Raw genomic sequence first — 72089 nt, 5'->3', positions numbered from 1 at the left:
AATTATGTTTTGGCCTTCTGTACCAGCCCAAGGCATCCACAGCCCTTTAGCAGGGAAGATCTGTGCCTCGGAAGATGCCCCAGTAGCTCCCCATCCTTTTCTCTGCTGATTTTCTGCACATGCTCTGTGCTGCTGTCACTTACTGAGGTTAGGGACCCACTCACAATATACAGTACACGTAGAATAGAAATGTCACAATATAAGGCTGATTGATAATTAAAACCAATAATTACTACATGGCAGCACAGAAACCAGTGCAATGAGCATCAGAATTTAATAATCAGCCTTGTAGCATCGCCTTATATTACAGGCCAACCTCATTTTCTGCATGGTAATTTGTGACGACCCCTAAGCTTAGCTTCTCACCAGCTGCTCAGAGCCCACTGAGCATGTGAATGTTACAGACACTTTCCAAGATGGTGACAAGTTTGAAGTCCTGGATCATTGCTGCTATTGACAAGCTGAAACCTTAGACTGGTGCAATAAGTGCAGTATATAAAATATTTAGTTCTCCTTTAAATTATTTTACACGGCATAATAAATACAGTATAACAGTAACGTGCCTGAACATTTTTGGACTGTGCAAGAACCAGAGTACCAAAAGGAAGAACATAAAACTCCATGTAAATAAATCTCTGGGCAGAATCAAACCCAAGGCTGTAGGGCAACTGTACTTGACAAAATTACAGTTTACTGGGCTGAACTGGTACAGCCCCTGCATTTTTTAAGGGTTTCAGAGTTTCCAAATGATTTGGCAGCCTTATTGAGACACTTGTTGACAGATCAGCCAGATATATACTGACACAAACCAGACACAAAAAAATGCGAGGCATCTGAATTTTTAGAAAAGGGGTAGTTCTATAATTTGGACCACTGGGTCTTAAACTACTAATAATGATCTAATCATAATTAATCAAAAATTACATAGCAATGATAAGCAAATTTTTTTCTGCAAGGCGTGGATTTGTGCCGAATTTTGAGCTTCACCAACTGAAATTTTTTTGTGGCAAAATTTCACTGTTAACTTTTTGCTGGGAAAAATGCAGAGGTAAAAAAACTCCTATTGACTTCAATGTATTTTTTTCAAAAAATTGGATTGATTTCAATGCACTGAAAAAAGGCAGCAGAAAAAAAGTCCATTGAATTTGATTTGTTTTGAGAATGCTGAAGGAAGGCTACAATCTGCAATTGTTTGCATTTTGCATATTGCATTCTGCATGTGTATTTCGTCATAGAATACAGCACTGATTGTGTTAGTCAGCATTTTATTGGTGAGGGTCGGGAGGTGGCACATAGGCCCAATCCAGCACGAGGAGCATAGGGCTACTTACCCAAGGCTGCAATTCCTTGCTAAGAAGGGGCATCCTCTTAACAATCGAGTATTGTGCCCCATGGTAAAGTAAATGGCACCTATTGTCTTGCATGGAAACAAATAATCAGTACAGAATAAAGAAGTGGAAAATGGCATTGCTCATAATTGGAGCATTCTGGGCAATTAATTCCCCTTTGCTATATCCCAAACAAAATAAAAGGAGATTATTTCAAATATGAAAATTAATATGTTTCACTTCATGGAAAGAGAAAACATTCTAAATCTAATCAATTAAAAGGGTTGTATAATTTTATGAAATATTCAAGTGAATCGTAACTATCCCCATCTCAGTAGACTGTGTCTCTTCATGCTGGAGCTGGAGTTAGATTTTGATTGACAGGTCAAATACATTGTTGTTTACTCTCTTTGCCCAGATAATACATTAGAGATACAGTAACTGTTTTAATACTCCGACACAAAGCTGCATGAAGAGGGACAGATTGCTGAGAGTGGGAGTGAACATGTACCTAAAGAATTGGGCACTAACATAATTTTGCCGACCAAGCACCAGAAATGATTTAATCTGAACACCAAAGATTTGTCAGCACAATAGTATCTATGCAACTGCATGTATTTACAAAAAAACAGGTAAATATTCAGGGGCCATCATATGGGGTTTACCTTGACATGGTATGGTGGCTTACCAATTTTATGATCATAACTTTGTTACTGAAAAAACCCTGTTTTTGTAAATACATACCCTTCCATAGATACTAGATTACTTATGAGACAGGGGACCAGGGAATGTACATTGATCCATCCCCTCTCTTTTTTGTATCATAAATGAGCCCTATAAGGTACATACATAAATATGCTGTAATAATAATTTTGTATGTGATAAAGTTCAAAAATTTTCATAAATAGCATTTTTGTTCAGTACCTTATGCAAAATGACATTTTTTTCCACAATCTTCCAGCTAGAAATGTTCTTATTTTATTTCTAATATCTTCTTTTCATTGAAAGAATACCCCAAGTGCAACTTAGTAAGTGATACTGGGTTTCTGCACCTGAATAGGAAATACCAGGACAAATTGAGATGGACTTTTTCTTTGTGCCTATCCCTCAAGTCTTTTCAAACAAGAAATATGATGCCTCCAATTTCACTGATTAGTAGTCTCAGTATCCTTCTTATCAGTACAATCATAGTCCCTCTACAAATGTTCTTCTAATGTTATTTTTCTAACAATGATAGGCGCTGACCCCGAGTTGATGGAGATGTTGTAAAAGAATATATCGTATTTGTCTGTTATCTGTATTTGGCGTGATAGCCAGTTGGTTAATTTAAGGTAACTGAGAGCCTTTATCCAAAGTGAATAGCAAAAGTGTCCAAGTACTGAGTATGACCGTGTTCTTATCATGACTGTTTGTCATTTACATGTGACTTATTCAGTTTGGCCAACTGATATCTTCATCAGGAAAAAAACCAAGATGAGAAAATGGATATTCTACTTAGCATTGAAAAAAATATATAAATGGATTTTGCTTTTAAGAGAAGTTTTCCTTTGCTTGCTTTGAAAAGAAAATGCCACATTTCAGCATCCATCACCACTGACATACTATTTGTGGGAATCCTAGCCAACAATCCTATTGTAAAATGTTTAATGACCTTCCAACAGTCTCTCTACTAAAACCGCTGCAGTTGAAAACTTAGTCAGAATCATGGTGATCTGCAGAGACAAATGTCCGTACTTTTTTACCAGCTTGGTTATCCTCAAACTGTTCCATACAATATAATGTGGATCAAGGTGAATATCTATACTTATTAAAACAATATTAATTCTTGTATCCCTACAGAACAAAGAAATTCCAAAGTGGGATGAAATGTTGATTTTTTTTACCGCAGAACCTAATATAAGTGGTTTCAATATCACCCACAAGTACTGGCAATTGTTATTTAGTAGTGCACCACATTACAAATATACATATATATATGTGTATATATTATATATACATTATTATATATATACATTATATGACTTTTATAAATGTTTTTGTAAATACAGTGGTTAGTCATAATTGCAGAACTGCTGCAAAAAAAAAGCCAGTTGCAATCAAAATTAGTATTTTTCTATCCCTGAGGCTCTGACTTAGATACAAATGGCATGCCAAAGTTAAACTTCTATTAACCACCATGGCATCTCAGCAGTGGCATATGTTTAATTACATTTTTCAAATGTTTTTCTTATAAATAAATCATAGTTAAAAAGCACAACTTAAAAAATAGGTAAGTTTTTTTGCTGTGTTTTTTTATGAATCATCAAGCTGTGCATTGTTTTAAGCAATTGCAGACTTCTGTGTACAAATTCTGTGTAAAAAGAAGCAGCCGTTTGAAAACACTTTGGGAAACTGCAATGTTCATCCATTTTTTAAACAAATTCTACTAGTCACTTGAATTATTCTCAATTAACTTTAATGGATGATGCAAGGTGGTGTAAAATAACAGTGTCAAATCTAGTGTTCAGGTGGCAAAAAGTTACATACACCTTTTTTTACTGAAATGTTTTATTGAGTTTAGATGTAAAACAAATTACATAGGAAATAAAGGAATACGGTTTTCTATAAAGCATATGTTCCAAATTAAAAAAAAGGGAAGAAAAAAGAAAAGAAAAATGAGGTAAAAAGTTTATATATTGAACATAGAAAAGCGATGGCTGGGTTTTTCCGCATTCTGTTTAGCTAAATACTTGAATATTAGGGTGGACTTTGGCTTTGGCTCCACACTATCCTGGTAAAGGACTTATGCGTGCATGGAAGAGAAGAGCAGTGGGTCATTTTCATGGGCTAGTCAGGGAAGCCAAATTTTGTCATATGCTTTCATGCGGCTTTCAACGTTGTCAAGGAGAGAGTGAGTTTTTTCCAGTTGCTTGCTAAAATAAATCTTGCCGCCATTAAAATATGCTAGCATAATCTGTGAGCTGAATTTGTACATTTATAGGGTTTCTTTCCTAATAGGATGACCAAATGTGAAGCATGGTACCGTCCTCCTTGCATCGTCTGAAGCAGTGCGGGTCACATGATTGGTATATTTTATGGAGCCGAGCTGGGACTAAATATATTCTATGCAGTACTTTTATCAATGTTTCCCTGTTTGTGAAACAGGTGTTTCCTCAGTTGGCTGTTAAGCTACATTGGGACCACTGTTTGGATGTTAACATTATCCCAAAGTCTCTTTCCCGTTCGAGCATATAGTTAAAGGGATACTGTTATGGGAAAAAAAAATTTTTCAAAATTAATCAGTTAATAGTGCTGCTTCAGCAGAATTCTGCACTGAAATCCATTTCAGAGCAAACAGATTTTTTTATATTCAATTTTGAAATCTGACATGGGGCTAGACATATTGTCAATTTCCCAGCTGCCCCAAGTCATGTGACTTGTGCTCTGATAAACTTCAATCACTCTTTACTGCTGTACTGCAAGTTGGAGTGATATCACCCCCTCCCTTCCCCCCCCCCAGCAGCCAAACAAAAGAACAATGGGAAGGTAACCAGATAGCTCCCTAACACAAGATAACAGCTGCCTGGTAGATCTAAGAACAACACTCAATAGTAAAAACCCATGTCTCACTGAGACACATTCAGTTACATTGAGAAGGAAAAACAGCAGCCTGCCAGAAAGCATTTCTCTCCTAAAGTGCAGGCACAAGTCACATGACCAGGGGCAGCTGGGAAATTGACAAAATGTCTAGCCCCATGTCAGATTTCAAAATTGAATATAAAAAAATCTGTTTGCTCTTTTGAGAAATGGATTTCAGTGCAGAATTCTGCTGGAGTAGCACTATTAACTGGTGCGTTTTGAAAAAAACATGTTTTCCGATGACAGGATCCCTTTAAGTTTGGTGTTGTTGTGTAGTGTTTGATTGAGTATTTTGTATGTTAGGCTCAGTGCTCCTGGGGCCAGTGGAATAAGCCGGCTTACAGTTTCAAAACTACATATCTTGTTCACAACATTTTGCTTGCTTTCTTGCATAGTTTAAAAGTTGTGTAGCTCTATATACTTCTTGTGGGGTGGGTTATATTTCTGTGTCAGTTTTGCTGGAGTTAGTGGTTTGCCTCCCTCTGTTAGTGAATACAAAGTGAATACAAAGTGGTGACTCCGTTATATTGCCACCAGGCAAATGCTCGTTTGGAGACCCCCATTCTGGGTTGTTTATGAGTGGTTTCAGGGGGGATGGTGACGATGCTAGGGGATGCTTCTTCCTATTGATTTGCCAAAGGTGTAGCATATTAGTTGTTATCTGGGATGGGTCGACAAAGTCCTTGAAGGGTATCTTAGAAAGCCAAAGGGCTAGTTGTACACGGGTAGAGGAGGTCATCCTCTATTTGTACCCACAGGGGGGGCTTGCGGTCCTGCGTGTGCTGGTGCCCATTGAGTTAACCTGGCTGCTTTGTAGTATTTCATCAGGTTGGGTACTGCCAGACCTCCATCTGCTTGGATGTTTAGTCCACCAAATAAAGCTGACAGTAGCTGACTGTAGTCTGTTGAGATCAAATTTCGGTACTTTTACAGGAAAAGTTCTGAAGAGGTTTAGTAACTTCAGTAGCAGTACCATTTTGATGCAGTGGATCTTGCCAATCCAGGATATTGGATGTTTGTCCCATAGTTTAAGCTTTTGCATTAAAGTTTAGTAAATAGGGGGGACATTGTATTTATACAGTGTAGATAGGGAGGTGGTGAGCTTAACTCCTAAATACTGTAGATATTCTTTCTGGGTGTGGAATCCGAAGTTTAAGTCTATTAACTTTATCATAGCTTTGGGTATGTTGCAAAGCAGCATTTAATACATACACCTTATTTTACATTATTTTTCTGGCATTAATTGTTTTATGTGGCCAGTAGCAAGGAAACGGGGGAAGGAACTGTGAAAAGAGAAGTACAGATGAAACATTGCAATTTAGCCTCAAATTCCAGACTTTTATCCCCACCACGTCTTGTGAAAGGAGCAGCCTTCCAGGGACAAAAAGAGGCCCCTAAAACACATTTTGACTTCATTATATTCCTCCGTTTAAGTACATACACTGGACAAAGCAAAAGTCTCAAATTACTGTATATGTATATATTGCTTCAATTTAACAGGAAGAGACTATATTCCTTCTTCCCTGTAAGCTTATTTACGGCCTGGGATATATTTTTGAATCAATAGCCACAACTAAGTTCTTAAGAGATGACACATTAGGTGAACATATTACAGAAATCACTATCTAGTATGTCATTAACAAAAAAAAAACCCCACAGGAAAACTACTGGTGCTGGCTACAGCTCATATATGCAGGCAAGGATTTTACAGAACCAGGACCAGTAGTTCAAAAGTAAGTGCAGAGTCACTTCTTTACATCCTCATTTACTCCTTAAGTCATTCTAACATCTGTCAAAGTAAAAGGAAACTGTAGTTTTGGAAGCTGATTCCATTTACTGCAATACAGGTGCTATTTATTCAGATCAGCCTAAAATAAGGCCTTCTAGAAAGAAAACTAGCTTTGTGGCTTCACCATCTCGATCATATAAATATTTTATATATCCCATATCTCTAGGGGCTGGTATTGGATGATATTGAGCCTTGGCCAATAAATAATTTATGCTAAGTAGCAATTTAGTTGTTTGGCTTGGGGTAAAGAATTGCAAGAAATTCATAAATAAAGTTCCCATTTTTTGTAGTGTTCCAAAGTTAATTTATGTTTTTCTACAATTAACTAACATAAAACTGAAAAATATGGCAGTCCAATGCTCATAAATATTTTCTAAGTTAAAAAAATCAAATGGTAATAACAGATCTTGGCTCTTTAAGTGCACTTTAGAAATTATTGTGCTAATACTACTTATTCATCTAGATTATTCTTATTAGTTATACTACATCAAATATAAATACTGTGTGTGTGTGTTTTTTGTGTGTGTGTGTGTGTTTGCGTGTAAAGGTGGCCATACACGGATAGATCCGCTCGTTTGGCGATGTCGCCAAACGAGCGGATCTCCCTCCGATATGCCCACCTTGAGGTGGGCAATATCGGGCTGATCCGATCGTGGGCCCTAGGGCCCAACGATCGGATCCTAGCGTTCGCCAAACGGGCGGTCGGATCGCGGGACCGCATCAACGAACAGATGCGGCCGCGATCCGACGGGATTTTTAACCCCATCCGATCGAGATCTGGCCGACTTTCGGCCAGATCTCGATCGGGGAAGCCCGTCGGGGGCCCCCATACACGGGCCAATAAGCTGCCGACTTGGTCTGTCGGCAGCTTTTATCGGCCCGTGTATGGCCACCTTAAGTATTTATGTGTGCATGTGTAAAAGAGATACAAATCAAGAAAGAAAAAGAAACACCAAAAAAAACTGTTTAATAAAGTTTAAACTGTATGAATGTAAATATGAACCAAGCACATGCTCAAATATTTGATATGTAAAACTCATTGCATTGTGTACATGCTTAATGGGTGTATTTAGACTTACAAAATATACTGAATACTATATAACATGTGTGACAAAGTAATATCCTAGGTTATTAGGTTTTCTTCTTTTCTGTTATATGTCTTATATGCTATGCTAATGAAGGGGTTAGCCTTATAATTTGGCTACACACATGGTCAAATGTTAAAGAAACAGTAACACCGAATTGTTGTAATGCTTAGGGGCCGATTCATCAAGGGTCGAATATCGAGGGTTAATTAACCCTCGATATTCGACTAGGAATTGAAATCCTTCGACTTCGAATATCGAAGTCGAAGGATTTAGCGCAAATTCTGCGATCGAACGATCGAAGGATTATTCCTTCGATCGAACGATAAAATCCTTCGATCGAACGATAAAATTCTTCGAATCGAACGATTCGAAGGATTTAAATCCAACGATCGAAGGAATATCCTTCGATCAAAAAAACTTAGGCAAGCCTATGGGGACCTTCCCCATAGGCTAACATTGACTTCGGTAGCTTTTATCTGCCGAACTAGGGGGTCGAAGTTTTTTTTAAAGAGACAGTACTTCGACTATCGAATGGTCGAATAGTCGAATGATTTATACTTCGAATCCTTCGATTCGAAGTCGTAGTCGTAGTCGAAGGTCGAACTAGCCCATTCGATGGTCGAAGTAGCCCAAAAAACACTTCGAAATTCGAAGTTTTTTTACTTCGAATCCTTCACTCGAGCTTGATGAATTGGCCCCTTAATTTCCCCTAAAAACTGCTATAATAATAGGTAATGCTTACTTCTGCTTGATTTTTTTTTTCAAATCATCAGCTTGAATTCGTCTTTCAAAGTGCCCCATAGGAGAAAGGTGCGCCTCTGTGCACGGAACCGGAAGTCAGCATCTGCAGCTTAAATATATGCTCACATCATTACCCCCAAAAGTGTCAGAAGAAACAAAAACATACATTTAAGCTGCAAACACTGAATAAAAGCTTAAGTGCTTAAGGTTCTCAGTAGGAAGCTGACTTCCAGTTCAGTGCAAAGAGGAATTCAAGCTACCATCCCCTTTTCGCCTTTCTCCTATGGGGCAGTTTGCATGTCAAATTCAAGCTGAAGATTTGAAAAAAGCCAAGAGGAAGTAAGCCTTACCTATCATTATAGCTATTTTGGGTTACTGGTCCTTTAAAATGGCGAGTAGAAGCCTAGGTCTGCCCATTTAAAGTTACAGTACCAGCAAATCAGATACAACGAATATTCATTATCATTAAGACCACATCATTAAGACCACATTTCTTCAATCGGAATTACCTTCCCGCTACAGTTGTACTTTCCTAGAAGCTCAGGTCACTTTTCTGCCCGAGTATGGATCAGCTTCTCTTGGGACTCGTGGGGAAATTCTTCATTACCAGTACCTAAAGACCAGAAACTCCTATCAATTCCCTGGTATATACTGTATAGTGCACGTGCTGCTTTTGTACAGGATTCACCATATTGTCACATTTAATTTCTAACAGACCCTTTCAAGCACTTCTTAAGAGTGCGCAATTAAAATTTGCAATGCAATAACAGTTTAAGGAACAATATCACATTGCGAGATGTGGATTTTTATTCTTATTAGTACAAATTGTTTTTCTCTTTGCGACTTTTATTACATTCCCCCATATATATTCTATCTGTGCCATTATATGCCAAACCACTGTACATCTTGGGTAACAGTTCCCCAAAAGAGAATCGTAACTTAGTAACTAAGGCATATGTGAATCGCTCATAGAAAAATACAACAAAACAGCAAATGTTTCCTCATTTGGGTATTTATGAAACTGCAGATGAAAAAGTGTTTTTGCAATGAACAGATTATTAGCCTCTGGCACATATATCGGGCAGTTTAGCAGATTTTGTCTATACAGTTGTTTGGATATTATTTGAAACTATTCAGACTGTAACCATGTAGAAACCAGATCCACCTCCCTTTATTCTTAGTAGTTTCTTGGTTATTGTAAATACTTTGTAAATGTAACAATGTTTGGATCATTTCAGTGATGAGTAGTTGTTTTTTATCGATTTTATGTGCCAGAATAGTTATGGCTCATGATAGGTAATATGTAAGAATTAAGAATATTTGGCTCTGCACATGGCTGATTACATGTTCTTCATGTTATTATATTATATTAGCATGAATGAGAACAGTGCATCTGCAGGGTGTTTTAGCAGTAGCTTTTGTGATTCAAGCAAATTTCAAAAATTTTCTTCTGTTCTCAGAATATGATAGTTTGAACAGGTGAACAGTAATTTCTACCTGCTGATTGGTTGCTATAGATGATGAAAACTATAACAAATGTTGCACCTTATATTAAATAATCCCACAGTCTAATCTGTTTTGAGTCAATACTTGTTGTTGGTTGAATTCTTCTTTTTCTGTTTTTCTGAATTTCGATTTTTCTTTTATTTGGATATAAATAGCCATATATATATGTATATATATATATTGCCTTTTGACATCTTTCCCTTGAGTAACTTTTTGCTATGGTTTTGTGATGGCCTCAGATCACCTGAAATACTGCAGCTCTGTAACAGAAAAAAGTGTGGGAGTAAAAATCAGTTATCTGTCCATCCATTGGCTGGTGTAACATAGCATGTATGTGTGCCTTTGGTTTGTATGTGCACAAAATTAATCATACAAGCATCCTTAAGATCCCTAAGATCTCCCAATGGCACATACAACTGGAAGAGTATATTTTTATGGAAATTATTTATTTAGATGAAGCAGAATTTTACATATGAGCTGTAATATAGATGCAATATGTTTTACTAGAGGCCTACAATGTGCAGGTGTATAGTTTTCCCTTAATCTATTACTCTGTGTGAATATCCACAGTCTGAAGCAGCTATGGCATTTTGATTTTGGCACTGTTCATGCACTATTACTAGTTAATAGGGATGTAGCGAACGTCGGAAAAAAAGTTCGCGAACATATTCGCGAACTTGCGCAAAAATGCGAGCGGTTCGCGAACGGTTCGCGAACCCCATAGACTTCAATGGGAAGGCGAACTTTAACATCTAGAAAAGACATTTCTGGCCAGAAAAATGATTTTAAAGTTGTTTAAAGGGTGCAACGACCTGGACAGTGGCATGCCAGAGGGGATCAAGGGCAAAAATGTATCTGAAAAATCTGCCTGTGTGTGCTTGGAAGAGATAGTGTAGGGGGAGAGCTGTTAGTGATTTCAGGGACAGATGATAGTAAGCTTGCTGGCTAGTAATCTGCTTGATACTGCTCTGTATTGGAGGGACAGAAGTCTGCAGGGATTTGAGGGACATTTTAGCTTAGGTAGCTTTGCTGGCTAGTAATCTACTGTTCTCTTTAAACAACTGCCATACGTTGACCTTGTAGGCATTGTTTGCCCAGTTTTTTTGGACGCAGCCACTGAAGCACAGTTGCCAGAAAAAATATGCCATATAAATGCTGAAAATAGTAATTTTTCGCCATACGTTGACCTTGTAGACATTGTTTGCCCAGTTTTTTTTGGACGCAGCCACTGAAGCACAGTTGCCAGAAAAATTATGCCATATAAATGCTGAAAATATAAATTTTTTTGGTTGCAGCCACTGAAGCACAGAGGCCAGAAAAATTATGCCATATAAATGCAGAAAATATGCATTTTTTTGGTCGCAGCCACTGAAGCACAGTTGCCAGAATAATTATGCCATATAAATGCTGAAAATATAAATTTTTTTGGTTGCAGCCACTGAAGCACAGAGGCCAGAAAAATTATGCCATATAAATGCAGAAAATATGCATTTTTTTGGTCGCAGCCACTGAAGCACAGTTGCCAGAAAAATATGCCATATAAATGCTGAAAATAGTCATTTTTTGCCATATACGTTGAGTCAACGTATGGCAAAAAATTACTATTTTCAGCATTTATATGGCATATTTTTTCTGGCCTCTGTGCTTCAGTGGCTGCGGCCAAAAAAACTGGGCAAACAATGCCTACAAGGTCAACGTCGTTGACCTTGTAGGCATTGTTTGCCCAGTTTTTTTGGCCGCAGCCACTGAAGCACAGAGGCCAGAAAAAATATGCCATATAAATGCTGAAAATAGTAATTTTTTTGGTCGCAGCCACTGAAGCACAGTTGCCAGAAAAATTATGCCATATAAATGCTGAAAATATAAATTTTTTTGGTTGCAGCCACTGAAGCACAGAGGCCAGAAAAATTATGCCATATAAATGCTGAAAATATAAATTTTTTTGGTTGCAGCCACTGAAGCACAGAGGCCAGAAAAATTATGCCATATAAATGCAGAAAATATGCATTTTTTTGGTCGCAGCCACTGAAGCACAGTTGCCAGAAAAATTATGCCATATAAATGCAGAAAATATGCATTTTTTTGGACGCAGCCACTGAAGCACAGTTGCCAGAAAAAATATGCCATATAAATGCTGAAAATAGTCATTTTTTGCCATACGTTGACCTTGTAGACATTGTTTGCCCAGTTTTTTTGGTTGCAGCCACTGAAGCACAGAGGCCAGAAAAAATTAAACCAGTAGGGTTTGCACCCTAGTTTGTAACGGTGGCGGAGGGAGGAGGAGGACGCTAAAGGACAGCTGTGTGTGGAGTCATGAGGCTTGAAGAGAAGGACAGCTGCATAGAAGTCAGAACAAGTCTTCCGGCGTGCAGTAACCCTCCGAGATCCACCCCTCATTCATTTTAATAAAGGTCAGGTAATCGACACTTTTGTGACCTAGGCGAGTTCTCTTCTCAGTTACAATCCCTCCTGCTGCACTGAAGGTCCTTTCTGAGAGCACACTTGAGGCTGGGCAAGACAAGAGGTTCATGGCAAATTGTGACAGCTCTGGCCACAGATCAAGCCTGCGCACCCAGTAGTCCAGGGGTTCATCGCTCCTCAGAGTGTCGATATCTGCAGTTAATGCCAGGTAGTCCGCTACCTGCCGGTCGAGGCGTTCTTTGAGGGTGGATCCAGAAGGGTTGTGGCGCTGCCTTGGACAGAAAAACATTTGCATGTCTGACGTTACAGACTGGCCAAAGGGCTTTGTCCTTGCAGGTGTGCTCGTGGCAGGATTACTGGCACCTCTGCCCCTGGAATGTTGATGAGTTCCTGAAGTGACATCACCCTTAAAAGCATTGTACAACATGTTTTGCAGGCTGGTTTGTAAATGCCGCATCTTTTCGGACTTGTGGTATGTTGGTAACATTTCTGACACTTTATGCTTGTACCGAGGGTCTAGTAGCGTTGCGACCCAGTACAGGTCCTTCTCCTTAAGCCTCTTGATACGGGGGTCCTTCAACAGGCATGACAGCATGAAAGACCCCATTCTCACAAGGTTGGATGCAGAGCTATCCATCTCCGCTTCCTCATTATCAAGGACTGCATCATCCACGGTCTCCTCCCCCCAGCCACGTACAAGACCAGGGGTCCCCAAAAGGTCACCACTAGCCCCCTGGGAAGCCTGCTCCTGTTGGTCCTCCTCCTCCTCCTCCACAAAGCCACCTTCCTCCTCTGACTCCACTTCTGGCACCTCTCCCTGCGTTGCAGCAGGTGCCTGGGTTCGTTCTGGTGATTCCGACCAGAAATCGTGCGCTTCCAGCTCCTCGTCACGCTGGTCTACAGCCTCATCTGTCACTCGTCGCACGGCACGCTCCAGGAAGAAAGCGAAGGGTATTAGGTCGCTGATGGTGCCTTCGGTGCGACTGACCATATTTGTCACCTCTTCAAAAGGTCGCATGAGCCTGCAGGCATCGCGCATAAGCACCCAGTAACGGGGGAAAAAAATCCCAGCTGTGCAGATCCAGTCCTACCACCCAGTTCAAAAAGGTACTCGTTGACGGCCCTTTGTTGTTGCAGCAGACGTTCCAACATAAGGAGCGTTGAATTCCAGCGAGTCTGGCTGTCAGAAATCAAACGCCTGACTGGCATGTTGTAGCGCTGCTGAATGTCAGCAAGGCGTGCCATGGCTGTGTAGGAACGTCTGAAATGGGCCGACACCTTTCTGGACTGGGTGAGAACGTCCTGGAATCCTGGGTACTTGGAGACAAAACGTTGGACTATTAAATTTAACACATGTGCCATGCAGGGCACATGTGTTAAATTGCCTAGTCTCAACGCTGCCAACAGATTGCTTCCATTGTCACACACCACTTTTCCGATCTGCAGTTGGTGTGGGGTCAGCCACCGATCGGCCTGTGACTGCAGAGATGACAGGAGTACAGATCCGGTATGGTTTTTGCTTTCCAGGCACGTCATCCCCAAGACAGCGTGACAACGGCGTACCTGGCACGTCGAATAGCCTAGGGGGAGCTGGGGGTGCACAGGTGTGGAGGAGGAGAAGGAGGACCCAGCAGCAGAGTAAGAAGAAGAAGAAGACGAGGTAGAGAGCGATGGAGGAGTAGAGGTGGTGGCAGAACCGCGTGCAATCCGTGGCGGTGACACCAACTCCACTGTTGTTGTTGAGCTACCCATTCCCTGCTTCCCAGCCATTACCAAGTTCACCCAGTGGGCAGTGTAGGTGACATACCTGCCCTGACCATGCTTGGAGGACCATGCGTCAGTAGTCATATGGACCTTTGGCCCAACACTAAGTGACAGAGATGCGGTAACTTGGCTCTGCACATGTTGGTACAGGTGTGGTATTCCCTTTTTAGAAAAAAAATTGCGGCTGGGTACCTTCCACTGCGGTGTCCCAATTGCTACAAATTTGCGGAAGGCCTCAGAGTCCACCAGCTGGTATGGTAAAAGCTGGCGGGCTAAGAGTGCAGACAAGCCAGCTGTCAGACGCCGGGCAAGGGGGTGACAGTCAGACATTGGCTTCTTACGCTCAAACATGGCCTTCACAGAAACTTGGCTGGTGGCAGATGACTGGGAATGGGAACAGGTGGTCAAGGTGGAAGGCGGAGTGGAGGGTGGTTCAGACGGGTCAAGGAGAGCAGAGGTAGAGCAGTAAGATGCTGGACCAGAAGGAGTGTGGCTTTTAGTTTGCCTGTTGCCTTTGAGGTGTTGCTCCCAAAGTGCTTTGTGCTTGCCGCTCATGTGCCTTCGCATAGAAGTTGTACCTATGTGGCTGTTGGGCTTACCAAGGCTCAGTTTCTGACTGCACTCATTGCAAATTACAATGCTTTTGTCAGAGGCACACACATTAAAAAAATCCACACTGCTGACTTTTTGGAAGTGTGCGATCTGGCGGTAACAGTAGAAGTTGGCGGAGTTGGCGGTATTGGCGGCAATGGCGGGTGCGTTGGCCGGCTGAACACAGGTGCCGATACATGTTGTTGCCCTGCTGATCCTGCGGGCTGTCCTCCCTGCTTCTTCTAAGTCTTATTCTCCTACTGCCTCTCTGACTCTCCGTCTCTCCATCTGAACTACCCTCCTCTTGCTCTCTTCTACTAGGCACCCACAAAACATCAATCTCCTCATCATCATTCTCCTCAGATGCATCAATTTCTTCTGACACATCACAGAAGGAAGCAGCAGCGGGGACCTCCTCCTCATCACTCATTATGTCCATCTCTATCGTGTTCTCTGCCAGAATTAAATCTGGTGTAAGGTCCTCATCTCCTTCATCTTCTTCTGGCAATAATGGTTGCGCATTACTCAGTTCAAGAAACTCATTGGAAAATAACTCCTCTGACCCCAGTGAAGAAGGGGCACCGGTGGTGGAGGAAGTGTTACGTGGGGTGGCCATAGCAGTGGAGGATGAGGAGGATGTTGTGGTAAAGTTAGAAACGGTAGAGGATGGGGTGTGCTGTGTAAGCCAGTCAACTACCTCTTCAGCATTTTGGGAGTTCAGGGTCATTGGCTTTTTAAAACTGGGAAATTTGCTAGGGCCACAGGATTGCATAGCAGCACGCCCCTAGCACGGCCTCTGCGTGGCGGCCTGCCTTTGCCTGGCATTATTTTTAAAAAAACAACAACAACAACAAAAACTCAGTTGGTTTTTCTGGAAACGATAATACACACAGCTAGATGGCGGGTTGAAGAAAACACTGTGCAAATAATGCCTACAAAGTCAACGTATACACTACTACAGCGGTGGATACGGATTACGTAAAATATATGAATGCTGCTTGAAAAAAAGTAACTCAAGTGGTTTTTCTAGAGACGATAATATTATCAATATTTAGACAAAATGTGAACAAGCTCACACAGCTCGATGGCGGGTTGAAGAAAACAGTGTGCAAATAATGCCTACAAGGTCAACGTATACACTACTACAGCGGTGGATACGGATTACGTAAAATATATGAATGCTGCTTGAAAAAAAGTAACTCAAGTGGTTTTTCTAGAGACGATAATATTATCAATATTTAGACAAAATGTGAACAAGCTCACACAGCTCGATGGCGGGTTGAAGAAAACAGTGTGCAAATAATGCCTACAAGGTCAACGTATACACTACTACAGCGGTGGATACGGATTACGTAAAATATATGAATGCTGCTTGAAAAAAAGTAACTCAAGTGGTTTTTCTAGAGACGATAATATTATCAATATTTAGACAAAATGTGAACAAGCTCACACAGCTCGATGGCGGGTTGAAGAAAACAGTGTGCAAATAATGCCTACAAGGTCAACGTATACACTACTACAGCGGTGGATACGGATTACGTAAAATATATGAATGCTGCTTGAAAAAAAGTAACTCAAGTGGTTTTTCTAGAGACGATAATATTATCAATATTTAGACAAAATGTGAACAAGCTCACACAGCTCGATGGCGGGTTGAAGAAAACACTGTGCAAATAATGCCTACAAGGCCAACGTATACACTACTACAGCGGTGGATACGGATTACGTAAAATATATGAATGCTGCTTGAAAAAAGTGACTCCGGTGTTTTTTTCTGGAGACGGTAATATTATGGATATTTAGACAGAATGGGAACAAGGTCACACAGCTCGATGGCGGGTTGAAGAAAACAGTGTGCAAATAATGCCTACAAGGCCAACGTATACACTACTACAGCGGTGGATACGGATTACGTAAAATATATGAATGCTGCTTGAAAAAAGTGACTCCGGTGTTTTTTCTGGAGACGGTAATATTATGGATATTTAGACAGAATGGGAACAAGGTCACACAGCTCGATGGCGGGTTGAAGAAAACAGTGTGCAAATAATGCCTACAAGGCCAACGTATACACTACTACAGCGGTGGATACGGATTACGTAAAATATATGAATGCTGCTTGAAAAAAGTGACTCCGGTGTTTTTTCTGGAGACGGTAATATTATGGATATTTAGACAGAATGGGAACAAGGTCACACAGCTCGATGGCGGGTTGAAGAAAACAGTGTGCAAATAATGCCTACAAGGCCAACGTATACACTACTACAGCGGTGGATACGGATTACGTAAAATATATTATGGCTGCTTGAAAAAAGTGACTCCGGTGTTTTTTCTGGAGACGGTAATATTATGGATATTTAGACAGAATGTGAACAAGGTCACACAGCTCGATGGCGGGTTGAAGAAAACAGTGTGCAAATAATGCCTACAGGGCAAATAATGCCTAAAAGGTCAACTTATACACTACTACAGCGGTAGTAAAATAAAAAAAAGTAAAATAAAAAAAAAAAGAATATTAAAAAAAAAAATTAAAGTTGGTGCTGCTGAACTACTAGGAGCAGCAGATTAGCACACCAGTCCCACTCCCCAACACTGCTAGACTAATAGCACTGGGCTCTTATAGTAGTAGTAGTAGTAGTAGTAGTAAAACAACAAAAAAATAAATAAAAGCAGTCCTTACAAGGACTACTGTTATTGCAGCAGTCAGCAGATGAGATCAGAAGCAGGACAGCTGCCCACTGCAGCTACATACAGAGCACTGCAGTAGAAGGTAGATTACTAGCCAGCAAAGCTACCTAAGCTTAAATGTCCCTCAAACCCCTGCAGACTTCTGTCCCTCCAATAACAGAGCAGTATCAAAACGATTACTAGCCAGCAAACTTTCAACTGTCCCTGAAATCACTAACAGGCAGCAGCTCTCTCCCTACACTATCTCTTCAGCACACACAGGCAGAGTGAAAAAACGCTGCAGGGCTTCGGTTTTTATAGGGAAGGGGAGTGGTCCAGGGGAGAGCTTCCTGATTGGCTGCCATGTACCTGCTGGTCTGGGGTGAGAGGGCAAAAAAAAGCGCCAACAATGGCGAACCCAAAATGGCGAACGTCGCGCGACGTTCGCGAACTTCCGGCGAGCGCGAACACCCGATGTTCGCGCGAACAAGTTCGCCGGCGAACAGTTCGCGACATCTCTACTAGTTAAAGGGAATATCAACCCAAAAATGATTTGCCTAGTAAAAAAAATACTTTTAAGCATCCTATACAAATATACATTGATTACGATTATTTATGGTTTTTAAGTCATTTGCATATGTAATGCTACCTAAAGCAGTGTTTGTCCCTTTCTGTTCAATCCATAAACCCCCAAAATACAAGAAGACCACTTTTCATTAATAAGTTATTCTTTTCTTTCTTTTTTTTTTTTTTACTGATTTCCTTTTTCTCTATAAATATAAAACAGTACCTTGTACTTGATGGTAAGTAAGCTGCATAAACTTGTGATGGTAGTTGAACAATATTATTGTTGTTTTATGTTTAAATGACCAGTATCCTCAAAGCTTGGTGATCCAAATCATGGAAAACCCCTAGTCCCAAGCACTGCAGATAATAGATTGCATGTGTGCATATATATATATATATATACTGTATACGCTCTACCAATCACTGATTGTATTAACCTTTAACACTCTCCCCTTGTCTCTGTCCTTTTCTCACACCTTCACTTTGCCGCTGTCTTTCACCATTTTTATATAATCACTTAGACCAAATAGAATCTTCCTTTGTAATTCACCATTGTATAACTGAAATAGCATATTTACACTTGCTGAACAAACTGTGAATTTGAATGTGCCATCTTTACCCAACTTTCATGGGTTGGAACTTAGAAGGAAGGTTATTTTGATGAGTGAAAGTCCTGAATTTGCATTCTTGGTGGAAGCAGATGAAAGTACAAGCCCCACAACATCTTCAGCACATACCGTGAGTTAACATGATAAGTGATGTTATACCGCAGTGATTCCATTCCAAGTAATGAGCTCATAGGTTTCACTTGATGCCACAGAGTAATCATCGAGCGGTTTTACTGCTTCCTATGTACAGTTTTAAAAGAATAAAATATTTTATACTCAGGATCAAAGTCCCTTGTAAAATATCAGACACTTTTCATTCAACCACATCAATACCATATTAAAAAATTGTAATGATACTTGCTATATGCCATTATGTAACGAATGTATCAACAGCAATCTGAATCACGTCATGCTATTGTGTTGTGTTTTTTTTAAGTCTTTTTTTATTCTTATCTGTTGTAAAATATGAAATAAATGATATCCCAGTCACTGCATTAACCTCAAAAGATAATCTCGATTTCTATAAAGTCAAATATTAGAGCTTGTACTGAGATCTACTATTTCCATCTTCCTTTTAAATGGTCAGGTCCTGATAGAGTTAATACAGCAGTACTGTCAGAACAAATAATATTGTTAATAATGCGTTTTTCTCCTCTGGGCACTGTTTCGATCGTTCCTTCCTACTTTCATTGTACCCCAATACAAAATGAAATATTTGGTTTGCCAAGCATCTGTAGACTTGCTCAGATGCCTGGAGATGATGGGTAAAACAGACCAATCAATAAAGCAAACCTCTAGTGCATTGCTGTGGCTTCGTGTGATGTCCCCTCAGACTGTTCAGGACCTAGCAAGTCAATAACCTATTACTATCCTACTCTGCTGGGGTCAGATCTCAACAAGGAACACAGGGCTTTTTAAGCCTGAGCATCTCGTTTGTGGTTAGGTACAAAAAATAAGAACAGTTTAAACGTCTTAAAGAAAATCCATTCTTTGCAATGCATTCCTACGCTTGAAAACATTTGAAAAAGAAAACAGAATAAGACAAAATAATTATATGTGTATGGGAATGTGTGTGTTTACACATCTTATATTGAGTTTAATCAAAATGTTTTTTCTTTTGCCTCAGCGTTACAATAATAATGCTTTATAGATATTATTAGAATTGTGGTCTGTCTTCCATTTAAATGCTGATGATTATATGTGTTACAGGATTTCACATGGATCTAAAGATTATATGTCTGATCATTGTTTTCATAAAATTAAATAAGTATCTTCATGCACCCCTGATAATGTTTTCTCAATAATACAAGTGGGATCTATAATCTGGAAAGGAGAAAGCTCTGAAATATCACAATACCATTTACCACTTTGTATTCTTTAAAGGAGAACTAAACCCATCCCCGAACCCCCCCCCCTCCAAGCTCTCTCCCCACAACATACAGTATATTACACCGCAAAAATCCCTATGTATAAACCTGCCATAAACGTGCAGAGCTGCTCTGCAGAATTCATGGCCACCATTTTCTCCCATCATGGATGCTATTCTGTGAATAAGAATGAATATAAAGTGGGTGAGTTTTCTGTTGTGGGCTCTAATTTAACACCATGGGGCCTATTTATCTTACTGTGTAAAATGATTAACACAGAAAAAGCTGTGTAAAAAGCTGTGTAAAATAAAGGCATTTGATGCCATTATATTACACCTCTTTGAACCTAGTGTAATCCATTAGGGTCAGGCCGCACTGGGCGTTTTGGGGAGATTTTGGTTGCCTGGCGACTTATCGCCTCGTTTTTGCGGTGACCATCCCCAATCGCCTTCCCTCACTCTGCGCCGGCTAAAATGAAAAAATAATCACACGCGCCGATTCATTTCCCGTAGTCGCCTTAAGTTTCCTCGTTAGGCAAATTTGGGCGACTTCGGAAAATGAACCGCCAGATCTCCCCAAAACGCCATTGTGTGGACTTGCCCTTAAAGTCAAAGTAAAAATTTAAAGCCGTGGGAAATCACTATACAGCTTGATAAATACACTGTTTTTTATGCGGTTATGTGTGATGTATTTGGTCACCATTATCTTACACTATGTAGATATGATAAATGGGCCCTAAGCCTGCAGGTACTGTACATGCACAGGTCTGGGATTAGCTTCAACTACATATTGGTGAAGTGACAGAATCTAAAGAGGAAGAAGATGGCACCTGTGAACATTGCTGTGCAGCTCTGAATGTTTATGGCAGGTTCACACATAGGGACATTTCTCAGTGTCACAGACGTTACAGGGAGGGAGGGTCATGGAGGCCAGTGAAGGGGGACTGAGGTTTGGGGAAGAGTTCAGTTGTCCTTTAAACACGCAATTATCAATTTTTGACTGATTTTCTTTTTCCCTGTAACAATTAGATCTTGTACTTTGTGTAAACTAAGCATACATTCATGTTGAGGTAAAATAATTATATATTTGTGTTTTAAGTAGCATAATGGTCCAAATTTTTTGAAAATTCCTTGCCCATAGTACCTTTTTGCAAAACAATGAGATGTCAATGACAGGGGTTTCTCACAGAATTGGATTAAGTTGCAAATATTATTGCTTGGGTTTTCTTTCCCCAAGATAGAAGGGACTTTAGTGCTCCTAACACCACTGCAGAGATGAAAAGAAAAAGTTTACATTGTCTATGGAAACACTTGGATAGAACAAAAGCCAGTTTGGCAAGTGTAGTATTATTGCACTGAACTGTAACCAGACATTTTATAAATGATTTACTCCCATTGGACAGTTACCAACCAATAAGATGTTAGCTTTTAAAGAGGTAAATGATACCTGCATGCTGGCTGCTATAGGGGATTAGACCTGCAGCAAACTTTTATTACACTTTTATTACATAGCCCTCATTTGTTCCTGAAATTGCGGCAAATATTTGCCTAGACGAAAATGAGTCACCATAAGAAAAAACGCCCATTAACTTTAATGCATTTGGATGAAAAAGTTGCCGTCAAAAAAGACAGCACATGAAAAAACGGGCATTGATTTTAATACATTTGGAGCAAGAAAAATTGTAGCACGCATAAAAAATTGTCCCGGGTAAAAAAAATGTTGACACCCATTTTGACTACAATTGGTTTTGCGAATTTTTAGCAGACAGACAGATTTGCTCATCACTATAAGCAATGCATGGTACTTTTGAGAACAAACAAATTATCTCTTAATTTTCTGCTTAATTAAATTAATTTATTTTAATTAAAATGTTTACTTAATTATAGATTTTAATATGTATCCAAAATTTTCAAGCCTAGTCACAAAGAACAGCAATGTTTCCTACTCCCTGCAGCTGTACTGTCTGAACAAGTCTTCTCTCCAATGGCCTAAGTGTTTATACTTTTAAAATATTGTTTTTGTTTATGTGTTGTCATCTGATAACTCACCACCACAAAAAGGGTGCTTAGGAAGATTATAAAAGATTAGTTAAATGATAATAGTTGGGTATTACTCTTTGCCCTGAGTGTCTGGCCACGCTCCTCATAATGGCACCTTAAATCACCAAGCCATTGGTCCATGGTGACACAGCTACACATCAATGTATAAGTATTATACAGACACTGTAATGTTTAGTGGGGCATCAGCGGATAGTGTTTTTAGGAGCAACTACTAAATACTGTATGGGTAGACTTTTCTCTCTCTCCCTTGTCTTTCTTTTTATATAGCTATTCCGTTTCTCCTCTATGCTCATATCTTTTCCTCAGTTGCTGCAACCCAAATATTATGATATAGATGAGGTTAGCCCTTTACTGGCACCTATAGCAAAACCAATCGCTGTAAGCGCAATGTTTTAATTGTAGTTTCAAATGCCCCTCTTTTGATCTGGGGTTTTATGCACCCAGCATATACTTTTCGTATGTGCCTTTCTGTAGCTCCCTAATAACTGGATATGACCTTATAATATAATATATGCTGAACCTGACTTGTCAGTGCTAATGGTTACATTTTTATAGGCTACAATGAATAGCTAAGCATAATAACAACCAATCACTTTAATGACAGCTGATCTAGTCCATCCCCACATCTTGTGTCGCCCCCCATACTCATTATTCTTATACCTCCTGTAAAGGACAGTATTTTATGTAACTTTTATTTTTGATATATATACACACTCCTATTGTATAACACTGCAAAATATGCTGGTGCATTATTAGTACGTGTTAATAATACTAATGCAGTTAATTAATCTGAAATCGATTGCTAATATCAGTGGTGAGTGCTATAAGATGTATGTTTGACTTATGTCATAACAGCTCTACATTTTATTAAGTATCAGTATAAGCTTCTATTAGAAACAAAGCAAAAAATCTGTAAGAAAAAAAGCTATTTGAGTATATGGATGGGCACCTTAGAATGTATCTTTAATTCTCTGATGGTATCTGATGCTCAGTGCTCATTTTGTTGGCTAGCCCTTAACAAACAGTGTTTCCAGTTCAGCTAATGGTAAGACTTTTTTTTCATCCTTTTTCAGTTTAATTACAGCAATGGCTTTGGATATAAGTTGTTCTTCACAAAGAGGTGACAAGTAATAATGAAAGGCACTGGAGTGTTCTTATGTGTAGCTTGAACAAGGAGCAGAAAAGGGATTATTGCAGCTGAGCTACCCACAAGGAATGTCTCCTCAATACTCCCACCCACCTTTACCCACTCTATTATACTTTTTTTTGAGCCTCCTTCACTGTCCTCTAACTACCCTACTGTGGAGTAGCTCAAGAATATCGAAAGAAAAGGTTTTTTTTATGTTATTTCATTTGAAATTAACTATGGAATTTTCAAGGACATAACATTGCTTTTGTAAGGTGTCAGTACAAACACTTCTATCAATCTTCAAGCTATAGTATCTGACTGGGCCATTTGTATCATTAAGAACCCTAAGGCAGAAAGAAAACAGAACAACAGAAAAGGGGTAACGTGATTATTTCTAAAGAACACTTACAGTTGTCTTTTCAGATATGTGATATTTCCTTTCTTGTTGAGCGATTTGTAAATCCTTCAAGATTATTATACTTCATTTTGATTTTTTTTTTTCAGCTGTTTTGCAGTCTGAAATGAAGTTTCAAGGGAAATTTGCTTACTGACATAACATTATATGAACTGCAAATAAAACGATGGTGTTGTAGGCCTGAAAGGGTTTACACAAGAGCATTGTATGGGTTAACAGAAAGCCATTTGTCAATGAGAACCACCGACTGAAAGAAGAGAGCCTGGATTCACAGAGCATTCTGTTTTTTGCCATGTTTGTCTTTGTTAATACTAGAAACAGTTGTTAATTGGTTTGCTGAATGCCTATTGAGGTAGCAGCACTGATAAAAGACCTAGGTGCCCCCATCCCCTTGTTCCTCTTCTGTTCTACAAAATTTGCTTCAAACTTCAAAGTTCTTTCCTGAACATATTTACAGAATTCAAGGTCCTTTGTATTCCTATTTCTAGAGAAGAGACTCATTGTGCATTGATCACCAGTGCTGAACTTATACCTAGGTGCCAAAAGGGTTGTACTGTGTGTTCTTAGCTCACATAGTCATTACCATTTCCTTCACATTTCAGGCAACTTACAAGTAATGCCTGAAAGGCTGTTCTCTTTAATGGGATGAATTATGGTGTGCAAAACTACACTCCCATTTTACTAACCTTAAAGAAAAGTAGTTCAGGCATTGCATTCTGTAAGAATTCGGAGGTAAAGGCATTTTTCATTTTGTCCTTTCTTGATACAATTATTGTGAAGGAAAATTGCATTATTATAAGAGGCATATTTAAAGAAAAGGCACTTTACAGAAAGAGCTTCGTATGTGAAAAATGTGTTCTTCACTTAAATTCTACTTATGAAATAGGAAAGTGCAGAAACTCTGTCTGTCTCTGCAATGGTACTGATATATACGAAGGGTGTGCTTTGTGCATGGGACAAAGGCAGTAATATGCAGGGAACCCCCAAGAAGAATGTAATTCAGTGAATTTGTCACTATAGTCAGAGTGAGGCAACTGTCTTCATAATAACATTTTCCGAAGATAATAAAAAGTTCATGTATGAATTCCCTTTCTACTACAGGTATGGAAACCGTTATCCAAAACCCCATTATGCAGAAAGCTACGAATTACGGGAAGGTCATCTACCATAGACTTCATGGTAATCAAATAATTCCGATTTTAAAAAATGATTCTGTTTTCTCTGTAGTAATAAAACAGTACCTTGTACAGGTATGGGTCCTGTTGTCCAGAATGCCTGGGGTTTTTACGGATAAAGGATTTTTCCATAATTCGGATTGCCATGCTTTAAGTATACTAAAAAATAATTCAATTATAAAATAAATCCAATAGGATTATTTTTACACCAATAAGGATTACGTTTATTTAAGTTGGGATCAAGTACAAGGTACTGTCTTATTATTATAGAGAAAAAGTACAGTTATGAGATCTGTTATCCAGAATGCCCGGGACCTGGAGTTTTCCAAATAACGTATCTTTCCGTAATTTGGATCTTTGTACCTTAAGTCTACTAGAAAACCATGTAAACATTAAATAAACCATGAAAATCATGTACATTAAATAAACCCAATAGGCTGGTTTTGCCTCCAATAAGGATTCATTATATCTTAGTTGGGATCAAGTACAAGTTACTGTTTTATTATCACAGAGAAAAAGGAAATCATTTTTAAAAATTATGATTATTTGGATAAAATGGAGTCTATGAGAGATTGCCTTTTTGGTAATTCAGAGCTTTCTGGACAACATTTTTACGGATAATGGATCCCATACCTGTCATTATCATTTTAAAATTTTAAACATTTCATTACAATGGAGTCTATTGGAGATGGTCTTCCTGTAATTCAGAGCTTTCTTTTCTGGATAAAAGGTTACCAGATAACGGATCCTATAACTGTACTTGATCCTAACTCAAATATACGTAATCCGAGTTTTTCGAGATTAAGACATTTGAAAGACTCATTGCAAATGATAGAAGTGATTTTGCTGCATTTCAGGTTTTTTTTTCATGTTGTCTTTTCATTTTTCAATATCCTAGTTTTTTAATAAGTAAGCACACATTTGAGTTTGGTGAGTTTTTTGATTTTTTTTGAGCATTTATTTTTATCTGAGCTCAGTTTCTTACCTGTGTTATGGCAAGTGAAGTAATGTGTAACTGTTTAACTGAAGTACTAGTTATTCAAAGTTATCTGTCTTTTTGAGCTTAAGCTTAATATGGGCATTAATAAAACTAGCGGCATCACTGATTTAAGTGCACTGTCTTATATTGATAATTAGTTGTTGTGTAACTGAATAAGCATTCACAGGTGTTAAAGAAATATGACTTTTTGCACACAGACATTGCTTTCTTACTGTCCCACTATAAGATGTGCTAAATTGGATATTTTGGTTTGGTCTTCCAGCTATTTTCATACTTTTGGAAAAGATACTCAATGGCAGTGTATTGATTCAATAATATGGATACAAACCAGATCTGGACTGAGATTCAAAAAAAAGGCCCTGGTATTTCAAGTAACGATGAGTAAATCTACAAAAAGCATTGAAGACCATGGAATTTTTTTTATCTGCAACCATTTCAACGCAAAAATACATTTGAGTCTATGGGCATTGCAGTTTCGCAGTACAGGAATGGGATCTGTTACCCGGAAACACTGTATCCAGAAAGCTCTGAAATACAAAAAGGCCATCTCCCATAGGCTCCACTTTATTCAAATAATCCAATTAAAAATGATTTCCTTTTAATAATAAAACAGTACCTTGTACTTGATCCACACTTAGATATAATTAATCCTTATTGGAATCAAAACCAGACTATTGGGTTTATTTCATGTTTAAATTATTTTCTAGTAGACTTAAGGTATAAAGATCCAAATTACAGAAAGTTCCGTTATCCAGAAAACCCCAGGTCCGGAGCATTCTGGATAGCAGCTTCCGTACCTGAATTGTTTTCAGCTTGCTTATACAGGTATGGGGCCTGTTATCCAAAATGCTCTGGACCTGGGACTTTCTGGATCTTTCTGTAATTTGTATCACCATACCTTAAGTTTACTAAAAAATTATTTAAAGATTAAATAAAGCCAATAGGCTGGTTTTGCCTCTAATAAGGATTCATTATATCTTAGTTGGGATCATGTACAAGTTACTGTTTTATTATTACAGAGAAAAGGGAAATCATTTTTAAAAATGTGAATTATTTGCTTAAAATAGAGTACATGGAAGATGGCCTTCCCATAATTCTGGATAACGGGTTTCTAGATAACGGAGCCCTTACCTGTATGAACTGATGGCATATATAAAGTTTTACGTTAAATATTGAATTAAAAAGAAAATAAACTGGTTTAGAGCTCTTCCAGCTGATTAGGAGCTCCGATCCCTCATACGTACAATTCAACTGCTTGAATTTATTAAATGATCAGATACAAAAGATTTGTGCTGTTACACAGTTATCCTATGCTGCCTTTTCTCATAAAATGCATCTGCCTTTTAACCAAACAGGGAAGGAGAAGCATTATTTCCAGTTATCGCAAATGCCACACACCCTTATAGAAACACTTATAAATATCATCATCATTTATTTATATAGCTCCGACAAGATTTGAAGTGCTTTAAATATATATTTTCCAATATATTTTAGAGGATATAGACCCAAAAATACAATTTTGGCTCACAAAAGAAGAGATGAATATAAAGAACTCTCCGATATATATACAGTGTCGGACTGGGGTGCCTGGGGCCCACCAGGAAACCTCATCTCAAGGGCCCACCCTCCTGTACAAAATCGCCCGCAAATATAAAAATTAACATTTTTATTTAAAAAAAACTGGAATGGCTGTGACAATATTAAATTAAAATATTAGTCATAAATACAAAAGCATATCAGAATCCTTTTAATTAAGTGCACATACAATACAAATAAGGTAACCCTTTTATCACACTTTATTGCTGTACTGCAAGTTGGAGTGATTTAACCCCCCTCCCTTTCGCCCCAGCAGCCTAACAACAGAGCAATGGGAAGGTAACCAGATAACAGCTCCCTAACACAAGATAACAGCTGCCTGGTAGATCTGAGAAAAGCACTCAGTAGTAAAATCCAGGTCCCACTGCAACACATTAAGTAGTAGAAACAACAGCCTGCCAGAAAGCAGTTCCATCCTAAAGTGCTGGCTCTTTCTGAAATCACATGACCAGGCAAAATGACCTGAGATGCACCTACACACCAATATTACAACTAAATACACTTGCTGGTTCAGGAATGAAAGTAAATTACCTGCAGTGTAAATAATGTAATTTAGAAATAAAAATTACACCATAAAAAGCATGATAGAAGAATAGTATGACCCAGAGAGTGATATTCTAAGACAATTTGCAATTGGTCTTCATTTTTTATTTGTGGATTTTGTAATTACTTAGCATTTTTGGCATTTCAGCCATTGGTTTGAGTCAGAAGAAGAAGGCATGCAATTTGAAAACTATGCAAAATAGACCAATTGAAACCTTGCTAAGAATTGTCCATTCTATAACATAGAAAATGGTGCACTATCCCCTAAGAGGTTAAAAAAACCTGCAACTTTTTGTCTGCTGATCCCCACCCTAGTAACAGTGTGACAAAAAATAATAATCACATTTTTTAATAAATTATTTTTATTTTCTTTATATTTTGACCAAGGTAAGTACCTGTACTGCAGCAGGGGGTCACAATTTGAGGCTTCAGGATAGCCAGTAATGTCCTCAAGTTAGTTATATGATGATGTGCCACCTGGGAGACAGGAGAGGGAGTTTTGGCACCACCAAGCCATGCTTTTGAAGACATGGCACACTTTATTCATTTGGCTTAAAACTTACAGCCTACTAAATATGCGATACTCTTAACTGTCATGGATTCTACAGCCAGATATTTTACTTAGTCTTAATTTGTAACCGAACGTATGATGTTACTACTAGAATTCTGGCCTTGTATTTCAATATGTTCAATTAAAGGGATGGTTCACCTGTAAGGTAACTTTTATTTTGTTATAGAATGGCTAATTCTAAGCATCTTTTCAATTGGTTTTCATTATTTTATAGTTTTATAGTCATTTGCCTTTTTCTTCTGACTCTTTGCAGCTTTCAAATGGGGGCCACCGACTCCCTACTGAAAACAAATGCTCTGTAAGGCTACACATGTATTGTTATTGTTACTTTTTATTACTGCTCCTTCTATTCAGGCCTCTCCTATTCATATTCCAGCCTCTTATTCAAATCAGTGCATGGTTGCTAGGGGAATTTGGGCCCTAGTTACCAGATTGGTTAAGATGCAAATTAAAGAGCTGCTGAAACAAAACGCTAAATAAGTCAAAATCCACAAATAATAAAAAATTAAAACCAATTACAAATTGTCTCAGAATATCCCTCTCTACGTCATACTAAAAGGTGAACAGCCCCTTTAAAAACAGCCTAACCAATTCTTTCCTTTTATAGGCAGTTTATGAGAAATTGCTGGCATGTGTGGGTCTCTCTTTACCTAATTTTATATATATATATATATATATATATATATATATATATATATATATATATATATATATATATATATATATATATATATATATATATATAGTTAACCCACAGAGGGGAAACTCACCTAGCACGGCGCCTATCCTGAAATCAATTCAGGGAGCAGGGGAACAGAACAGCCGAGCAAAGACTGTCAGAGCAGCAGCAGCAGCAGCAGCAGCAGCTGCCCCCCCCCAACCCCCCAGGGTGATTAAGGTCGTCAGCACAACTTAAACTTGCCAAGCCCAGGCACAAGCAGGTAGCGAAAGTGACTGCAGCCAGCCAGGAGGATCCACCCCACCGCACCAGTCTCTGACGCGTCACGCGCGCATCTGTCTCTTCCCCTACGAGAAGGACGCCAGCCAGGTCAGTGACGTCATCAGGCGCATCGCACACTGAAACATGCGCAGCAGCGCACAACCACCCTGCACAGAACAAAGCACAGTCAGGCTGCAGGTAGCAGCTTTGACAGGCAGTTCAGTAGCCAGCCCAGGAGCCCAGGTGATAGTGGCAGCGCTGCGGGGCCCATTGCAAAAGGGGAGCTCTGGCAAAAAATAGATGGGAATGTGGTCGTAGGGGCCCACAAGGACTGGGGCCCACCGGGATTTTTCCCGGTGTCCCGGTGGGCCAGTCCGACCCTGTATATATATATATATTGGTTAATTTGCTTTTGAAAGTTTCCATTCCTTTGCTAGCCTCTGCACTGATGATTGTGATTTTGAAATATTGTAGCAGAAGCCATATAATTAACAGATCAGTCTTAACTGAAGGAGAACTGATTTCCGCTACCTTGTTTCAAGAACCAGCAGTGCCAGCAAATGTGTATTGCAACAACATTTGAAAATAACATTAAAATCATTTCTTCATTTCTTAATAGATACACGTTGGAATTTACCATACTATGTTATATTCATTGTAAACTGCAAAGTGTTTTTTATTATTCGAATAAAATTTTCTCTGCTTGGCATTTATTTAATTACTGTTTATAGTTTTGTCTTTTAATTATGATGTATCATAGAAAGATAACAGGCAGTCAGAAAGCCTAGGGTTAAAGTAAATAAAATGAATTTTCCCAAAGCCTTCAGCAAACAGAAAGGCACAAAAGTCTATTATATTACTAACAGATAACTGCAAAGATGAATGGGAGTGATTGTCGCCAAGGTGATTGTTGGACTAAGTTGCCACTGGATCACAGTTTAGGCATGAATTCCTTTATGGTTCAGCAGGGCCTGTTGGTACCAGAGAGTGTGTCATGATCCTTTTTTTTTAATTCATTGAGGCCAGATGGTGTCCTTTTTTTTAAGGCTGTCCTAATGCCCAGTTTTCCACATGTAAAACTCCTGGGAAAATGACCTAACTCACAGCTGCTCAGTGAGGCTTGAGCGATCTTTAGAAAAGACTTCTGGAAAGAAAAAGAAGATTGTACCACTCCGTGACTTGAAGGGGAGGGTGCTGTCATCCTTAATATAACTATAACAAAGTATGTGTATATCAAACTGCACATTTACTTTAATATTCCTTCAGTAAAATTCAGAACTTCAATATATATACATCAGTTACTCTTAAAATGAGAAAAAAATAAATAATCTGGATTGTCCAATAAAAAAGAAAATAAATGTTTATTCTTCAAGAGCAGATGGTGTGAAGGAAACAGTGAATTTGGCCTAAGAGGGTCAGCAAAGGACAAGAAGTAATGGAGTTCATGAATATCTGCTAGGATCCTGAAGAATTGGGATGGGACTAGGGATGTAGCGAACGTCAGAAAAAAAGTTCGCGAACATATTCGCGAACTTGCGCAAAAATGCGAGCGGTTCGCGAACGGTTCGCGAACCCCATAGACTTCAATGGGAAGGCGAACTTTAACATCTAGAAAAGACATTTCTGGCCAGAAAAATGATTTTAAAGTTGTTTAAAGGGTGCAACGACCTGGACAGTGGCATGCCAGAGGGGGATCAAGGGCAAAAATGTATCTGAAAAATCTGCCTGTGTGTGCTTGGAAGAGATAGTGTAGGGGGAGAGCTGTTAGTGATTTCAGGGACAGATGATAGTAAGTTTGCTGGCTAGTAATCTGCTTGATACTGCTCTGTATTGGAGGGACAGAAGTCTGCAGGGATTTGAGGGACATTTTAGCTTAGGTAGCTTTGCTGGCTAGTAATCTACTGTTCTCTTTAAACAACTGCCATACGTTGACCTTGTAGGCATTGTTTGCCCAGTTTTTTTGGACGCAGCCACTGAAGCACAGTTGCCATAAAAAATATGCCATATAAATGCTGAAAATAGTCATTTTTCGCCATACGTTGACCTTGTAGACATTGTTTGCCCAGTTTTTTTGGCCGCAGCCACTGAAGCACAGTTGCCAGAAAAAATATGCCATATAAATGCTGAAAATAGTCATTTTTTGCCATATACGTTGAGTCAACGTATGGCAAAAAATGACTATTTTCAGCATTTATATGGCATATTTTTTCTGGCCTCTGTGCTTCAGTGGCTGCGGCCAAAAAAACTGGGCAAACAATGCCTACAAGGTCAACGTCGTTGGCGTGCAGTAACCCTCCGAGATCCACCCCTCATTCATTTTAATAAAGGTCAGGTAATCGACACTTTTGTGACCTAGGTTGAAGAAAACACTGTGCAAATAATGCCTACAAGGTCAACGTATACACTACTACAGCGGTGGATACGGATTACGTAAAATATATGAATGCTGCTTGAAAAAAAGTAACTCAAGTGGTTTTTCTAGAGACGATAATATTATCAATATTTAGACAAAATGTGAACAAGCTCACACAACTAGATGGCGGGTTGAAGAAAACAGTGTGCAAATAATGCCTACAAGGTCAACGTATACACTACTACAGCGGTGGATACGGATTACGTAAAATATATGAATGCTGCTTGAAAAAAGTCACTCCGGTGTTTTTTCTGGAGACGGTAATATTATGGATATTTAGACAGAATGTGAACAAGGTCACACAGCTAGATGGCGGGTTGAAGAAAACAGTGTGCAAATAATGCCTACAAGGTCAACGTATACACTACTACAGCGGTGGATACGGATTACGTAAAATATATGAATGCTGCTTGAAAAAAGTCACTCCGGTGTTTTTTCTGGAGACGGTAATATTATGGATATTTAGACAGAATGTGAACAAGGTCACACAGCTAGATGGCGGGTTGAAGAAAACAGTGTGCAAATAATGCCTACAAGGTCAACGTATACACTACTACAGCGGTGGATACGGATTACGTAAAATATATTATGGCTGCTTGAAAAAAGTCACTCCGGTGTTTTTTCTGGAGACGGTAATATTATGGATATTTAGACAGAATGTGAACAAGGTCACACAGCTAGATGGCGGGTTGAAGAAAACAGTGTGCAAATAATGCCTACAAGGTCAACGTATACACTACTACAGCGGTGGATACGGATTACGTAAAATATATGAATGCTGCTTGAAAAAAGTCACTCCGGTGTTTTTTCTGGAGACGGTAATATTATGGATATTTAGACAGAATGTGAACAAGGTCTCACAGCTAGATGGCGGGTTGAAGAAAACAGTGTGCAAATAATGCCTACAAGGTCAACGTATACACTACTACAGCGGTGGATACAGATTACGTAAAATATATTATGGCTGCTTGAAAAAAGTCACTCCGGTGTTTTTTCTGGAGACGGTAATATTATGGATATTTAGACAGAATGTGAACAAGGTCACACAGCTAGATGGCGGGTTGAAGAAAACAGTGTGCAAATAATGCCTACAGGGCAAATAATGCCTAAAAGGTCAACTTATACACTACTACAGCGGTAGTAAAATAAAAAAAAGTAAAATAAAAAAAAAATGAATATTAAAAAAAAAAATTAAAGTTGGTGCTGCTGAACTACTAGGAGCAGCAGATTAGCACACCAGTCCCACTCCCCAACACTGCTAGACTAATAGCACTGGGCTCTTATAGTAGTAGTAGTAGTAGTAGTAAAACAACAAAAAAATAAATAAAAGCAGTCCTTACAAGGACTACTGTTATTGCAGCAGTCAGCAGATGAGATCAGAAGCAGGACAGCTGCCCACTGCAGCTACATACAGAGCACTGCAGTAGAAGGTAGATTACTAGCCAGCAAAGCTACCTAAGCTTAAATGTCCCTCAAACCCCTGCAGACTTCTGTCCCTCCAATAACAGAGCAGTATCAAAACGATTACTAGCCAGCAAACTTTCAACTGTCCCTGAAATCACTAACAGGCAGCAGCTCTCTCCCTACACTATCTCTTCAGCACACACAGGCAGAGTGAAAAAACGCTGCAGGGCTTCGGTTTTTATAGGGAAGGGGAGTGGTCCAGGGGAGAGCTTCCTGATTGGCTGCCATGTACCTGCTGGTCTGGGGTGAGAGGGCAAAAAAAAGCGCCAACAATGGCGAACCCAAAATGGCGAACGTCGCGCGACGTTCGCGAACTTCCGGCGAGCGCGAACACCCGATGTTCGCGCGAACAAGTTCGCCGGCGAACAGTTCGCGACATCTCTAGATGGGACACACGTAATGGGAGGCAAAATAGAAAGTATACGTTGATGATAAGGGAATGAGTTGCTGCAGAGATAAGAAAGCATGGTCAGGTAAAGCAGAAATATACACTAGATGTTAACAGATTTAAAAAAAAAAAAACCTTTGCTAGTTTAAGTGAGAGTTAAAGAAAGTAGACATAACTATACAAGTATGAATAAACAATTTTGTTTTATTCTAACCCTTTTATGGGTTGGAGCCTGCAATTTCACATACTGTAGGTTATTTTGTAATCCAGAAATTTCAAATTTACAGGACTAGCACTCTTAAAAGTGAACTAAACCCAACAATAAAGCTGTCAAACTATGCCCCTTAGTTTCCTATAAAAGTTCATGAAAAGCTTTATTTCACATGGAAAACAGCTGACCAATGGGAATTCTACTGACCAAAAGCTTCATTATAGATGCAGGAGAATTCACCAATGAGAAGGCCTGTACTATGTCAGTCATAATACTGTTTCATTGATTTTGGCTTCATTATAATACACAGTACTATAGACAGACTTGATCAGTTTTATAATGCTATCATACACATTATTTTATAGAATGTAGTCATTTTCAACTAATTAATTAAAAATAACTAAGAGTGATTCCTAGAAGATCAGCTAACAGAAGTTGGCGATTACTGCATTTGTTATTATCTAATATATAATTGAACTGCATGAGCTATCCACAGCAAGCCATTGATCTAGTGTAGAATATAGCATATAGTTGCAGTTAAGTAAGTGACAGAGAGAGAGAGAGAGAGAGGGAGAGAGAGAGAGGGAGAGAGAGAGAGAGAGAGAGAGAGAGAGAGAGAGAGAGAGAGAGAGAGAGAGAGAGAGTGTTAAGACATTTTGTACAATATGTTCACTCTGGCCAGCTATGTCAAAGTCATCCCTGATATGGTCAGTCCTACACTTATTTTCATCTGATTAAATAAGGGTTCTTGTATTTATTATACATTTTTAGACAGGGAATACATTTTACTTGCAACTTCCATTCCAAGGTTAAAATCTGGGCATCACTTTGATGGAAGCTACAATCCCTGTTTTGTTTAAAGAATTTGACATTTTAATTAGTAGCTTTATACACATGTCTCAATTATCTATGTCCTGTCTTTAACCGTATGAATTTATTTGGCGACACCCTTACTGTACTTCTGCCCAATGATCTAAAATTTTGTGACAACTTTCCCTTTTATCTATATTCTATATACTTTTTATTCAAGGACAAATGCTACTTGTCTCCATCTGCTAAAGACCAACAATCTACAGCAGGAAATCAGAAGTATGCCGTTAAATTTATATATAAACACAAACTTTGAGCATACATATTACCTTAATTTTGTCTGGGAAGTATTGCTCTAATTCTTCACACTTATTTGGCATAGAATGAATAGTTCACCTTTTTAATTTTAGGCAAGGGGAAAATATACAGTGTCCAGGATAGTTACAGAAGATGTGCATCTCTATAACAGCTTTATAATGCACAATGTAGCTGTGATTATATGTTTCCACATTATGCAGGTAAATCTCTTTGACTTCAAAGGGCAGATCTGTGAATTATAAGGCATCACAGTAGAGTGGTTGTGATGGATCTTGATTTTGTTGGTTATGTTAACAGAATACTGGTTGTCATGCAGTCACTGTAGGGATGACCTAGGGTAGACTAGTAGCCCCTTGAGATAAAACCGCAAGATCAATTGTTAAAAAGCGGTGGTTCACCATTAAGTTAGTATGTTATAGTATGGCTAATACTAAGTAACCTTACATTTGGCCTTCATTATTTATAGCAACCAGACTGCTGAAAATGCAAACTGGGGGGCTGCTGAATAAAAAGCTAAATAACTCAAAAAACAAAAAGTCGTTCACGTCAAAACCATTGCGCAACATTACTCGGACGCCTATTGACTTTAACGCCAGCGCCAAAATTGACAGGAGCATCAGAATTGACGCGGGTGTCAAAATTTTTCGCCATTTACAAATTCGCACATTTTTCTGCGAAACGGGACAAATTCCCCCATCACTAATTATAATGTGCTGAGCAGTGCCCTGATTAATAATTCAGTAAATGAGCCCCTAATTTGGGGCTATGTGGGAAATCGTTGTCTGCATTACAGTTTTCGGTATAACAGATATGATGATATTGTGTGATTTTATTGCAGTTAACAAAAAGTGATTATGAACTCCATATTTTCATGGGTACATAATAAATACTTCCGTATTGTTTATGGATAGTGATGGGTGAATTCAGGGAGAATTCCCGCGATTCGCTGGCGGCAAATATATTCGGGAGACCGTTTTGCGAATTTTTCACTGTTTGGAATTTTTCGGCGAAGCGAAATGCCCCAAATTTGCCCCTTAACTATTTACAAATATAAAATGATGTTGCCATAATGCAATGCGGCTCCAGTTAGCAACATCAACCAAGAATTGGACCTGATAACAGGATTATAATATATAGGATAACAAGAACCACACTCTATCTCATGCTGCGCTAATTAACAAACGGTGACTTTAAACTTTAAATTAATAGGGTTTAATTGATTAACTTATATGAAGAATTATAGTTTTCTTTTCAATTTGCTAAACAAAACTCACAGAACTTGTTTTTTGTAAACATGGTGTCTGGCATCTCCTCAGAGTCTTTTAATGAGCTTGGGCTGTCGGATCAGGTGTATGCTCTGTGCTGTCATTTGCCAGCCGACCCGTAGGTCAGAGGTAATGTGAGCAGACTTAGAGATGCTTACAAATCACATCCTCTTGTCTTTTTGTTTTGTTGACTGGTTCTCCTCAGGGTCGTGACTATCTAAAGCAGCAGCCTGAAGGTTAAAGTGTGCCCTGACTCAGTTTTAAAATTTTGACTCTGTACCAATTGCATCTGACAAACAGCAGCATGAGGTTTAGATCTGCCCGTGGAGTCTAAAAAATATACAGCTTCAAGAAAGTATATATTAGACAAGCATGCACAAAATGCACATGATTTTAGACTCCATTAGGTCCTAAGGGAACATTTTGAAGAACTTTTGCTAAACATCCCAGTTTCTTCATTTTTATTTAACATTCTGCTTTACTTACAGCTTAGCTCAAATACATTTTTTCAACAAAAAAAAACAAGATAAGTAAAACCAATTTTCAACCAACTAAAATTAATTTCTTAGGGAGGGAAGGAAATATTAAATCCAGACGTGTTTTAATGTTAAAAGCCATTCGATGTAACAAAATGTTTTCTGAAAGCCACTGTGAAAGGTCAAGGGATATAAAAAAATGAAAAAAAAATAGTAAAAAGTTCTATTTTCAAATGTGATTCTCATTTATTTTGAATGCCCTGAAACACATTCACTGAAGAAATTCAAAGGGTAAGCAAATGGAAAAATAAAGAAAAAAAAAACGTCTACGCAAGTAAAATTATACGTTGAAAGTACGACTTTGTAGATATTTCCTCAGACGCATGTTGCTTTTTGATAAACACGGCTGCTGAAATCAGTAAACAAGGCTGGGTGAACGCTTAGCAAAAGGAAATATTTTTAACTGCCACAACTGCAATATAATCAGTAATATTTTAATGACAGTACATTATTTTGAATACTATTAGTACTGCACATTCTGTATGAGTTTTATATTTTAACCAGTTCAGTAAATATATATATATGTACATAAAATTAAAGCAAACAACATACTCAAAAAGATGTAATTTGTATTAACATCAACTATGTACAATTATATGTGCTCATTAGATTTGGACAATAAACTGCAATAAAAATAGCTTGCTCAGGGCCTGATCTCTGGTGGCCAAAGCAAGCCTCTTCAGTCAGTAGTGTTAAAGTAGCTTGTTAAAGGACATCTAAACTAGGGATGCACCGAATCCAGGATTCGGTTCTGGATTTGGCCAGGATTCGGCCTTTTTCAGCAGTATTCGGATTCGGCCGAATCCTTCTGCCTGGCCGAATTTAATCCTAATTTGCATATGCAAATTAGGGGCGGGAGGGAAATTGCGTGACTTTTTGTCACAAAACAAGGAAGTAAAAATTTTTTTCCCCTTCCCACCCCTTGCATTTGCATATGCAAATTAGGGTTCAGATTCGGTTTGGTATTCGGCCGAATCTTTTGTGAAGGTTTCGGGGGTTCGGCCGAATCCAAAATAGTGGATTCGGTGCATCCCTAATCTGAACCCAAATACTAAATGAATGTAAACTTATGCACTTATGCAATTATATTGCCCAACCCAAGTACCTCCAGGCTGATGATTGGTTAGCGCACACTCCAGCTTCTGGCCTGTATCTTATCTGGTTCCACTGACCTCTCTGGCTGTTGCATGCTCTGTTGCTGCATTCTAACATCATTCAGTTTTACTGGGAAGCACTTAAACAAGGAACATTCTAGTAATAAATGTGAAAACTTCCAGGATAGAGGTGGCAAGCAATGGGCATTCAATAAATTCTTAGAAATATCTGAATGTACAGTCATAAAATATTGAACATAAAAATGTGGTTTATAAATGTGGATCTGAAAACATTAGTATATTTATTTGTGGGTTTTTGTGTGTCCTGGTGGGGAAGCTGGTCCCTGCAATGCTGTATATTGTAGAGGGGTGTTACCAGAACTTTAAGGTCAGAATTACACCCTTTTCTTCTGGGTTCATAATTTCCTACCACTAATTCATACCTTAAGATTTATGTAAAATGAACATTATTTGGCAATTAGAGATTTCGTTTATTGTGGAATCCGTTTCCTAAATTTCACAAATTTGTGAAAAATGCTAAAAAACATTGACAAACAGGTTAATTATACATTGATTGTGGAAAATAATTGTGTTCGCTGCTAGTCATGCATTTTCAGGGCATTTGAGGACTCATTAAAGGGATCTTGTCATCGGAAAACACATAAGTTAATAGTGCTACTCCAGCAGAATTCTGCACTGAAATCCATTTCTCAAAAGAGCAAACAGATTTTTTTATATTCAATTTTGAAATCAGATATGGGGCAAGACATCTTGTCAATTTCCCAGCTGCCCCCAGTCATGTGACTTGTGCACTTTAGGAGAAATGCTTTCTGGCAGGCTGCTGTTTTTCCTTCTCAATGTAACTGAATGTGTCTCAGTGAGACATGGGTTTTTACTATTGAGTGTTGTTCTTAGATCTACCAGGCAGCTGTTATCTTGTGTTAGGGAGCTGCTATCTGGTTACCTTCCCATTGTTCTTTTGTTTGGCTGCTGGGGGGGAGGGAGGGGGTGATATCACTCTAACTTGCAGTACAGCAGTAAAGAGTGATTGAAGTTTATCAGAGCACAAGTCACATGACTTGGGGCAGCTGGGAAATTGACAAAATGTCTAGCCCCACGTCAGATTTCAAAATTGAATATAAAAAAATCTGTTTGCTCTTTTGAGAAATGGATTTCAGTGCAGAATTCTGCTGGAGCAGCACTATTAACTGATTCATTTTGAGAAAAAAAATTTTCCCATGAAAGTATCCCTTTAAACATTGTGATTTTCAATTCAATATCTTCAGTATGAAGTCTATGGTAGTTCTGAGCTGCCAAGCAATTTGAATGTTATCCATATATCTGGTTGGGTTTACTATGAGTGCACCAGTTTTTCCTAAACATACAACATGTAAATTGGCATCTGTGAATGATGAATAATCTGTGTTCAGAGCTGCCATCTGGTTGCTATAGTAGTTAACCCCTAGCAAATGGAGAATTGTTTAAATTCTGAGCCTGAGAGTTCCAAAACCAAAACATAACATAAACTTTAAACTAACTGTGTATAGTGAATGATCCTTTTAAGCAATAACCGCAAACTCTCAGTAAGAGCAGGTTTAAAAATAAGGACATATTCCCAAACTCTGGTTTCCAAAACTCAGATTTACCCATTTACGTTGTAATAAAAGTGATACTGCATACTTGTGTACTGAGGCCTGCCGTGTTAGAAATTCAAGTGTTTGCCTTGCTGCTATCTGATTATAGTTATAGATCAACTTTGCAAGATTGGTTTAAGCCCTTTCACACACAGTTCTATAAATAGTGATGGTACCTAGTGAATTTAGTGTTGAATTTTGTATGTTTCTTTGCTATAAATGTGAAATGTGTATCCTTGAAAGAAAACATAATAAATTCATTTTCTTTTGAACTGTTTCAGACGGCTAGTCTAAAATACGTGCTGGTAGGGTAATAACTGGCACAAATTGATATTTCATGTCCTCTACAGTGTAATCAGTTTGCTTCATCTCAATTGCAAGAAAAGTACTCCATACTATTTCTTTGCAAATTTAGGCTACCAATAAAATTACAAATAGATGTGCTGTGTTGATCCCATAATTATATAAAAGCTTTCTCTGCCTGAACCTATGCGAGGTATCTATATATTTTCTATCCATTTTCTCATCTCTGTGGGTTTGTATCAATCTCACCATTAGTAGAGAGTATGTTGCCCAATAAATATCAGTTCAAACTATCCTGCATCTTTCTGTAAACATATTTTTTTCTAGCAATAAATCTCGGCTTTTTGTGCGAAATAGCATGTTTTACTGTGAATTACTGTCAGTTTTTTTTTCAGTCACTGCATAGAAATTCTTATTAAGTTATCTGGTCTTTTCTGCCAATATACTGTTGTTATTTTGTCAATATACATACATTTAAAAATGTAAGAGATTTGGGAACATTTTAATTCTTAGTCCCTATCTAGTGTAAGTCTTCTGTCTGTCACTCCCTCGGTTCTAAAATCATTCTAGATATTGTTTTCTTGAATCCACTTTTTTTTTAATTCCATACAGACATTTATATACATGACCACATTTGGTATCTGTAAATAACAGTTGTATCTGTAAAAGTGGTACAGGGATGGGACCTGTTATCCAGAATGCTTGAGTTTGCTTGGGTTTTTTTGAATAATGGATTTGGATCTTCATACCTTAAATCTACTAGAAAATCATGTAAACCTTAAATAAACCCAATATTCTGGTTTTGCTGGTTTATTTAGGGGCCAATTCATTAACTTCGAGTGGCTACTTCGACCATCGAATGGGCTACTTCGACCTTCGACTACGACTTCGACTTCGAATCGAATGATTCGAACTAAAAATCGTTCGACTATTCGACCATTCGATAGTTGAAGTACTGTCTCTTTAAGAAAAAACTTCGACCCCCTAGTTCGCCACCTAAAAGCTACCGAACCCAATGTTAGCCTATGGGGAAGGTCCCCATAGGCTTGGCTAAGTTTTTTTGGTCGAAGGATAATCCTTCGATCGTTGGATTGAAATCCTTCGAATTATTTGATTCGAAGGATTTAATCGTTCGATCAAACGATTATTCCGTAGATCGTACGATCGCAGTATTTGCGCAAAATCTTTCGACTTCGATATTCGAAGTAGAAGGATTTTCATTCCCAGTCGAATATCGAGGGTTAATTAACCCTCGATATTCGACCCTTGATGAATTTACCCCTTAATGTTTACATGCTTTTCTAGTAGACATAAATTATGAATTTATGAAAAAGATCTGTAATCAGCAAACCCCAGGCCCCAGAGTATTCTGGATAACAGGTCCAATATCTGTAATTGTAGTAATACTTTTATGATAATGTCAAGCATAGACTCATTCAAAAGTGCTTTGTGTTTATTGCTCAATAGGCACATAGTTTATCAGTTTAAAGGTGCTAAATTCATGTAATTATACACAGTATTTTGTTTAAGTGGCTTTTGAGGTATAGTTAAACAGTGATCCGTAACACAGTCCTTTAGAACCATCTTAAGGCCAAGGGTTAAGGCTTTCCTTTCTTCAACACAGGCAAAACAATGAGAACAATAAGATGACAATCAGAAACCTGTTTTCAAGCAAAGGTAAAGAGCACTAAGAGGCAGGTGTTTTGGGTGGTCCCTTACTTGGTAAAGAGACATTTTTCTGACGTGCACCCATCTATTAGAGTCTTTTGGCTGCGTTACAATAGCTCTTTTGAGTGTATCCACTCAAGTTTTACGTTTTAAAGGCATATAAGGAGCAGATCATTCAGTTTTAAGGAAGAGAAAAAATTACTTTGACATATAACAATAACTGTTTTATGAACAACTGGAGAAATAAATGTTTACCTTACATAAGTAACAAATTCACAAAATGATATCCACTTTAAATTAAGTGTCTTGAAAACATAACTTTTAGGGGCACATTTACTAAGTTTGAGTGAAGGATTCGAATGAAAAAAGTATTTTTTGGGTACTTCGACCATCGAATAGGCTACTATGACCTTCGACTTTGACTTCGATTTGAATGATTCGAAGTACTCTTTAAAAAAACTTTGACTACATACTTTGGCAGTTTAAACCTACTGGGGTACAATGTTAGCCTATGGGGATCTTCCCCATCACTTTTCTAAGCTTTTTTTGATCAAAGAAAAATCCTTTGAACGATCGATTAAAATCCTTCAAATCGTCCGATTCGAAGGATTTTATCGTTCGATCGAACGATTCTTACTTCGATCGATCGATCGTAGGATTTGTGCAAAATCCTTTGAATTCGATATTCGAATTCGAAGGATTTTACTTCGAGGGTCGAATTTGAGGGTTTATTAACCCTCGATATTCGACCCTTAGTAAATGTGCCCCTTATTGTAACAAAGTAAGAAGTGAAGGAAAAACACCATAAGGCCAAGTTTACATGATTAAATAGACTCTGATACAGGTATAGGATTCGTTATCCTCAAACCCTTTATCCAGAACGCTCCAAATGATGGAAAAGCCATCTTCCACAGACTCCATTTTATCCAAATATTCCACCTTACCAAATATTTTATTTTCCTTTGTAATAATAAAACAGTAGCTTGTACTTGATCCACATTAATATATAATTAACCCTTATTGGAAGCAAAACTAGCCTATTGGGGTTATTTAATGTTTAAATGATTTACTAGTAGATTTTAAGTATGACAATCCAAATTACGGAAATATCCGTTATCTGCAAAACCCCAGCTCCTGAGCATTCTGGACAACAAGTCCCATACCTATATATATTGGACATCATATAGCCACATGATGAAACCATCCCATAAGTATTGCCATATATGAGAGCTCCCATAATACTAAAATAAGTGGGTCACTAAACACCCAAAAAATAATAATACAGGTACGAAATCTCTTATGCAGAAACCCGCTATCCAGATAGCTCTGAATTACGGGAAGGCCAACTGCTGTAGACTCCCATCTTTTAATCAAATAATTCACATTTTAAAAAATGATTTCCTTTTTTTTCTGTGATAATAAAACAGTACTTTTTACTTGATCTCAACAAAGATAAAACTCATCCTTATTGGAAGCAATTAATCATATTTGATTTATTTAATGTTTAAATTACTTTTATTAGACAAAGTATGGAGATTCAAATAACAGAAAGACCCCTTGTCTGTAAAACACTAGGTCCCAAGCATTCTGCATAACAGGTTCCATACCTATATCAAACATAAGGCATTCTATGTTATGACAATAGCTTGTTGAGCTCATCCCATACATTTTCAAATTTGTGTAATTTGAGGTTTTTTCTGCTTTAATAAACTCTTATTTTTTTAAAAAATTGAATTGTATGAATATAATAAAATCTTGAATAAAATCATGAAAATTAACTTGAATTCTTTGAATTTGAACTCTCTATATCATTTTCAATAGGCCAAAAAATCTGAAAAACTTGCATTGAAAAAACACTTTAATTTGTCATAGACAGCTCCCATTGACTTTTTCATGAACTTGGCAGCTTTCAGAAGTTGTATGTGATAATTTTTTTGAATTTTTCAAAATTATATTTTTTGAAAGTATCATTACAATTTAGGAGTTTTAGTGCAAAACAATTTAAATTGCATATTGACACAATTCATTAAGGGGCCCATTTACTTAGCTTGAGTGAAGGAATAGAATAAAAAAACATTGAATTTGCTACTTTGACCTTCGACTACGACTTCGACTTCGAATCGAACGATTCAATCTAAAAATCGTTCGACTATTCGACCATTCGATAGTCGATATACTGTCTCTTTAAAAAAAAACTTCGACCAGCACCCATTACGGTCAAGTTTTATCAACTAACTGCCTGTATATCTTTGGAATATTGGAGGAAACCAGAGATGCTAATATGCTACAGCATCCAAAAATAGGAAGTGGGTTAAGGGAAGTAAATACAACGCACACAACTCATTTGAGAGCTTCAAACTCTGTGTTTGGGAATAGCCGTGAAGACCTTTTGAAAGTTAAGATTACCCATAAAAACAAAATTGTTAATAGAAATAGTCAGAGAACACAGCTGGCCAATAGAATTTCAGCAGGAAGGAATAATGTGAATTATGACTTTCCTTGTATTATTGCCACTTACAATTGTGACAGCCATTTTGTTCTTAAAACTGTTTTAAAATATTGGAAAATCCTGGAACAGGATCCCAAACCTAAAGATATATTGCCCCCACAACCATGTTTCACGTACAAAAGAGGGTCTAGTTTAGGTTCCATTTTATCACCTAGTTTATTTGCTGACTCTAAGTCCCATAGACCAGCACATTGGTTGAATGTTAAGGGTTGTTATAGATGTGGTGTTTCCCGATGTGGTGCTTGTAAATTAATGAATACTTCGAAAGAATTTGTGGGCAATAATAGCCCCAGACGTTTTAAGATCGATTTCTATGCTAACTGTGGAACTAAGAATGTTATTTATCTCATCACTTGCCAGTGTGGTTTACAATATACAGGTAAGACGATAAGGCCCATTAGGAAGCGAATATCAGAACATTTATACTGTGTGGCTCGACATGATTCTAGTTCTGCAGTGGCCAAACATGTATTGGAATACCACAACGGTGATTTGTGTCTTTCCTTTCAAGTCATAGATAGGGTTGTTCCTGGGGCTCGCAAGGGGGATACGGAGACCTCATTACTCATAAAAGAGGCTTTTTGGATTTATAAGTTATGCACTGTTGCACCTAGGGGATTAAATAGAGAGTGGGAACTCAACTGTTTTGTCGAGTGAAGTATTTATCATGTTAAAGATCATTTATGATAATTTGCAAGGGTTGTTGATTTCATGCCATTAGTATCTGTTTGTCTATTGAGCAATCAGGTCTTTAATATTTAATAATTAATAATATTTAATATGCTGTTTTTAGTATTCCACATGTATTTAATATTTAATATTCATTTAATCCTTTTTTCTTACTATGATAGTAAGTGTTCTTTTTCATTACAGATTCTATTTGCCAGTACTTGCCTTCCTTGAATTGACATTCAAATTGATACAAACAATATTTCAACTTGTTTGTTACATTTATAAATTGTCACTTAAACCAATTGCAATTACAATATGGGTATACATTGTATCATATCAGGCATTTTTCCCTTATTGAGTACTTTTGCAATTTTGGAGTTTTCTATGTGATTACAACACTATTTTGATTTTTTGATTGATTAATTATGTTGCTCGAAATACCCTTCAATTCTTTTCATTTTATTATGTGTATGGTAAGATTTGGCTTACATGCATTTACCGTGACGTTTTAATTGGTGCGTCTAGTCTTTTATTGGTGGTGGTTATAAATGTGCTCTTTGAAGGGAGGTGCTTAAGCTTCTGATGAAGTGATGTATTAGTCACGAAACGCGTCAAGCTACTCTCCCTGCCCGCTTGTACACTAACTTTTACTCTATATTTGGTTCCACTCTGGAAGATTTTTTCCTGGTTGCCACCCCTTCGCTTGTACCTCATGAGATGTGTTGCCTAATGCCGCACCAGACCGGCACTCATTTTTGACGACCAGAAGCTACATCTACCCCCCTGTAACGGCGTTCCCCACTGCTGTCCTTTGGGAATAAAGGACCAGTTTCAGTTCGGTGAGAAAAAGTTATCTCATGGTTTATCACATGAAAATTCTTGACGAGATTCAATTCAAGGAGAAAAAAAAACTTTCTCCTACAGTTCCAGTTTTTTCCGTGGACTTCAATAGAGTTTTCACGTAATAAACAGTGGTAGTGGCAGTATTTTAAAAACAAGGGGCTAGTGCCGAACAAAATTTTTTGACATTATTGAATTATTTCTTGAGCTAAACACATCAAACAGGTAAACAGAAGCTACTCCATGTTTGGTCCTTGTATATTACCAGAATACAACACCCATCCCTTCCTTTTTGTTGTGACTGTTTTGTTTGGTTTCCCAAAGGTCTTGGTCACGGTTCATGCTTCCACCTATAACAGCCACCTTTCGTTTCAGGAGGAGTCCTCCACTACATAGGTCTTAAAGTGATGGAACCAAGGGGAGAGTTCTGGGCAGACAAGGGAAATGTAACGTGCGACAGGAGGAACGGGGTTAGAGCAAAGTATAGTCATAGAACAGGCCAGTATAAAACTAATCATTCAGAGTCAGAGTCAGGATCCAGAAAAATAGTCAGTAACAGGCAAAGGTTGGTTCAGGCAGCAATACAGAGTGGTCAAGGACAGGCAAGAGTCAAAGAACAGAGAAAACAGACTAGAAGCACACCCACAAACTATGTACAATAGACCCACATTGGGCGATGGGAAGTAGGACATGGCACCTTTAAATATATGAATTTCCTCGTCCACCGAACAGAAAAGACGCACATAAAGCCCGAAATGGACATGAGCCAGGAAGAACTGCATGCGCAAACTATGAAGAAGTTCCCCTGGTACACTCACAGTTAGCCATTATGTGGGGGATTATCTGTGCACTTTCCCCTATTTTTATCTGGAGTAATTAAGTATTTTATCATACTAGAGGTTAATAAACCTAAGACACAAGCCTCACCTATAGGCCTGCATATAGGCCAGACAAACAGCCCAAAGACATCTGTCTCAGAAACATACCAACTAGGCTGGAGAATAAAAATTCAAAAATATATGGGCATTAATTTGACAAGCTCAGTTAATTTTTTAGCTAAAGAAAACTACTCAAAGCTAATTCCACAAAAAATACTAATATCAGAACCTGCAAACTGCATTGTGCGTTGGTTAGGAGGAATGCCAGCCTATAAAGCACTGCAAATTATAAGATATTTTGTGCTTTACCTGAAAAGATTAAATGGCAAAACTTCCACGAAAGATACTGCAACACAGTCCCTCAAGAGACTTTTATAATTATTATAAACAAATTAGGGATTAAAAATTAGACATTAGACAGGACATCAATATAACTGGTCTAAGGACGGCATTGCTCTTCGAATTAGCAAAAAGGAGCTTTATATTTAAGTTATAAAACTATCATATCAGATAGCAATAAAATGCAAATTACATTTCAAACTGATTTGGAAAACAACCTAAAGGCTACTCTTGCATCTACCCAATGTAAAATTCATCTTGACAGCTCTGTTCTGCTTCTCCAAAAACATCTATTACCTCAAAACCTGCCATAAAATTAAATATTTGTAGTATGACACCCTAGAAGGACTATAGAAAATGTACCCTTAGGGAGGTCTTGCTGAAGGCAATGTGGGTCAAAAAGAACACAGCTTTATTTTTGATCGGACTTAAATGTCATAAAGCCAATATGGAAAAAAGAATTAAACTCTTACCATAAATGAAAAGCATATCAACCCCTTGCTTGCTAACCCTTAGCCGGATAATTAAGAGACTTGTCAACTCTTAAATTACAAAGAGAATTGTATATGCTATATACTTAAAAAAAATACTGAACCACCCTTTCCTTTCATAACTCTTCTCTGTTTGTGCAGGAGAAAAACTGATAAATTTTAAAAACTGATCTGTGGGAGAACCATTTTTTTAATCAGGAATTAAATACATCTTTTAACTTGTTATACATTGGGCTTTTAGTCTCTCCTACAAAATTGTGGGTAGTAGTATCATATCTGTCATCACCTTCTTTTACCCTCCCCCATTCCACTTCTCAAGTTCTTTTGATTTACTTTAATTTCACATTCTTTCCCTTGTTATTGTTTTCTTCTTATTTAATAAAATTCTAAGTTTAAAATGACATATTTTAAAAAAAACTATATAAATGATTCCTAAAACGGAATGAAAATTAAGAAAAGTTTCTGCACATTAGAAGCTTACAGTAGAAAGATTTTAGTGCAGTATTATAAGTAACACCAATTTGCAATGGAATTTATGTATGAGGGTAACTAAAACCCAATCAGTTGACACTCTCCACTCCATGCCTGGGGATATTGGGAGGTAAATAGATTGCCAGAAAGCAACCTGTGACTACATTTTAAATTACATTTTACCAAGTGAGTTGAATGACTTTTTAATTACGGCAGTGATATCCACATGCTGTCACTACTGCCTGATACAGGAGAGAATGATTTGATTTTTAACTTTGATGCACGAAGGGGAAATGAAAAGCACTGCTTTTTTTCTTAGAATTGTAATTTTCTGCTTCTTTGCAAGGGAGGACCCTAATCTTCAAAGCCATACACTAGATTATATATTTTTTATGTGGCTTAGCAAAAATGTACTGAAATTTCTGACTCTCAGAAAATAAGAGGCAGTTACTATTTTCCATTTTAAGAAACATTGTTATGAAAAGATCCTGTGCAGTCACGGATTAAGTCATAAATGTATTAATGTTTATTTAACTGTAACAGGAAAAAAACATATTTGAAATCCTTGCAAAGTACAATATTATCATTTTTTGAACTCAAGACTATTTATCCCACTTGTCAAGGATAAGTGTAAAACAAAGGCATAGGCTACATACAAGATATCTGCAAAGAACAGACTGTAGTGAGAATCTGACACTATTATCCTGTCCCTACTAAAGCCTATAATACAATACACAGTAAAATGCCTCTGGGGTCTAAAGATTTACTTTAAAGAAATTATATCATAACCAAATGTATTATTTATTTTTCTATGGAAACTTTACATTCAACATAAGTCCAATAAACACATGTTGTCTCAAGTGTACTTTCCTTATTGCATTAATTTATGTTATGTTTAATTTGATCTTGGATCTTAAGAACATAATGAGATTCTTCCTTGTATATTATCTCTATCTCTGGGTGAAGGTAGGTCCTTATCTGCATTAATTTCTGATGATTAAAGGGCACTAGTAAGGGTAAAAACAAAACCATTAGCCGCACTCACAGGACTTCTTCCATGATAGAAAAGTGATTTATTCAACATTTATTCCTTCCATTTGGGCATTTCCTGAAGATGACCTGAGTGGAAGGACTGAAACGTTGAATAAATGCCTTCTGGAAGAAGCTCTGTGGAAGGCAATATGTCAGGGTTTATAACCAGCAGGTGTCTTAATATTTAATGTTAAGTGCAACAGACAGGATTGTATATATATATATATGTGTATATATATACACACAGTTCCAAAGGTGTACACCATTTACTGAATGGAGTACCTGGGTGCCAAAGCCAACAAAATAAATGTAGAAGTGAAGAATGGCGACACTCACAGGATTTTCAGGAAAAAATAAAGAAAAAAACGTATTATTTAACTCAACTTTTCGATCCCTCACGGAGATCTTCTTCAGGAGTATACAAACAAGCAACCAGAGACCCCATCTTACACCAGATTATAAACACAAGAATGCCAAAAGGGCACCAAAACCGTTGCTAGGCAACAAGGAAAAGTCATTCAAAGAGAGGGGAGGGAACAGGGACAGTGTAGATAGGGGGAGCATGAAGTGTAGCAACAGGATAAAAACGAGCCAATCTACTTTACCCTTTACTTAGATAGTAAAGGGTAAAGTGAAATGAGAAAATTCACCGTGCCAAATAAAGCTACAGCCAATACCATCGCCCTATTATGCATACTGAGCCATATTGAGCCATATTACCCAATCACACGACCTTGTAGAGGTGGGTGTGCACATCGAAGTGCATCTGACTTGCATACGCCCCTCCGTATCTCTGAGGCCGTTGGTTAGCAACCATTTGTTTACAACCCGCACTAGAGGTACGGGATCACGAAGACGAGTCTCCCCATGTCCATCGGGGGGGGTATGGTAAATGCTGATAAGAAGGATACGCAGGACGCGAGTGGTTGCCACCCTGTCACTACTGCATCAAGATTTGTGAATGGGCACTTAGATCGCCGGTGGTAAATGGGCTGTCACATTACAGTCCAGGCAGCCAGTTCCAAAATGAGAGAGCGCTTGTACAGTTGTGTATTGCTTCTGTATATAGCAGAAATGGTGTATATCTAGTACGTACATAGGAATAAGCAGGCATAAGAGTAAAGATCTGAGATAAGAAGGCTATATGGTAGACACTGAGGGTCATCAGTAGGTGGTTTTCGTATTCCCCTTATGTGGAACCTCTGCGGGAAGGCAGCATCAAGCAGTAGAAGCTGCCTTAAAGGAAAACTAAACTCTCTGACAAATAATTTCAGAAATATGTAAGCACCCGATTATACCTACTCTTATGTTGGTGTAGTAAAAATATGTTTTGTTGGAAACACAGGTCCTTGAGAAAGGTCACACCGTAGTGACCAAAACATTGGACTGTACTTATGGGTAGATACATTTGTTTTATTTATTTGCCAAAGAACAGTGAGTGCAGAACTTCTATTGCTTATATATATGTATATCTATATATATACAGAAATTGTATAGGCACCATTTTCCCCATTCAATTTATGCACTAAAAATTTTGTTGTTTTAAAACACACTGTGGAGCAAGTATGAATGCCCATATTTCTAATAGCTTTTTTGCATGTTTAGCTTCTACAAGACTGTATATTGATTAAAACACCATCCTTCATTTTTATCAGTCACATGATTAATGGTTTTGCCCCAAGGAAGGTTAAAATACTTAGGTTCCCAGGCACCACATTGTGACAACAATGACAGACTTATTAAAAAGTAATAATGGTGTCAAATTCCATAACATGGAAATTGTTAATTTCCTGAGATGGCAAGATGTGACTATCAACAGCTGGCAATATCTGACTTCAGGAGATCAATAACAAAATGTATTTATTAAGAGAACAAAGTCTTTACTGCAAGAATTAAAAAAAAACAAGTTTAGTTATTAATTTTGTAAATAACTATGGTTTCCAGCATCTAAGCCTCCAGGGCACCTTTCAGCTAGTGAAAAAATCAGTTGCTGGTTAAAATAATAATAAAAACTCACATAAATAGAATGTATTGTAATATAATTCAGTTGTTTTTGATCCAAATACATGTTTGTGGAAGGGATCCACATAGCGTGTTATATTTAAAGCACTGAAACAAAGAAATGCTTATTACCCCGCTGACCAAAATATCAACTCTTGAGAATAAAGGCCATTCATAAAACTATATATATATATATATATATATATATATATATATATCACCATCTCCTGGGTGCATCTCCCTAATATTTCAAACGATTGTACAAATTGGAGGCACTCACGAGCATAATCACTGGTAAATTTATTTAAAGTTTTGCATGTTCCCCCACATTGGTGTGTTTCGGTTCCTCTTAAACCATCTTCAGGTTGAAGAGGAACCGAAACACATTGATGTGAGGGAACAAGTGAATTAAATTCACCACTGTAAATAAATTCACCACTGATTATGCCTGTAAGTGCCTCCAACTATACATATGTATATATATATATATATATATATATATATAGATATATAGATATATATATATATATATATATATATATATATATATATATATATATATATATATATATACTGTATATATAGTATATATATATATATATATATATATATATATATATATATATATACACATATATATATATATACATATTTCAAAAACAAATATTATACCATATACAGTATTTTTACACGTATATGCATTCTTTTTCGATTTTCTTAAATTAAAGGGGAACTAAACCATAAATATCAATATGGCTGGAAATGTCATATTTTATACATTCAGCTTATGTAACCAGCCTAAAGGTTCAGTATCTCTATAGTAGTAATGAGCCAGGCCTTCAATGCTGTCACAGTAGTTTTCCATTTGAATTTTGTTAGGATCAGTGTTCTGAGCAGCTGTCAAGTAGCTAAGCTTATGGGCCATTACAATTCATCAAGCAGAAACAAGGTTTGCCTGTCAATAAGATGCTACATGGCTGATTATTAAATTGTGCTGGTTTCTGAGATGCCATGTACCAATAACCCGAATTATTTACTAATCAGTCTTATATTGTGACATTTATATTATATTATATATTCAGTATGTTGCGCCTCGGTGCATAAGCTTAGTAACAGCAGCACAGAGCATGTAAAGTGACAGAAAAGAAGATGAAAAGCTACTGTGGCATCTTTAGTAGTAAAGATCTGGAGGCAACATTATTTACTGCTAAAGGGCTGTGGTTGCCTTGGGCTGGTATAGAAGACCAAGGAATAATGTACAACATTTCTGTCCTACTTCTTTGGTTCTCCTTTAAATTGTGAGAATCCAAACAAATGGAACCAACACTCGCTAACACACTATTTGTAACTATCTTAAAGAAATTACTCAAGGGCATTGCTTTATGTAGTGGCATCAAGATCAGACTCCAACATTATGCTTTGACTTCAAAGCTTCTTTATTGCTGTTTTGATGAATCAATCTCTCTACTCTTGAAAAAATCTACTCAGGACAAAATATGTTATAAATACTTAAATAAATACCAAATTAAGCTAAATTCTACCATTTATTGTTATGAAATTCCAACATAGAAACCAAAAAAAGAGTAACATTTTTATTATTGCTCATGGTGGAAATTTGTCATTTTTTGATCAATACTGCCAAGCCCACCAAGATGCTACAAGGTGCCAGCGATCCCATTTAAATTGAGGAAATTAATCAATGGAGATTGTCAGTAAGATACATGAGGATCATCTCAAGAGAATAAACCCTCCAAGACATCCATCATGTATGAGATCAACCAGTAACATGACTACATTATTTCTTCTTAAGCCACAGCTGCTACAAATGTATTTTAAAAATATGCAAACATGGTCCTTTATGACTCAATTAGAAATACATGTGAGCTTAAATGTATCATGTGATCTGCAAATATAACAGTAAATATATGATGTAATATATAAGGAATTTTGTATTTATACAGTATGTGTATTGTGCATTAATACAATTCTCATAAAATAGTATTACACATTCCTGTTATTACACATTTCCTGTTAAAAACCAGATTAATCACAGAGCTGTAATTCAGTTAAAATACTTAGAGGCATATTTATCAAAATCCAGAATTTGTGTCGTTTTTGAGGGTTTTTTTCTACTTTGACTAAGGTCACAATTTAAAAAAAAATGAATGTTACATTCGGATTTGTATTTTATTCCATAATTGTAATGGGTTGACAAGCTAAAAAAACTCAAACCCACTTAAATAGTTTACATTTTGCCTAGAGCAGCTCCCATTTGTAACAATATCCGCTTACCCTGGTGGTCTAGTGGCCGGCGGGGAAGCCCGCCGTGTGGCTGTTGCTCCTTCAGCACCGGTTTCTCCTATGGTGCATGCGGGATTACGTCATCGTGCATGGCACGAAATTATAAAGTATTTAAAGGGGCTTTTGTATACAATACATTGCCCATTGTTAGGTTCTATTAGCTAGTCTCTGGGTGTGTATTCTACGTGAATCCTGCTTGATTTCCCTGTTATTGACCCTTGCCTGCCTGCTGACTATTCTGAATTCTCCAATCTGACCCATGCCTGCTTGCTGACTATTCTGTACTCTCTGATCTGATCCTTGCCTGCCTGCGGACTATTCTTCACTCTCCAATCCTGATCCCGGCCTGTCTGATTATTCCGAACTCTGCTTGTGCTGGCCCTGCCTGCCTGTCCCTGTTGTGTTGTCTGGCCTGTCTTCCAAGCTGTGTTATCTTCCATCTAGTATCCTTGGTGAAATTATTGTGTCCCTTTGCTAGTCTAGAACCTTTCGTTTTGCTCCTCTCTTAGTAAGACCTGGAGGCATCCAATTAGCTGAGGGCTCCTCCAGAGGTGAAAGGCGTCTGTTAAAGGCAGAAGCAAGAGCCGAGACTAGGGAGCCTAGCACTGGTTCTGGATTTAGGGTGCCAAATCATTGACTTCTAAAGTGCATATCCTCACAAGTTTTCAGATGCTGAAGTTTTATATTCAAGTTTAACTTTTTTTGCTTAATAAATACTGAAAAAGTTTTTAAACCATTAATTAAAAATCAAGATTTTTAGTGCAAAAAAATGAATGAAACATGGAAAAAACACAAATGTTAATAAATAACCCTCATAATACTCAGATGCTAGTAGATTAACAAAAAGACACAAGTTCTTGATTTCTAATATTGGCATTAGGACCCCAAATGCCATGAAAACTGCCAGTGACATTCCCAAAGCAAAATATTGTAATAAACAATTCTTCATCCTTACCTCTCAACCCATGATTAGCCATGGTGCTCTAAAGTACAGAAAGATGGTACCTCAAGGTGTAAAGAATATATAACACTGTTTCTATAAGCTGTAAAGTCTATATTTGTATATTTTTGCTATGTAAAAGTGTAAGAAATGTCATACCACGAGGTGAAGATTTCCTTTGAGATTCCACATTACTACAATTTGTAATAGTTCTAGAGATTTATCTAACATATCTAAAATAAAATCAAAACTTACTATATTAAAAATTAGTCATACAAATAATTCACAAGTTATAATGTACAGCACATTTAAGTATTTATTGCATCTCCATTTCTTAACAGACCCTGGCAGGGTAGACTACTGAAATAAAGTACTAAGATGATAAACCTACATACGTTTTTTTTCTGATACATCATAGAACTTTGTTTAAAATCTTCTACTCACATCTTGATAAATATGCCCCAATGGAAGATAACATAATAACATAATAACATAGTAAGTAAGGTTGAAAAAAGACATACATCCATCAAGTTCCTTCCTGACTCTAAAATGGCAATCGGACTAGGTGTTGCTGTCTGAATTAGGAAACTGAGTGTTTTATCTTGGTCTAGAGGCAATTACCATTTTATTTATTTGTTTGGTATAATCATGATAGTTTCCCCTGTTTGCCATATTTCATCGTTATATAATTGTGTGTCTATACTGGTGTGGTACACATGGTAATATATAAGCTCCCAAACTGTGTGACTGCTCTACAATGGGAAATCCAAAGGTCTCAAGTGAGTGCATATTTTGTTTTCTGAATAAAAAATACCAATGGGACTGTTAAAACAATATTTTATGTTTCTTAAGAATTACTATGGGCTAAAGGGAGATAATCAACTGTTGCACAGCAAAGGCAGTAGGAAAACAAATTTCTGTGGTAGGATAAAATAAGAAGCCAGTATGCCTACTCTATGTTTTGGGCTGCAGGAATACCCACTACAAAAAATATGTCTTTCTGTAATAATATAGAAATACACACTAAGGGGCCCATTCACTAAGCTAGAGTGAAGGATTCGAATGAAAAAAATTCGAATTTCGAAGTATTTTTTGGGTACTTCGACCATCGAATTGGTTAAATTTGTTCGAATACGAACGAAATCGAACGAATCGAACGAAAAATCGTTCGACTATTCGACCATTCGATAGTCGAAGTACTTTCCCTTTAAAAAAAACTTCGACCCCCTACTTCGGCAGATAAAACCTACCGAAGTCAATGTTAGCCTATGGGGAAGGTCCCCATAGGTTTGCTAACCTTTTTTTGATCGAAGGATTTTCCTTCGATCGAACGATTAAAATCCTTCGAATCGTTCGATTCGAAGGATTTAATCGTTCGATCGAACGAAAAATCCTTCGATCGATCGAACGAACGTTTAGCGCTAAATCCTTCGACTTCGATATTCGAAGTCGAAGGATTTCAATTCGAGGGTCGAATTTCGAAGTATTTTTTACTTCGAAAATCGACCCTTAGTGAATCTGCCCCTAAATGTAAGTTTACCCTTAGCATTGCTGTAGACAAAAATGTATTGCTTTTTGTTCTAATACAGGTATAGGATCCCTTATCTGGAAACCCGATATCCAGAAAGCTCCAAATTACGGAATGGCTGTCTCCCATAGACTCCTTTTTATCCAAATAATCCAAATTTTTAAAAATGATTTCCTTTTTCTCTGTAATAATAAAACAGTAGCTTGTACTTGATCCCAACTAAGATACAATTAATCCTTATTGGAAGCAAAACCAGCCTATTGGGTTTATTAAATGTTTAAATGAATTTCTAATAGACTTAAGGCATGAAGACCCAAATTACGGAAAGATCCGTTATCCGGAAACCCCCAGGTCCCAAGCATTCTGGATAACAGGTCCCATACCTGTATTCTACTTATTTATCACAATGTGGTTGTTGGATCACTTCTTGAAAAAGATCCATTTGAAATTATTTTCACAGTACAGCTGTTTTTTTCTATGCAGCCCGCATGGCTAGGATTTTAAACTGTGTTCACCAGAGACTCCCAAAAAGAGTCATACCCATATGGGAGTATGAGAATGAATTAATAGTGGCAGATCTTCTATAATAACTCATCTAGTGAGGATATCCTGAACCCCTGGTAGGATTATCTCTCAATTAATTGCATATAACATTCCTTGAGATATCATTAGGGGTTTAGACAGCATGTGAGGAATACTGAATGGGCGAGTGCATCTAATAACTAAATTAAGATGTATGGAAGGTGGTATGCTAACATATATTTTATGTCTCCTCGTCGCACTAGACTAGCCTTTGTCCCATTTTTAATAGCAGGTTTTTCATTTTGCATCTGTAGTTTGAGGTTGGGTGGGGTTATCAGTAAAATGGGCAGTTTAGTTCAATGAGACCAAATGGTTAAAATAGAGAAAAGAATATAAGGCCTAAAAAACAAGAAGGTGTTTGGCTAATCAAAGCAAGTAGCAGGAATTAACACATTGATTCATAATACTAAATCTAGGTCTGTTTCGATTCATAATACTAAATCTAGGCCTGATTGTTTTGGAAAGTGTCACGATTTGTATCCCAGAACAAATGCCAAGGATCCGGTCTTGGCTCACGTTTCTACCTATAACAGCAGCCTTTTGCTTCCAGAGGAGCTTTTCACTAGTCGGATTCCGCCAGGTCTTAAAATGAGAGAACCAGGGCCATCAGACCCCTAGACTTATCAGGAAATTAAAAATTAAATTGCCGTATAAGCCAATCAGCCAGAACATCAGCATGAATCCAAGATCTCTCAGGACCATAACCTTTCCAGCATACCAGATGTACTCGATGTATTGTAATTTACCTCTGCAAAGGCAAAAATCCACTAACCTCTGTACACAATATTCAGGAGGAGGAGAATGCTGGCAGCCCTGGCAGGCTTTAAAGGAAAACTATACCCCCCAAACAATGTAGGTCTCTATAAAAAGATATTGCATAAAACAGCTCATATGTAAAATCCTGCTTCATGTAAATAAACCATTTTCATAATAATATACTTTTCTAGTAGTATGTGCCATTGGGTAATCATAAATAGAAAATTGCAATTTTAAAAAATAAGGGATCGTAGGATTCACTGTACTCACAAACATACCAACAAACCATACATGTTAGGTCACATGAGCCAATTAACAGACAGAGTTGTGTCTTTTGCTTCCACACTTCTTCCTGTTACAGTTAGAGTTGTAGTATTTCTGGTCAGGTGATCTCTGAGACAGCACAGAGACCATCACAAAATGGTGGCTCAAGGCAAGAGATGTATAAGGGCAATATTTACTTAAATATATATTCCAGTTTGGTAAGATTCTTTAATATGCCACTTAATATGATATGAACTATCTGTTGCTTAAGTGTTCATTTTGGGGGTATAGTTTTCCTTTAACAAAGAGATGTGAAAAGAATTAACATTTTTGAGTTCAGGAGGAATTTCTAAATGGACAGTGCTGGGATTTCAGATACGGAAAAAGGAGCAATGAATTTGGGTCCTGGCTTGGCGGAAGGGTCTTTCAAATGAATATTCTTAAAAGATAACAAGACCCTCTCACCAACCTGATACTCGGGTGACACTTTGCAATCAAAGGCAGCTACTGCAGAAGAAAATTTTAAACCTTCTGCTTAATCTTAGAAAAGTAATCCACCAAGAGTTGACAGCAGAAACATCTGAGGAATGACCAGAAAAAAAATCTGCCCATTGTGATTGATTACTGGAGACGTAACACCTGAGGTATTGCTCCAATGATTGATTTGTCCTTTCCATCTAGCTGTTAGCTTGTGGGTGATACACAGAGGAAAAAGACAGATAAGTGCCCATAAGTGAACAAAAGAACCGCCAGATCTTTGAAACAAACTGAACCCCCCTATCTGAAACAATGTTCAATGGAGCACCATGAAACTTTTACAGAATAGGAATATTTCAGCTAGAGACTTAGAGGGGAGGATGGGAAGGGGAATAAAAAGGGGAATAAAATGATGCATTTTACTAAATCGATCCACTGCCACCTTAATAACAGTATTCCACAATGAAATCCATTGAAATGTGAATCTATGGCCTTTTTGGAATAGGAAGCAACTGTACTAACCCCTGAGGTATAGACCTGGAAGGTTTTGAGCGTTGACAAACTGGGCACAAATCAATATAATTACCAACATCCTGACAGGTTTTACTGCGGCCAATGCCCACCTGGCCTGTCTATGATTTAAGCAGATTTGATATATAACAGATTTTTATGATTGATGAACACAGTAACCACATGTTTAGGTCCCTCCAAAAGATGTCTCCACTCCTCAAATGAGAAATTAATGGCTAGGAATTCTCTGTTACCAGTGTCATAACTGATCTCTGTAGGAGAAAACCTCCTTGAAAAGAAAGCACAGGGGCGAATTTTACTGGTAACAGTGTGTTGCTGTGATAAAACCGCACCTGCGCCATTCTCAGAAGCATCCACCACTACTAAGAAAGGTAGAGTAAAATCTGGATGCTGGAGTATCAGAGCAAAATGGAATGCTTCCTTCAATTGTTTAAATGCATTCACAGCCTCAACCATATGCTTGGATCTGCCACCAGTATGGAAAAGTTCTTAATAAATTTCCTGTAATGGTTGATAAACCATAAAAATCTCTGAATTGCTCACAAGGAAAGGGGGTATGCCAAATCTAAAATGACCTGAACCTTGGCTTGCTCCATCTCTAAGCCTTTTTTCTAAATGATATACCCCTGAAAGTGAATATAGGGTACCTCAAAAACATGTTTTGAAATCCTGGCAAAAATCTGATTTTGCCTTAACCTATTCAACACCTCCTGAACATGGACACGAGGATCAGTTAAATTGAAGAAAAAATCAAAAAATCATTCAGGTATACCACAACATAGTGACCTAGAATGTCAAAGAAGATATTGTTTATGAATTTTTGTAAGATGGCTGGGGCAGTTCATAAACCAAAGAACATTACTAAATACTCATAATGCCCATCCCATGATTCAAATGAAACAATATGCTCCTTTGAAACCAAGCCTAGAAAAGATTGTGGTGCCCTTAACTATATCAAACAGTTCAGAAATCAAGAGAAGGGGGTAACAAATCTTAACTATGATCTTATTCAAGTCTTATTACATAGCCTTAAGCCACCGTCTTTCTTCTCTACAAAAAAGAAGAGAGCACCCGCTGGAGACGAGGAAAGCCTTAAAAACCCTCTCTCCAGATTTTCCTAAATATACTTCTCCATGGCCTTTGATTCAGGTGGAGAAAGAGGGTATATCCTACCCCTAGGGGGAAAGGAACCAGGAATATAATCAATAGCACAGTCATAAGGCCTGTACAGAGGAAGTTTCGGCAGCTTTTTTAGAAAAAAAAATCTCAAAAAGAGTAACACAAAGGCAAGCCTTTTACGGATATGGCAGCTAGAACATGAACCTGTTTTAGCTTAGAATTCCCACAGTCTACCCCCCAATGACAAATCTTATCAGCAACCCAATCCCCTTTAGGGTTGTGTTTTTGTAACCAAGTGAGTCACAATTAATGATGTAAAATAAGATTTGTTAAGAGTGGCTATCCAATCTCAGATTTGGAAGACACCAAACCACAGCCTAAAGAACTACCAGTTTAAACACAAGGCCGTCTACGGAAGAGCTTTTCATTTTTTCTATTTGAAGTAGCATGCAAAATAATTAAGAAATCTGCAACTGAAACTTCATAAATTCACTCCTATATTTTTTAAAACAAAATCCTGTTGAGCTCTATGTGTTTACTTTTCTTTAAAAAGGCAGGCATTTTTTACAGGATCAGTAGCACTTTTCAAGTCTGTGTGTACATGTATACATTTATAACTTTTAATTGATTTACATTCTCAGATATGGCATTTTATTACACTTGTTTTCAAACTATTTTTGCAGTCATTGCACTTACAAGCTGTATCCATAACAACTTTGACCGTAAAGCTCAACAAAAGTAATAAATGTTATTAATCTAATTTCTCTCTAGACTTGAATTTGTCATGCTTCCTGTAATACATTAATCACAAATTATAGCTCAAGATTTTCTGCTTCACGTTACCGTTACCCTTCATCTGCCATTTAAATTTTACTATAAAGCAGGAGAAATCTTTTTTCACTATGCCAAGTGATGAAACCAATAATGCTTAGAACTGCCCAATATATATATATAGATAGATAGATATCGATATAGATAGATATAGATGATAGATAGATAGATAGATAGATAGATAGATAGATAGATAGATAGATAGATAGATAGATAGATAGATAGAAGAGGCGAACCTCCTGACCAAAAATCATAGCATTTAGTGCATTGATATTCTTTGCTATGATTCACTGCTGCAATATATTCTTTTTGTAAAGTAGGCACATCTAAACAGCTTTTGTTATCTCTCAAGCAATTTTTTCACAGCCCTTTTTGGTTTGTAGTCAGAACAACATATTTTCTCTCATGGGAAAAGAGTGATACTTCAACAAGGCCACTGAGCATTGTACGTGTTACACTGTTGTCTTTTTTAACCTAAATTCAAGTAAGTAAATATGTAACCTTTTGATTCCACATTTTGCAAATCCTATATTGACACATTACTTCAAAACAATTATTTCATTGTTGCCAAAGTCTTTTTTCTGGTATACTTTCCTTTGGGCAGCTGCCAAATGAAACAGCCCCATTTTACATGTAAAAGCAACCAATGTAAACAAATGTATTAATTGCTTTTAACCCTAAATATCGCCATCCCATGCTCGTAAGTTGATCATAAAAACAGGAACTTAAATTGCAGATGCTAGTAACACCCTGCAATGGACCATACCTTAATTTCTTCTTTTACTATCAAATATATAATGAGGTAGGCTGTAGGGATAAATAAGTGCTGGGATCCTTAGGGACCCCCTACTCTATCCTTGTAGAGTAGAGGGAGGAATGTGCTAACAAACAAGCTAGAGATGTTAAGATATTTAGCCCTAGGGGTTATACAGTATATTGACATTACTCCAGAACCCTAACACCTGGCACCTGGGTGTGGAAATTAAAAAATTAACATGAAAACTCTTACCTTACCATCTAAGTACCAAGTACCAAGTGTACTGAATCACTTAACTTGGTATCAGTGGCAACTAAAATAAATAAATCTTTGTGGAGTGATTGGTCAAATGTGGAACTCTGACCACCTAAGTCCCAGAACATAGTATATAGTATGCATCCTAGTATATCAATAAAAGTTACCTTCTATTCCTGTTAGTGGTTCAAGCCATGTCACAATTGAATCTTAAATGCAATAAAACCTATTTCCATACCAGATATGCATACTAAATGAGATCAAATCAGTTCCATTGGAGTTGGGGTCATGGAAGGTCTGGAGAACCTTGTAGGAACCTTGTAGGAGGTACAGGGGTCCGTTTACTAAAGCGCAATAAAAATATTCGCACAAAATATAGACAAATTTGTCACCAAATATGTTTTCACCAGTTCACTAAACTGCGGTAAATTTAAATTTGCGAATTTTCTAGCGCAAAAGTATGTTTTCGCCAGTTATCGCATTTGCTGAAAATAACGCTACCTACACATTAACGTCTGGTTTAATAAACAGCAAAATGTGCAAAAGACAAAATTTATGCAAGAATATTCGCAAAATTTTACCACCACCTATGTAGTGGTGTACAAATATTTTTTCGCCAGAAAATTCTGAAGGGGCAGGAAATATCCCATAGTACTTGTTTTTTTTTTACCCATGATTCTTTGCTGACAGGAAAGAGATCTGTAGCTATTGCTGACAGGATATTTTGGCCTCTATTTGCTTTCAGCTCAGAGGCGTATTATTGGCAGCGGGCATCACAGTCCAAGGATTCGTCAGCCTCTACGCTTTTTTGGTTTCATTGTGATTGGCTTAGTTAAACTGTGCATTTCTATGAAGCAAAGAGATTGACTGGTATGATTTCTTAACAGTGTAATAACAGTGTCCATCCAGCACTGTGTCACTGTATGTAGTTCATATTAGAATGATAGCTTTACTTGTCTCCTGCTCTGTTCTGCCTTTCCTCCCTGCAGGGCTGGAACTAGGGGCAGGCAGAGTAGGCGCCCACCTAGTGCGCAATCATGGGGGGGCACACTTTTAAGGGGAATTTCCTTTCTTTCTTTTTTAAACCCTGATTTGCTTGGCCTTTAATAGTTTTTCAACTTTATAAACCCCCTGTTGAATCACTCCCCAGCTCCCTTTTGGCAGCTGCTGGCACAGGTACATATTTGTGGGCAATAATCTTGGCTGCTACTTGCACAGGTAAACAGATGATATGATGGATATTTGGCTGCTGCTGGCACAAGTACATATATGGAGGCAATAGTGTGTATTTTTTGGCTGATGCTGGCACAGGTACAGATTGGGGGCAATATAAGGGATTGGCTGCTGCTGGCTCAGGTACATGGGGCAATATAGTGGCTGCTGGCACAGGTACACAGATGTTTGAGGGCAATATCATGGATTATTGGCTACTGCTTGAACAGATGCAAATTGGGGCAAAATAATGTATTCTTTTGGTTGCCGCTGGCATAGGTACAGATTGGGGGTAAAAATATGATGGATGTTTTGTCTTATGCTGGCACAGGTACAGATTTGGGCCTGGGGGCAATCTGAGAGATTGCCTGCCATTGGTATAGGTACAAATGGAGGCAATATGATTGGTGCTGGCACAGGTACAGGGGGCTATATGACTGGTAAGGTGGGAAATGGTAATGCAGAACTGGGTGGGGGGCACTGATTGAAGCCTTTGCCTAGGGTGCAAAAATACCTTGGCCCTGCCTCCCTGTGTGTGCCATTCTCTGCTTGCCCAGTGCTGCTTGCCCTACCCTACCTGTGGGATGTAAGCCTGTAAGGGGTTTGTTATTTGGAAAGGTGTTTAATCATGTGTTGGGGGGTTGTTGTATTATCCACAGGGGAGGATGAGGCATATGGATTTAAGGGTGTGTTTTTAACATGACTTCAATTTTTCACATATGAGTGATGAGGGATTTCCCTGCAGTGAGCACCAACCATTTGGTTTTTTGGTGTGCTACCACCGTTAATGTGGATACGATCTTAAAAGTTCTTGTGGTAATATGGGTGTGGTTTAAAGTGGGTGTGGTTTAAAAGGGGGAGTGGCCAACACTGATTTCCATTATCGGCCCTCCTCAACATAGGCCTGTAAAATTTTGGCCCTCGTTACACAGAACTTGGACAGCACTGCTTTAGAAGAAGGCATTTAGGTCATTTGCTTACCACTTACTTGTGGAGCTCACTTTACACATAATTTGTAGAGCAAACATTGTGGCTAGTGGTATGCCCAAGATTTTGCAGTGACCACAAGTTTCACACTTCTTCATAAATGAAGTCCACTGCATGTTTTTTTTAGTTAAAGCCACTAATAATGCCAGACCCATGGTGCCATTCACTGTACAATCATTTAAGTATAATTTTGCTAGTGTTTGAACATTACTTCCTTTATTTCTCCACCTTTTGTCATATCAGCTTTATTATTTGTGGGCCCCCTATGTCTTTCATGCATAATTGGGGCTTGTAGAAATGTTAAATGTTAGTAAACCACATATTGCTACATATTGTTTACAAGCTGATCCACTCTTTTTTGTGAAATAACAAAGCCCATTCGAAATGAAACTCAAGCTATGTCATATCTCCTCAACAGCACTCATGCTAATCAGAGCTGAATTGTATTAAAATGTGAAAGCTATCATTAAGTCATTCAATAGAAGAAGGTCACATGTAACCAACAATTATATCATCTGCATCACCTCATTTCTAAACACACATCTTCCAAGAGTAAATAAATACAGAACTGTGACAAAATATAAGGAACAATATAATAAAAAACATATCATTTTTCAAGATACAATCAGGTGGGTTTAAATCGTATCTTATATTATTAAATATACAATATATATTATCTTATATTACACTTTTGCTATTAACCTACTGATTCTCTGGATGGGGATCACTGAGAACTGGCAGTCATACATAGATGCTGCAGAGCAGTATGTATATTGGGCTACTAAATTATATCATTCATTCCCATGATAGAATAAGCTCCTTAAATAATAACTATAATAAATATGAGTGCAGTCATTCATGCAGTATAGTCCTTTTCCTCCAACCCTGTACATTGCCCTTCCAAAGTAATGGCTGTGACAACTGTAATATGGGTTGTAAAAAATGTCATTTTAAATATTATGGAAGAAATGTAGTAAAGTGTAACAAGACATTATCTCTATACTTTGAGGCATATTCATCAAGGGTCGAATATCGAATTTAAAAAATTTCGAAATTCGAATTCAAAACGACCACCCGAAATTAAGTCAAAGGTTTTTTGGGACGAATAGGTCAGTTTTCGATCTAATAGGTCCGTATTCACCCGAATTTGAATCGTATGAATCGAAGGAATATCGCATTCAATCGAATTCAATTTCAAGTTTTTCCACCAATTGACTCCAAATATGTTCTAGGAGGTCCCCCATAGGCTAAAACAGCAATTCGGGACGTTTTAGATGGTAAATGGTCTAAGTCGCATTTTTAAAGAAACAGTGCATGATAAATTTTGATATTCAAATTTTCACATTTTTTTCGAATTTGGACTATTCCCTAGTTGAAGTACACAAAAAATAGCTCGAAATTTGAATTTTTTTCATTTGAAAATTCACCTCAACCTATGATAAATCTGCCCCTTTGTGTCTGTTTTGGTACATGCCATAATGAAATCATATAAGCAAAAAAGGAAAATATATACTCAATCATTATGTTGCATTTGTCCCATTTTTGCACGCTATTTACTTTTCATCTTTTCAGTTCAGTCTTTTGACTCTAGTCTCCTTGGCCTTCCCATAGAGAAAATCTAAAAGCATGGATCTAAAAGTAGACACTCTCCCTTAGGTAGTAATACTTTTCCATACTGTGTATTTTATGATTTCTCATTGGAAAAGTAACAAATAGCTAGCAACCTAAGCTGGAGAGAAACAGAATGAAAAGTTTAATACTCTACCCAAAAAATAAAAGAAATTGTCTTTAAAATGTTATGGGTATAGTATTCATTATATAGAATAGCTTAATTTGGAGACACATTCCTTAAAGGGATTCTGTCATGATTTTTATGATGTAGATTTTATTTCTAAATTACACTCCTTACACTGCAAATAATTCACTCGACAATATAAAATTTCATTCCTGAACCAGCAAGTGCATTTTTTTAGTTGGAATATTGGTGTGCAATAATAATAATAATAAATAAATAAATATTGGCAGCCATCTTAGGTCATTTTGCCTGGCTATGTGCTTTCAGAAAGAGCCAGCAATTTAGGATGGAACTGCTCTCTGGCAGGCTGTTGTTTCTTCTACTCAATGTAACTGAATGTCTCGCAGTCAGACCTGGATTTTAATATTGAGTGCTGTTCATAGATCTATCAGGGAGCTTTTATCTTGTGTTAGGGAGCTACTATCTGGTTACCTTCCCTTTGTTCTGTTGTTTGGCTGCTGGGGGGAAAGGGAGGGGGTGATATCACTCCAACTTGCTGTACAGCAGTAAAGAGGGACTGACGTTTATCAGAGCACAAGTCGAATTACTGGGGGCAGCTGGGAAAGTGACAATTTGTCTAGCCCCATGTCAGATTTCAAAATTAAAAATAAAATTCAATTTGTTGTAACGATAGGTTACCTTGGTGGTCTAGTGGCTTACCCTGGTGGTCTAGTGGGCAGCGGGGACGCCCGCCGGGCCTCCGACGGGAAAGCCGTCCACGTGCATCTTTCCCCTTCCAGCGCCAGCTCTCCTATGGCGTGCACGACACTTCCTGGTTTTACGCGTCGGCGTGATGACATCATCACGCAATGGCTCTAAATTAAAAGTATTTAAAGGGGCTTTGAATGTAAACTCATTGCCCCTTGTTAGGTTCTACTTGTTAGTTTCCTAGGTGTTTATTCTTCGTGAATCCTGCTTGATCTTCCTGATATTGAACCTTGCCTGCTTGCTGACTATTCTGAACTCTCTAATCCAAACCTTGCCTGCCTGTTGACTATTGTACACTCTCCAATCCTGTTCCTAGCCTGTCTGATCATTCCTTAAACTCTGCCTGCACCGACCCGGCCTGTCTGACTATTCTTCAACTCTGCTTGTGCTGGCCAGCCTGCCTGACCACGCTTTACCGTTTAGCCTGTCTTCTGAGCTGTGTTGCCTTCCATCTTATCTCCTTGGTAAAACGATCGTGCCCTTTGCTCGTCCAGAAGACTTTGCTTGGCTCTTCTCTTATTAAGACCTGGGCTCCTCCTGAAGTGAAAGGCGGCTGTTTTAGGCAGAAGCAAGAGCCGAAACCAGGGAGCCTAGCACTGGTTCTCTGGTGCACTGAGATTTTACCAGATGGAGAGATCTGAAAATGAGAAATTTTACGTTGTCTTTTGGGGGAGAGATCCCCATTGAAAGAAAATGTTCAATAATAATTTGCAATTTAATCTTCCTTATTATTGAGGCAGTTTATTTTTCATTTTGAAATTTGCTTCAATTTTCTTGGATCACAAAAACTCTGTGGTCATCACTTCAGTTTATAAAGCTTTGACATATGGTTCCCTTTCTCGTTTGGTTAAATCAGTAAAAGAAGATGACACAAGAATTAGTTTGGTTTTCCAAATGAACTATAAAAATGTTGTTTTAAAATGTATAAAACTCCTGACATTGCTATTGATCTCTGGCTGCCCTTTATTTCCCTCTAATGAGACACTGTAACTAGGATTAATTTACATTTTCAGTGGGAGCAGATGTGACATGGTCTATAAAGAGTAGAGACTTTTACATAACCTGAGCACAGTTAACAGGTGTACAAGAAATCAATCAATATAATTTTTTGGCCACGTTGACATTTTCATGAGCTGTGAGCATTTGCTACATGGCAGTGGGGAGTCACTCTTACTTGTTGTTTGTTAGCTGGGAGGATAAATGATTGAGGACCACTGCCAGATGGCCTATGTATAGAACAGTGGGGGCTATGGCAGAAGCTACAAGCTATGGCTCTGCCCTTTCGTATGTCTAGGATTGAGCTCTTTTCCTTTCTGGTGCTAAATTGCAATAAACTGGTTATCAACAACAACAGCAATCTATATACATAGATGTCTAGATTCTGCAATCTACTATTGTCATCTTTAAAAGTTCAAAATATGGTATACCTGAATATCCCATCCTGCAAGAGAATTCATATTTACACTGCAAATCTAACAAGAGATAGCACCCTAAGTTTAAAAGAGTGGTTGTGAGTGTTGTCAACTCTGAATTATAAATTAATTTTCCATGCAATTTTTATTAGCAATTTTATACCTTAAATTCTGTGTTCAGAGGGTTTATTTAATTTACAATTACTCATTCTGTGATTGATTCACATTAATTAAACATAGTTAAATATTTTTATAATATATTTACATTAAGCCAAAAAAACTGGAATGTAAAATTTCACTGTTAATGTATATATTAAAGGGGAAATTCAATCTAAAACTTTTTGGTTGGTCATCATTAGTTTTGAATTACTGATTTTCTGGATCTTTCATGCCTGCAACTGAGAATTCTGTCTGGTTAAGGGGAAGGGGTCACTGACCCCAGCAATAAAAAAAACCAGAGCACCAAGTTTTCGTATCTCTGCTTTGTTGTGTACCATTAATATACATCTTGATATTTAACTACTATATGGCTTATAGGGGTATATTTATCAAAGAGTGAAGTTAGAGAAGACCACAGTCCACTAGAGTGAAATTCCGCCACTCTCCATTCATTTCTATGGAATTTTTAAAGGTGTATTTATCAAAGGGTGAAAGTGAAAGTTCACCCTTTGATAAATACGCCTTTAAGAATCCCATAGAAATGAATGGAGAGTGGCGGAATTTCACTCTAGCAACTCTAACTTCACTTTTTGATAAATATACATAGTGTGAGTAATCCTATTAATAACATAGAATCATACTATTTAAAGAGAACAGAAATATAGAAAACCGTAACTTCCCTATACACAGCACTTATTTACTAAACCAGTGAAATGTACAAAGTGTAAAATTTGGATGCAAAATGCTATGGCTTTTCCCACAGTACACTGCTTTTCTCCAAAATCCCAGTGTGATATTAGGCACCTGCAAACATGCAGTTTTCCAATCAATAACAGCATTAGCAAATGATTTATTGTGTAGACATAACATATAAAGGGATGCCTAGAAATTACACCTCTTAATGGTAGGAGTTAATTACAGGTCTCCCGTTACATCCATGCACCCTGTACTTTACACTTATGTGTAATTGAAAGCAATTTATCAGAGCAATAAAAAGTATTTGAAAACACTGGGGAAGTGCCACCAAAATCAGGTTTTTACCTTCCTTCATACCCCTGTTTGTAAATGGAATCTATCAGCGCAATAACTTCCTTTTTGAAGAACTAATGCACGTTAGCTTCTGTGCAACAGTCCAATTTACCCTAGCAACCAGGCAGTGTTTTAAGAGACTGAAATATACATATGAGAGGGCCAGAAGAGAAAGATAAGTAATAAAAAAGAACAATAAAACTGTAGTCTCAGAGAGCAATAGATATTTGCCTCCTGGGGCAATGGTTTGAGATTGAATCTTGTCCTAATGTCCCTAATGAAGAGGCATTTGCATGGTAGCAGTACTTGCTTTTTGGGGGGAGTTTTTGAGTCAATACATTTTTATCAGTCAAAATTACCGTCTTTTAATCTTTACATATTTCTAAGATCCCTATGGGTTAGTTATCCACTTCTAATATTATCTCAGGGAAGGTAAAATACTGTATAAATGATCATTTGATTCACACTTAAGAGGCCAGTATTTCATTAATATATTTCATTGATATATATTGACAGTGGGTATTGTAAACTAAAATGGATGTGTATTATATATCAGTTCTAAACTAAATACCATGGTAAATCTAAGTTGAACAAAATATCAGTGTAACATATCAGCATAAAAAATGGAATGACACTGCATAAGTTACACCTGCCCTGTGTTTTCAAGGAGTGTCATGAATTTGCTGAGCCGTCATACACATGAACATAATATGACAAAGGTGTTTGTTAGATGCATATGTTCTCAAGTCTTCAATTTCCTTTCCTCCCTTGTTCACATCTTTGTTTGATGTGTTAAGAATAAAATGCTTTTCTTTAGGATTGATTTTATTTTGTTGATAAAAACTTGCAGTATCAAGCCTAAGATCAAATAAAGAACAAAGCAACAAAGAGAAAAGCAAGTATGGTAAGAGCCTGGGAACAATAAGACGTCTCTTTTTATTTCAAACTACTGTATACTGAATGGCCTCTCCATTCTGTTTATGCAGCAGAGAACGCAGCTTTGCATCTGTCATCAGGTGATTCCATTAAATGACTGGACTGAGAATATAGGAACAGGGGTTTAAACTGTAGATCCCCTAGAGAATATATACTATTCTCTTAAATGGATGATACACTGTATGGCCAAAACTATGCGGACATCTGTCTGTGCAACATTTAATTTCAAATCCAAGTCTATTGATATGAAACTGGTTTTCTCTGGTGCTAAAATAGCCTTTATACTCTATGTTGGGCACTTATTTTGGGAGACCAAGTTTGGCTCACATACTGTAAGCATCTTCATTCATCCCATAGATGCTCAGTTGGGTTGAGGTCTTATCCCAGTACAAGACAGTCAAGTTCTTCATATCAACAAACCCATTCTGTATGAATCTGGCAGAAAGTACCCAGTGTATGGCTTGCGTACAAGGCAATAATAGCAACACCTTTAAATTAACCTTTAGTATGACGTAGAGAGTGATATTTGCAATTTGCAATTGATTTTCATTTTTTCTTACTTCTTCTTAGTTTTTAAGTTATTTAGCTTTATATTCAGCAGCATATCCATTTTCAGTGATCTGGTTGCTAGGGTCCAAATTACCCCAGAAACAATGGATTGATTTGAATAAGAGACTTGGATATGAATAGGAGAGGCCCTGACAAGAAAGATTAAGTAATAAAAAGTAGCAATAACAATTCATTGTAGCCTTACAGAGCATTTGTTTTCTAGATGGGGTCAATGACTATTATTTGAAAGCTGAAAAGCGTCAGAAGGAGGAGCCAAATTAAAAAACTATAGTGAAGAAAAATAAAGACCAATTGAAAAGCTGCTTAGAATTAGCCATTAGTGAAAGGTGAATAAATTTGGCTGGCGCAAATTCGCGTTTAACCGGCAGCGAATAGATTAGCGAATCTCCAGCAAAAATTCGTCGGTATCAAAAAATTTTGGACGCGCGTCACTCGCGTCAAAATCGCATCAATACTATTTGGACGCCTGTTGACATTAAAGCCGGCATCAGAATTGACGCAGTGTCAATTTTCAAGTTTCACACATTTTTCACCGCTCCGCAGATTTCGCTGGAAATTCAATAATTTTTCGTCTAAGTGAAACAGGAGAAATTAGCCCATCACTATTAGCCATTCTATTACATACTGTTAAAGTACGAAGACCTCTCTCCCAAAATCTTTGAAAGGAATTAAGCATGAAATTAAGCATGAAAATTAACATTCTTGTGCCTTAATGTGGACTACAGATACGTGGAGGCCTCATTTTAGTGGTTTTAGAGGTTTTTGAAACCATGACTAAACTCACGTTCTCTAAAATGAATGTCATGAAATTTATTAAAAGATCCGAACTGAAAAAGCATGAATGGGAAAAATCTCTTACTTTTTCGTATTGTCGCACAAAAGCCAGCATCAAAAACACCCAAAAACCTTTAAAACCATGAATTAGATTAGAAGATCTTCCAATTGTAAAATGGACATCAGCCATTGACTTCTACATGACTTTGACAGGTTTTAGCTTGAGTATTTTTGGATTCGGAATTGTCGCAGTTTTGTCGCATAATAAATCCCAGAAAAATTGTGCTTTTTTGTGACTTTTCGGATTTTAGCTTCAAAAAGCCTGACCCAAAAAGTTGTGGTCTAATACATTTGCCCCATCTTCTGTCTCCATACTGAACACCGCACATGTGGCCCCTAGTGTTCTAGTTAAACAGCCCTGCTGTAGTACAATACCAAATCACAATAAATATAAATGAAAATACCTATAGCAATAGAAGGTAACACTTTACCAAAACTTATTGAACTATATACAATAAGCACACAATAGGGACAAGTTTGTTCTTAAGTTGAATTTGTATGTAAGTTGAAACATATTTATTTACTTACTAAATGCAACTTAGACAGATGTCTGTCTTAATATAGTATTTATTTTTACCTTTCTGTGCTCTGCAGTAGACAGCACACACCAGAGGGGATTTGGGGCAGGTGGTTTATTAAAGCTAAATGCTAATAAAAGTCAAGCAACCCATAGTATGTTACTGTAATAGCCTCTGTCTGTTGTGTGAGTTGTATGTAAGTCAGGTGTATGCAACTCAAGGACTGCCTGATTTTATTTATCCACTACCTAGATATAAGGGAAAACACCCTTTTTGGATCAAATTGTAATTTTTTGCATATTAACGGGGTAACAACAGATCAGACATCATTAACAGCTCCAAACATATGTGTTTGTGTCTATGCGTTTCAACAGAACACTCAAAACTTCTGGAACAATGTCTAATAGCACAGAAGAAGAAGAAGAAGAAGAAGAAGAAGAAGAAGAAGAAGAAGAAGAAGAAGAAGAAGAAGAAGAAGAAGAAGAAGAAGAAGAAGAAGAAGAAGAAGAAGAAGAAGAAGAAGAGAAGAGAGTAGGGGGAGAAGAGATAAGAGGAGCAGAGAGGAGGAGCGAAACTAGGAAGGAGAGACAGGGGTAAGGACTCGGTGTAATTTGTTTTTATAAGCTATTTCATGTGCTCAAAACTCTTACTATTCAGCAATTTGTTCTGAATCCATTTAACATCAAGAAACACGATTAAGGAAAAAATGGCTACCCAACTGTATGTAGTCATCATTACCTATGTTGCAAAGACTTGTAAGATGAGAG

Source organism: Xenopus laevis, chromosome 5L (assembly GCF_017654675.1).
Source record: "Xenopus laevis strain J_2021 chromosome 5L, Xenopus_laevis_v10.1, whole genome shotgun sequence".
Classification (NCBI taxonomy): Eukaryota; Metazoa; Chordata; class Amphibia; order Anura; family Pipidae; genus Xenopus; species Xenopus laevis.
Note: the sequence above shows the minus strand (reverse complement) of the source record.